Genomic DNA, 72,089 nt, shown 5'->3' with positions numbered 1-72,089 from the left:
TGTTGCAGACTGTAATGTAGTGGATTGGAATCTAATGCAGAGGAATGGAGTGGACTGGAATAGAATGGAATAGAATGGAATGGACTGGAGTGGAATAGAGTGGAGTGGAGTTCAATGAAACTGAGTGGCGTGGAATGGAAAGTGATGAAAGAGAATGGAGTGCAATGGCATGGATAGAAGTGGCGTGGAGAGGAATGGCATCGAACTAAATGGAGCAGAATGAAATCTAATGGGTTGGAATGGAGTGGTTTGGAAGGGAATGCAATGGAGTCGAGTGGAATAGAGTGGAATGGAATGCAGTGGAATGGAGTTGATATAATTGAGTGAAGTTAAGTGGAATGGAGTGGAAAGTACGGGAACGGTGTGGAATGGAATTGAATGAAGTGAAATGGAATGGAATGGAGTGGAATCTAATGGAGTGGAATAGAATGGAATGGGGTGTAATGAAGTGGAGTTGGGTGGATTGGAGTAAAGTGGAAAGAAACGGAGTACAATGGAGTAGAATGGAATGGAGTGGTGTGGATATGAGTGGAGTGCAGTGGATTGGAGCGAAATGGAATGAAATGTATTGGAATGCAGAGGAGTGGAGATTGATGGGTAGTCATGGAATGGATTTGATGGAATGGAGTTGAGTGTAATAGAGTGGAGTGGAATGGAGTGGAGTGGAATGGAGAGGAGTGGAAAGGAATGTCATGGAATGGAGTAGAACACAATGGAGTGGAGTGGAGTGGAAAGGAATAGAATGGAGTGGAGTGCAGTGGAGTGGAGTCGAGTGAAGGGAACAGGAATGATGTGCAAAGGAAAGGATTGGAGTGGAATGGAGTGGAGTGGAATGGAATGGAATGGAGGTGAGTGGAGAGGAGTGGAGTGGAATGGAGTGAAGTGGATTAGAGTGTAATGGAATGCAGTGGAGTGGAATGGAATGGAGTGGAATGGATTCGAATTTAATGGAATGGAGTGGAGTTGAATGGAGTGGAGTCGAATAGACTGGAGTGGAGTGGAATAGAATGGAATGGAATGGAGTGGACTGGAGTTGAATTGAGTGGAGTGGAGAGGCATGGAGTTGAATGGAAAGAAATGGAATGTATAGGAGTGGATTTGAATGAAGTAGAATGAAGAAGAGTGGAATTGAATGGAATGGAGTGGAATGGTATGGAATGGAATGGAGTGGAATGGAGTGGAGTGGAGTGGAAAGGATTGGAATGGAGTGGAGTTGAGTGGAAAGGAATGTAATGGAACGGAGTGGATTTGAGTGGAATGAAGTGGAATGGAACGGAATGGAGTGAAAGGGAATGGAATAGAATGGAGTGGAGTGGAATGAAATGGCATGGAATGGAGTGGAGTGTAGCAGAGTGGAGTGGAGTAGAGTGGAAACTGTGTTGCGGACTGGAATGTAGTGGAATGGAATCTAATGCAGAGGAACGGAGTGGAATGGAATGGAATGGAATGGAATGGACTGGAGTGGAGTGGAATGGATTGGAGTAGAGTGGAATGAAACTGAGTGGAGTGGAACGGAATGGATTGAAAGGGAATGGAGTGCAGTGGAATGGATTGGAGTTGCATGGAGAGGGATAGCATCGGACTTAATGAAGCAGAATGAAATGCAATGGATTGGAGGGCAGTTATTGGAATGGAACGGAATGGAGTCGAGTGGAACAGAGTGGAATGGAATGCAGTGGAATGGAGTGGAATATAATTGAGTGGAGTTAAGTGGAATGGAGTGGAATGTACGGCAATGGTGTGGAATGGAATTCAATGAAGTGAAATGGAATGGAATGGAATGGAGTAGAATGGAAAGGAATGGAGTGGAATGGAATGGAATGGAGTGGACTGGAGTGGAATCTAATGGAGTGGAATGGAATGGAGTGGGGTGTAATGGAGTGGAGTTGAGTGGATTGGAGTAAAGTGGAAAGAAAAGGAGTAGAATGGAGTAGAATGGAATGGAGTGGAGTGGATTTGAGTGGTGTGCAGTGGATTGGAGCAAAATGGAATGGAACGGATTGGAATGGAGGGGAGTGGAGATTGGTGGGGTGTCATGGAATGGATTTGATAGAATGGAGTTGAGTGTAATAGACCGGAGGGGAATGGAGTGGAGTGGAATGGAAAGGAATGTCATGGAATGGAGTAGAATGCAATGGAATGGAGTGGAGTGGAAGAATAGAATGGAGTGGGGTGCAGTGGAGTGGAGTGGAGTGGACTGGAATGGAGTGCAATGGAATGGATTGCAGTGGAATAGAGTGGAGTGGAATGGAATGGAGTGGAGTGGAGTGGAATGGAGTGGAATGGAAAGGAGTGGAAAGGAGTGGAATGGAGTTGAATGGAGTGGAGTGAAGTGGAATGGAGTGTAGTGGAGTGGAGTGGAATGGAGTGGAGTGGAGTGTAATGAAATGGAGTGGAGTGGAGTGTTAAGGAATGCAATGCAATTGTATGGAATGGGATGGAGTGGAATGGAAAGGTGTGGAGTGGAATGGAGTGCAATGGAATGGAGTGGATTGGAGTGGAGTGGCATGGAAAGGATTGGCCTGGAAAGGTGTGGAGTGGAATGGAATGGAATGGAGTGGATTGGAATGGAGTGGAGTGGAGTGGAATTGAGGGGAATGGAATGGGGTGGAATTAAATGTAATGGAGTGCAGTGGATTGGAATGGATTGGAATGGAATGAGGTGGAATTAAATGCAATGGAGTGCAGTGGAGTGGAGTGGACACGAATGGAGTGTAGTGTAATGGATTGGAATGGAAAGGAGTGAAGTGCCATGCAACGGAATGCAATGCAGAGAGATGCAGTGCAGTGGACTGTAATGGAGTGGAAGGGAGTGGAATGTACTGGAGTGGAATGGAAAGGAAAGGAATGGAACGGAATATAGTATTGTGGAATGGAATGGAGTGGAATGGAGTGGAGTGTTGTGGAGAGGAGTGGAAAAGAGTGGAGTGGAATGTTATGTTTTGGAGTGGAGTGGAATGGAATCGAACGGAGGAGAATGGAAGGGAATGGAATGGAGTGGAATGAAATGGAGTTGAGTGGAATGCAGTGTAAATGAATGGATTGGAGTGAAGTGGAGTGGAATGGAAAGTAATTGATTGGAGTGAAATGGTGTTAAATGGAATGGAGTGGAATGAATTTTAGTGGAGCTGAGTGGAGTGTAGATCTGTTCAATGGAATCGAATGGAAAGGAGTGGAGTGGAATCGAATGGAGTGGAGTGGAATGGCATGAAATGGAGTGGAGAACAGCAGAGTGGATTGAAGAAGTGTGGGGTGGAGTGGAGTGGAGTGGAGTAGACTGGAATGGAATGGAATGAAATGGAATACAGTGGAGTGGAATGTAGTGGAGTGTTGCTGAATGGAGTTGAATGGAATGGAATTGAATGGAATGGAGGGGAGTGGATTGGAGCTTACTGGAGTGGAGTATGTGGAATGGATTGCAGTGGAGAAGAATGGAATGAAATAGAATGCAGAGGAGTGGAGTGGAATTGAGTGGTTTGGACTGGATGTAGTCGAGTGGAATGGAATGGAATGGAAGATAGTGGAGTGGAAAGGAGTGGAGTGGAATGAAGAGGAGTGGAGTGCATTGGAGTGGAATGGAATGGAATGTAGTGGAGTGGAGTGCAGTGCAAGCAAAAGGAATGGAATGGAATGGATTGGAGTGGAAAGGATTGGAGTGGAGTTGAATGGAAAGGAATGGAATGGAGAGGAATGGAATGGAGTGGAATGGAGTGGAGTAGAGAGGAATGGAATGGACTAGACTGGAATGGCGTTTAATGGAATAGAGTGGAGTGGAGTGGAGTGTAATGCAATGGAATGAAAAGGAGTGGAATGGAGTGGAATTGAATGGAGTGAAATAGACGGGAATGGAGTGGAATGGAGTGGAGACGAGTGGAATAGAGTAGAATGGACTGGAATGGAGTGGAATGGAATGGCATGAAATGGAGTGCAGTGGAGTGAAAAGGCCTGGAATGGAGTGGAATGGAATGGAATGGAATGGAATGAAATGTAATGGATTGGAATGGAATGAAATGTAATGGATTGGAATGGAATGGAATGGCATGGAATGGAGTGGAGTGGAGTGGAATGGAATGGACCGGATTTCAGTGGAAAGAAGATGAATGGAATGAAATGTAATGGAAAGGAATTAAATGGAATGGAGTGGAGTTGAGTGTAATGGAGTGGAATTGATTGGAATGTAGTGCAGCAGAGTGGAATACAATGGAGTGGAGCGGAATGGATTGAAATCGATTGGAGTGGCATGCAGTGGAATGGAATGTTATGGAGTGGAGAGGAGTGGAGCGGACAGGAATTGAGTGAAATAGACTGGAATCGAGTGAAATTGAATGGAGTTGAATGGAGTGGAATGGATTGAAATGGAATGGAATGGAGTGGAGTGGAGTGGAATGCTGTGGAATGGATTGGAATGGAGTGGAGTTGAGTGTTATAGAATGGAGTTGAATGGTGTTGAAAGGAGTGGAGAGGAATAGAGTATAGTGAAGTGGAAAGGAATGGGATGGAGTGGAGTGGAAGGGAGAGTAACGGCATGGATTGGAATGTAGTGGAGTGAAGTTGAGCGGATTTCAGTGGAAAGAAGAGGAAAGAAAGGGAGTGAAGTGGAATGGGATAGAGTGGATTGGAGTGGAATGGAATGGCACGGAGTGGAGTGGAGTGAATTGGAGAGGAGTGGAAAGGATTGGAATGGAATATAGTGGAATGGAAAGGAGTGGAGTGGAGTGGAGTAGACTGGAGTGGAATGGAATGGAGTGGAGTGGAATGGCATGGAATGGAATGGAGTAGAGTGAATTGCAGTTAAATGGAGTTCAGTGGAGTAGAGTGGATTGGAATGGAGTGGAATGGAGTGGAATCGAGAGGAATGCAGTGGAGTGGAATGGAGTGGAATGGAATGGAATGGAGTGGAGTGAACTGGAATGAAGTGCAGAGGAGTGGAGTGGAGTGGAGTGGAATGGAGTGGAGTGCAGTGTAATGAAAAGGAGTGGAGTGGAGTGGAATGGAGTGGAATGGAAAGGAGTGGAGTGGAAGGGAGTACAACGGAATGGAATGGAGTGGAATGCAGTGTAATGGAATGGATTGGAGTGGAGTGGAGTGGAATGAGGCGGAATGGCCGTGAATGGAAAGGAATGTAGTGGAATGCACTGGAATGGAGTGGAGTGGAATCGAGTGGAATGGAATGGAGTACAGTGTAATGGAATTGACTGGAGTGGACTGGAGTGGGGTTTAAAGAAGTGGACTGGAGTGGAATGGAATGAAGTGGCGTGGAATGGAATGGAATGTACCATAGTGGAAAGGAATGGAATGGAATGGAGTGGAAGGGAATGGAGTGGAGTGGAGTGGTGTGCAGTGGAATTGAATCCAGTGTAGTGGAATGGAGTGTAGGGGAATGGAGTAGAGTGCAGTGGAAAGGAATGTGGTGGAATAAAATGCAATGGAATTGAATAGAGTGCCGTGGATTGGAATGAGTGGAATGGATTGGAATGGAGTGGAGTGGATAGGAATTGAATGGAATGAAATGAAGCAGAGTGGAGAGGAATGGTGTGGAGTGGAATGGAGTGTAGTGGAGTGAAATGGAATGGAATGGAGTGGAGTGGAATGGACTCGAATGCATAGCAATGGAACGGTGTGGAATTGAGTGGATGTAGTGGAGTGTAATGGACAGGAATGGAATGGAATTGAGTGGACTGGAATGGAATGGATTGGAGTGGAATGGAATGTGTTGGAGAGGAGTGGAGTGGAGTGGAATGGACTAGAAATGGAATGGAGTGGAATGGTCAGGAATTGAGTGGATAGAAAGCATTGTAGTAGGATTGAATAGAGTGGAATTGAGTGGAATGGAATGGAATGGAATGGAATGGAACGGAATGGAATGGAATGGAACGGAATGGAATGGAATGGAATGGAATGGAATTGAATGGAGTGGAGTGGAATGCAATGGAATTGAGCGGAGTGGTGTGGAAGGCAATGGAATGGATTGAAGTGGAATGGACTGGAATGAAATGGAGTGGAATGGTGTGCAGTTGAGTGGATGGAGTCGAGGGTAGTGGAATGGAATGGAATCGGAATTGAGATGAGTTGAATGGCATGGAGTGGAGTGGAATGGAATGTCGTGGAATGGAATGGAATGGAGTGAAATGTAATGAAATGTAACGTAATGGAGTGGAGTGGAGTGGATTAGAATGGAGTGAAGTGCAATGTAGTGGAGTGGAATGGAATGGATTGGAATGGTGTGGACTGGAGAGGTATTTAGTGGAGTGGAGTGGAGTGGAGTGGAGTTGAATGGTATGGAATAGAATGGAGTGGGATGGAATGGAATGGAATTGAAACTAATAGAATGGAATGCAGTGTAGTAGTGTGTAATGGAGTGGAGTTGAGTCGAATGGAGTGGAGTGGAATAGAATGGAATGGAGTGGAATGGAATTTAGTGGAGTGGAGTGCAATGCAGTGGAGTGGAGAGCAATGGACTGGAAAGAAGGGGAATGTAGTGGAATGGAGTGGAGTGGAATGGAGTGGAATGGAGTGCAGTGGGGTTGTATGGAATGGAGTGGAGTGGATTCGAATGGATTGGAATGGAGTGGAATGGAATGGAAAGAAATGGAGTGGAAAGAATGGAGAGGAGTGGAATGGAGAGCAATGGAGTGCAGTGGAGTGGAGTGGAATAGAATGGAATGAAGTGGAGTAGAGTGGAAAGGAGTGGAGTGGAATGGAATTGAAAGGAGTGAAATATAATGCAGTGGAATGGAATTGAATGTAATGGAATGGAGTGGAGTGGAGTTTAATGGAATGGAGTGGAGTCGAGTCGAGTCGATTTGAATGGAGTGGAATGCAATGAAATGGAATGGAGTGGAAAAATGGAGTTGATTGGAATGGAGTGCAATGGAGTGGAGTGGTGTGGAGTGGAATTGAGTGGAAAGAAGTGGAGTTGAGTGAAAAGGAGTGGAGGGGAATGGAATGGAGTGGAGTGAAATATAATGAAGTGGAATGGAATTGAATCTCATGGAATGGAGTGGAGTGGAGTGGAATGGAGTGGAGTGAAGTGGAATGGAGTGCAATGGAATAAAATGGCGTGGAATGGAGTGAAGTGGACTGGCATGGAGTTCAATGGAATCAAATGGCATGGAATGGAATGGAGTGGAGTAGAGTGGACTGGAATGCAGAGGAATGGAGTAGAATGGAGGGGAGTGTAATGGAATAGAGTGGAGTGGACTGTTATGGAATGGAGTGGAGTGGAGTTTAATGGAAAGGAATGGAGTGCATTGGAGTGGAGTGCAATGGAGTTGAATGGAGTGGAGTAGAGAAGAATGGAGTTGAATGGAGTGGAATAGAATGGTGTGGAGTTGAATGGAATGCAATTGAATGGAATTGAGCGGAGTGGAATGCAATGGAGTGGAGTGGAATGGAGTGGAGTGGATGAAGTGGAGTGCAGTGGAATGCAATGGAATTTAATGGAATGTAGTGGACTGGAATGGAAGTGGTCTGGAATGAATTGGAATGGAACGGAGAGGAGTGAAGTGGAATCCAAAGGATTGAAAAGTACTGGACTGCAGTGGACTGTAATGGAGAGGAATGGAGTGGAATAGAGTGGAGTGGATTGGAGTGGAATGGAATGGAATGGAATGGATTGGAGGGGAGTGGAATGGAGTGAAAGGGAGTGAAGTGGAGTGCATGAAGTGGAGTGCAGTGGAATGGAATGGAGTGGAGTGGAATGGAATGTATTGGAGTGGAATGGAATGTATTGGAGTGGAGTGGAGGGGAATGGAGTGGGGTGGACTGGAATGGAGTGGAGTGGAATGGAATGGAGTGGAATTGAATGGAATATAACGCAATGGAGTGGAGTGAAGTGGAGTGGAAATGAGTGGAGTGGAGTGGAAAGGAGTGGGGGAGAGTGAGAGGGAGTGGAATGGAATGGAGTGGAGTGGAATGGAATGTATTGGAGTGGAGTGGAGGGGAATGGAGTGGGGTGCACTGGAATGGAGTGGAGTGGAATGGAATGGAGTGGAATTGAATGGAATATAATGCAATGGAGTGGAGTGAAGTGGAGTGGAAATGAGTGGAGTGGAGTGGAAAGGAATGGGGGAGAGTGAGAGGGAGCGGAATGGAATGGAGTGGAGTGAAGTGGAGTGTAATGGAATTGAATGGAGTGGAGTGCAATGGAGTGGAATGGAAAAGAGTGGAAAGAAGTGGAATGAAGTGGAATCAAAAGGAATGGACTGGCAGGGAGTGGACTGGAATGAAATGGAATGGAGAGGAATGGAATGTCATGGAATTTAGTGGATTGGAGTTGAAAGGCATGAAAGGGACTGGAGTTGAATGGAATGGAGTGGAATTAAATTGAATGGATTGGAATGGAATGGAAGGGCGTGGAATGGAGTGGAGTGGAGTGAAATGGAGCGGAGTGGGGTGAAAGAAGTGGAATGGAATAGAATGGAATGGAATAGAGTGGAGAGGAAAGAACTGTAGTGGAGTGGAATAGCGTGGAGAGGAATGGCATGCAATGTACTGATGTGGAGTGGAGTGGAATGGAGTGGAGTAGAGTTGGAATGGAGTTGAATGGAATGGAATGGAATGGGATGGAGTGGAATGAAGTGGAGAGGAATGGAGTATAGTGGAATGGAATGGAATGGAATGGAATGGAATGGAATGCAATGGAATGTAAAGGAATGGAATGGAGGGGATGGCAGTGTAATAGATTGGAGTGGAGTAGAATGGAGTAGAGTGGAATGGAATGGAAAGGAATGGAACGGAGTGGAGTGGAATGGAGGGCAGTGAAATAGAGTAGAGTGCAGTGGAGTGGAAAGGAATGGTGTGGAGTGGTATGGAGTGGAGTGGATTGGAATGGAATGGATTGGATTGGAATACAGTTGACAGAAGTGGAGTGGAATGGAGTGGAGTGGAAAAGAGTGGAGTGGAGTGTAAAGGAGAGGAAAGCAATGGAGTTGAATGGAATGAAGTGTCATGGAGTGGAGTGGAGTGGAATTAAATGGAGTAGACTGGAATGGAGTGAAATGGAATGGAATTGGATGGAATTGAGCGGAGTTGAATGCAATGGAGTGTAGTGGATTTGAGTGGAGTGGATGAAGTGGACTGCAGTACACTGAAATTGAATGGAATGGAATGGAGTGGAGTGGAATGGAAGTGACGTGGAATGGAATGGTATGTAGTGGAGTGCAGTGGAATGCAACGGATTGAAAAGGACAGGACTGCAGTGGACTCTAATGGAGTGAAATGGATTGGAATGGAGTGGAGTGGATTGGAGTGGAATAGAATGGAATGGAATGGAGTGGAGGGCAGTGGAATGGAGTGAAATGGAATGAAGTTGAGTGGATTAAGGGAAATGCAGTGGAATGGAAAGTGATGGAATGCAGTGGGGTGGAATGGAATGGATTGGAGTGGAATGTAATGTAGTGTAATGGAGTGGAGTGGACTGGAATGGAGGGGAGTGGAAATGAATAGAGTGGAATTGAATGGAATGGAATGGAGTGGAGTGGAGTGGAAAGGACTGGAAAGCAGTGTAATAGAATGGAATGGAGTGGAGCAGAATGGAATGGAATGCAGTAGAATGAAATGGAATGACAAGGAATGGCGTGAAGTGAAGAGGAATAGAGTGGAATTGAGTGAAATGGAATAGCGTGTAGAGCAGAGGAGTGGAATGTAATGGAACGTAATAGAATGGATTGGAGTGGAATAGAGTGGAATGAAGAGGAGTGCAGTGGAGTGGAAGGCATCGGAGTGGTGTATAATGGATAGGAATGGAATGGAGAGGAACTGAGTGGAGTAGAGTGGAGTGAAAACGAATGGAATGGATTGCAGTGGAATGGAACGGAATGGAGTGGATTGGAATGCAATGACATGGAATGGATTGCAGTGGAGTGGAGCAGAATGGAGTATAGTGGAATGTTGTGCAGCGAACTGGAATGGACTGGAATGGAATGGAATGGAGTGCAATGGAATGGAATGGAGTGGAATGGAATGGAATGGAATGGAGTGAAATGGACTGGAGGGGAATGGAGTGGAGTTTAGTAATATGGAATGGAGTGGAATGGAATGGACACAAATGGAATGGAATGGAGTGGTGTGGACTGGAATGGAGTGGATTGGAATGGAATGGAGTTTAATGGAATGGAATGCAATGGAATGGAGTGGAGTGGAGTGGAGTGGAATGGAGTGGAGTAGAGGTGGAATGGAGTTGAATGGAATGGAATGGAATGTGGTGGAATGGAATGGAGTAGAGTGGAATAGAATGGAATGCAGTAGAGTGGAATGGAATGGAATGGAGTGGAATGGAATGAAATGGACTGGAGTGGAATGGAATAGATAGGGGTGGAGTAGAATGGAATGCAATGGAGTGGAATGAAATGGAAAGGAATGGAAGGGATTGGAGCGGAATGGAGTGCAGTGTAATGGAGTATAATGGAATGGAGTAGAATTGAATGGAATATAATGGAATTGTGTGGAGTGGTATGGAGTGGAATGGAGTGGAATGGAGTGGAGTGGAGTGGAATGGAATGGAATGAAATGTTATGGAGTGGAATGGAGTGGAGTGGAGTGGAATGGAGTGGAATGTAATCTAGTGGAAAGGAAGGGAATGAAGTGGAGTGCAATGGAGTGGAATGGAATGAAATTGAAAGAAATGGGTTGGAACGGAGTGGAATGCAACGGAATGATATAGAATGGAGTGCAAAGGATTCCAATGGAGAGGAATGGAATGGAATGGAGTGGAGTGGAGTGCAATGGAGTAGAATGGAATGGAGTGGAATGGAATGGAGTGGTTTGGAGTGGATGGAAATGGAATGGAGGGAACTGGAATGAAATGGAGTGGAGTGGAATGGAAAGCAGTGTATTGGAGTGGAGTGGACTGGAGTTGAGTGTAGTGGAATGGTGCGGAAAGGACTGGAGTGGAGTGTAGAAGAGTGCAATGGAATTCAATGGATGGGAGTGGAGTGGAATGGAAAGGAATGGCCTGGAGTGGAGTTCAGTGGAGAGGAATGGAATAGAATGGATTGGAGTGGAATTGAGGGGATAGGAATGGAGTTGCAAGGAGTGTAATGGAGTGGATTTCAGTGGATTGCAATGGAATGAAGAGGAATGGATAGTACTGTAGTGTAGTGCAGAGGAATGGAATGGAGTGGACTGGAAAGGCATGGAGTGTAGTGGAATGGAATAGAATGGAATGGAGGTGAGTGAAGTAGAGTGGAGTGGAGTGGAATGGAGTGGAATGGACTGGAACAGAGAGTAGTGGAGGGGAATCAACTGGAATGGAGTGGAATGAAAGAAATGTAGTGTAATGGAATCGAATGAAGTGGAGTGGACTGGAATGACAAGGAATGGAGTCGAGTGGAGTGGAATGGAGTGGAGTGGAGAGGAAAAGAGTGGAATGGAATGGAATGGAAAGGAGTTGACAGGAGAGGAATGGAGTGGAATGGATTGGAATGCAGTGGAATGGATTGTAATGGAATGGAATGGAATGAATCAGAGAGGAGTGTAGTGGAATTGACTGGAATGGATCAGAGAGGAGTGGAATGGATTGGAATGGACTGGAGTGGAATGGAGTGGGTGGAGTAGTTTGGAGTGGAATGGAATGGAGTGGAATGGAACGGAGGGTGTTGGCGTGGAGTAGAGTGGAGTGGAATGGAATGGAGTTGAATGGAATGGAGTGGAGTGGAATGGAATGGAAAGGAATGGAGTGGAATGGAATGGAATGGAATTGCATGGAATGAAATAGATTGGAGCAGAATGCAGTGCAATGGAATGAAGTGGAATGGAGTGAACTGCAGTGGAATGGAATGGAATGGAATGGAGTGGAGTGGAGTGGAGTGGAGTGGAACAGAGTGAAATGGAGTGCAATGGAGTGGAGTGGAATGGAGTAGAGTGGGGCGCAATGGAATGGAATTTAGCAGCAAGGAATGGAGTCAAGTGGAGTGGAATGGAGCGTAATGGAATGCAGTGGATTAGAGAAGAGGGGATTGGAGTGGAATGGTGTGGAATGGACTGGACTGGACTGGAGACGAATGGAATGGAGTGGAGTGGAGTGGAAAGGAGTCGAATGTACTCGACTGGAGTGGGGTGGAGTGGAACAGAATGGAATGGAGTGGAGTGGAATGGAGTCGAAAAAAATGGAGTGAAGTGGAGTGCAACGGAATGGAGTGGAATGGAGTGGAGTGGAGTGTAGTGCAGTGGAATGGAATGGAGTGGAATGGAATGGACTGAAATGGAATGGAGTGGTGTGGGATAGAATGGAATCGAATGAAATTGAGGGAAGTAGACAGGAATATACTAGAGGGCAATGGAGTTGAATAGACTGGAAAGGAGTTGAGTGGAGTTGAATGGACTGGAATGGAGGGGAATGGAATGGAATGGAGTGGAATGGAATGGAAAGGAATGCAGTGAAGTGAAAGCCATGGAATGGAATGGAGTGGAGTTGAGTGGAATGAGTGAAATGGATATGAATGCAGTGGAGTGGAGTGGAATGGAATTGAATGGAGCAAAGTGGACTGGAATGGATAGCAGTGAAGTGGATTGGAGTGGAGTGGATTGGAGTGGACTGGAATGGACTGCAATGGGTTGGAGAGGGGTTTAGTGGAGTAGAGTTGATTGGAACGGCATGGAGTGGAATGGAATGGAGTGGAAAGGAATGGAATGGAGTGGAATGGAAGGGAATGGAGTGGAATGGAGTGGAATGGAGAGAATTGAATGGAGTGAAATGGAGTGGAATTGAATGGAACGGAATGGAGTAGAATGGAATGGAACAGAGTGGAGTGGAGTGGAGCGGAATGTTATGGAGTGGACAGGAAAGGAATGGAGTGGATTGAGGTGCAATGGAGAGACATGGAATGGTATGGAGTGGAGTGCAATGGAATGGAGTGTAGTGGAATGGAGTCCAATGGAATGCAGTGGAATTGAGTGGAGTGGAATGGAATGGTATGGAATTGACTGCAATGGAATGGAGTGGAGTGGAATGGAGTGAAATGGAATGGAGTGGAGTGGAGTGGAGTGGAATTGTGTGGAGTGGAATTGAATAGATTGGAGTGGAATGGAGTGGAATGGTAAGGAGTGGAATGTAGTGGAGTGCAGTGGAGTGAAGTGGAATGCAGTGGAATGGAATGCAATGCAGTGGACACGAATTGAATGGAATGGAGTGGAATCAACTTGAATGGAGTGGAGTAGAGTGGAATGCAATGGAATGGAGTGGAATGAACTTGAATGGAGTGGAGTGGAGTGCAACGCAATGGAATGGAATGGAGCAGAGTGGAGGGGAATAGAGTGTACTGGAATGGAGAGGAGAAAGGTGGAACGGAGGGGAAAGGAGTCGAGTGGAATGGTGTGGATTGGAGTGGAATGGAATGGAATGGAATGGACTTGCATTTAATGGAGTGGAATAGAGGGGAATGGAGTGCAATGGAGTGGAGTGGAGTGGAATGCAGTGGAATGGACTGCAAAGAATAGGAATGGAATGGAATGGAATGGAATGGAATGGAATGGAGAATAGTGAAGTGAAGTGGAGTGGAATGGACTGGAATGGAGTGGAGTGGAGTGGAATGGAGTCTAGAGGGATGGAGTGGAGTGGAGTGGATAGGAATGGAATGGAGTGGAGTAGAGTGGAATGGAGTCGAGAAGGGTGGAGTGGAGTGATGTGGATAGGAATGGAATTGAGTGGAATGGAGTGCAGTGGAGTGGAATGGAGTGGAGTGGAGTGGAGAGGAATGAATTGGAATAGAATGGTATCGAATGGAATGGAATGTACTTGAGTGGAGTGGAATGGAATAGAATGGAAAGAAGTGTAGTGGAATGGAGTGGTGTGGACAAGAATGGATTGGAGCGAAATGGAATAGAGTGGATTGGAATGGAATGGAGTGGATTGGAGGGGAATGGAGTGGAGTGGAGTGGAATGGAGTGGTGTGGATTGGAAAGGAAAGAATGGAGTGGAGTGGAGTGGAATGGAGTGGAGTGGAATGGAGTTGAATGGAAAGATATGGAAAGGAGTGGAGTGGAATGGAGAAGAGTGGAATGGGGTAAAGTGGAATGGAATGGAATGCAGAGGAAGAGAATGTAATGGAATGAATGGAAAGGAGTGGAGTGGAGTGGAATGGAGTGCATTGGAATGGAGTATAGAGGAGTCGAAAGGGATGGAATGGAATGGAGTGGACTGGAAAGCAGTGGAGTGGAGTGCAGTGAAGAGCAATGGAACGTGTTGAGGTGTAGTGGAGTGGAGTGGATTGGAATGCAAAGGAATGGAATGGAATGGAGTGGATTGTAATGGAGTGGAGTGGAAAGGAGTAGAGTGGAATGGAATGGAATGCAGTGGAATGAAATGGAAAGGAGAGGTATGGAATGGAATGGAGTGCAGTAGAAATGAGAGGAAAGGATTCCAGTGGAGTAGAGTGGAGTGGAGTGGAATGGAATGGAATGGAAGCAGAGGAATGGAACGGAATGGACTGGAGTGGAAAGCAATGGCTTGGAAAGGAGTAGAGTGGAGTGGAGAGGAGTGGAGAGGAATGAAAAGTAATAGAATGGAATGGAGTGGAGTGGAATGTAGTGGAATATTACAGAGTGGATTGGACTGGAAAGGAATGGAGTGGGTTGGAGTGGAATGGATTGTAGTGGAGTGGAGTGGACTGGAATAGAATGGAATGGAATGGAATAGAGTGGAATGGAATTAAATGGAACGGAGTGGAATGGAATAGACTGGAGTGGAGTGGAATGAAATGGAGTTTAGTGCTCGGAATGGAGTGGAATGGATTGGTATGTAATGGAATGGATTGGAGTGCAGTGGACTAGAATGGAGTGAAGTGGAATGGAATGCATTAGAGTGGAGTGGAATGGAGTGGAGTGGAATGCAATGGAATGGAATGGAGTGGAGTGGAGTGGAATTGAGTGGAATAGAGTGGAATGGAGTTGACTGGAAAGGAATGGAATGTAATGGAGTGCAGTGGAGTGCAGTTAAGTGGAATGGAGTAGGGCAGAATGGATAAAAATGGAGTGCAATGGAATGGAATGGAATGGAATGAAAAGGAGTGGAGAGGAATGGAGTGAAAAGGAATGGAGAGGAATAGAGTGGAGTGGTATGGAGTGGGGTGGAGTGGAATAGAGTGGAGTGGAGTGGAATTGAATGGAATGGAGTGAGATAGAATGGAGAGGATTGGAGTGGAATGGAGTGGAAAGTAATGTAGTGGGATGGAATGGAGTGTAGTGGAGGGGAGTTGAGTGGAGTGGAGAGGAACGGAGAGGAAAGGAAAGGAATTGAGTGCAAAGGAGTGCAAGGGAGTGGAAGGGAACATAATTTAATGAAATAGAATAGAATGGAGTGGAACTGAATCGAATGGAGTGGAATGGAGTGGAGTGGAGAGCAGTGGCGTGGAATGGAATGGAGTTGAGTCAATTGGAGTGGAATGGAATGAAATGGAGTGAATTAAAGTGGAGTGGAATGGTATGGAATGGAGTGGAGAGGAATGGAATGGTAAGGAATGGAGTGTAATTGACTGGAGTGGAGTGGATTGGACTGAAGTGGAATTTACCGGAGTGGAGTGGATTGGATGAGAGTTGAGTGGAATGGAATGGAATGCTGTGGAATACAATGGAAAGTCGTGAAATGGAATTCAGTGTCACAGAATGGAGTAGAGTGTAGTGGTGTGGAGTAGAACGGAGTGTAGTGGAATGGAATAGATTGGAATCAATGGAAAGCAGTGGAATGGAATGGATTGGAATTCAGTGGAGTGGATTGGAATACAATGAAATGGAGTGGAGTGGAATGGAGTAGAGTGGAGTGGAATGGAGAGCAGTGAAAAGGAGTGTAATTGGCTGGAATGGAGTGTAGTGGATCGCAGTGTAATGGAATGGAATGGAGTTGAGTAGAGTGGACTGAAAGGGAGGTGAAGGGAGTGGAATGGCATGGAATAGATTGGAGTGGAATGGAGTGGAACGGATTGGAATGGAATGGAGTGGAATGAAATTGAGCGGAGTGGAGTGAAGTGGAGTGCAATGGAATAGATTGGAGTGCAATGGACTGGAGTGGAAAGGAATGGAGTGGAATGCAGTGGAGTGGAATAGAGTGGAGCCGAGTTGAATGGCATAGAATAGAGTGGAGAGGACTGCGTTGGGATGGAATGGAATGCAGTGGAGTGGAGTGGAAAGGAGTGGAGTGGAATAGAATGGAATAGAGGGGAATGGAGTGGATTGGAAAGGCATAGAATGGAATGGAGTGGAATGCAGTTGAATGGAGTGGAGTCGAGTGAAATGGCTGGCAATGGGAGGAAACGAAATGGTATGGAGAGGAATGGAATGGAATGGAACGGAGAGGAATGGAGTGGAATGGAGTGTATTGGAATGTAGTGGAGGGCAGTGGGAGGGAAAGGAATGGAATGGAGTGTGGTGGAGTGGAATAGAATGCAATGGAATGGAGTTGAATGGAGTGGAGTGCAGTAGAATGGAGTGGAGTGTGCAGGAATGGAGTGGAGTAGAATTGCTAGGAGGGGAGTGGAGTGGTAAGTAATGGAATGTATTGGAGCTTGGTGGAAGGGAGTGGAGTGGGGAGGAATGGTGTGGAAAGGAATGTAGTGGAATGGAATGGAGTGGAATGGAGTTGAATGGAGTGGAGTGGAATAGAGTGGAATGGAGAGAAATGGACTGGAATGGAGTGGGAATTGAATGGAATGGAGTGCAGTGGAGTGTACTGGAATGGAATGGAATTGAAAGGAATACAGTGGAGTGGAGAGGAATGGAGTGGAGTGGAGAGGAATGAAGCGGAATGGAATGGAATTTAATGGAATACAGTGGAGTAGAGAGGAATGGAGTGGAGTGGAGAGGAATGAAGCAGAATGGAATGGAAAGGACTGGAATGTAGTGAAGTGGAATGGAATGGAAAGGAGCAGAATGGAATGCAATTAATTGGAAAGGAAAGGAGTGGAGTCCTGTAGAGTGGAGTGGAGTGGAACGGAGTGGAGTGGAGTGGAATGAAGTGGACTGGAATGGAGAAGATTGGAATGGAATGGAGTGGAGTGGAATGGAATAGAGTGGAGTGGTGTGCAATGGGGTGGAGTTGTGCTGAATGGAGTGGAGTGTAAGGCAATGGAGTTCAATGGAATGGAATGGAATGGAGTGGAGTGGAATGGACTGGAGTAGAATGGAGTACAAGGAAATGGAATGGAGTGGAATGGAATGGAATGGAGTGGGGTGCAGTGGAATAGAGTGGAGTGGAGGGTCATGGATTGGAGTGGAGTTGAATGGAATGGAGAAAAGTTGAGTGGAATGGGGTAGGGTTGTGTGGTATAGAGTGGAGTGGAATGGAATGAAAAGGCATGGAGTGGAGTGTAGTGGAATGGAGTGGAGAGTAGTGGAATGGAGTTGAATAGAATGGAATGGAATGGAGTGGAGTGGACTGGAGTAGAATGCAGTAGAGGTGAATGAAATGGAATGGAATGGAGTGGAATGGAATGGAAAGGAATGGAAGAGTGGAGTGGGGTGTAATGGAGTGGAGTGGAGTGGAATACACTGGAGTGCAGTGGAATGGAGTGGAATGGGTCAGAGTGGAGTTGAGTGGAGTTGAATGAAATTGAGGGGAGTGGAGTGCAGTGGAGTGCAGTGGAGAGGAGAGGAATGGAATGGGGTGGAGTGGAATGGAATTGAGAAGAGTGGAATGGAGTGGAATGGAATGGTGAGGAGTGGAGTGGAGTGGAATGTAAGGGAGTTGATTCGACTGGAGTGGAGTGGAGTGGAACAGAGGGGAAATGGATAGAATTGAATGAAATTGATTGGAATGGAGTGGTAGGGAACATGAATGAAATGGAATAGAATGGAGTAGAATGGAATGGAATGGAGTGGAACGGAATGGAATGGAGTCGAGTGGAGTGGAATGGAATGGATTGGAGTGAAATGGAATGGAATGGAATGGAATGAAATTTACTGGAGTGGAGAGGAGTGGAGTGCAGTGGAGTGGAATTATTTACTAGAGTGGAGTGGAGTGGAGTGGAATGCAATGGAATGGAATGCATGGAATAGAATGGAATTTTGTGGAATTAAATGCAATGTCATGGAATTGAGTAGAGTAGAGTGGTGTGGAATGGAGTGGAGTAGAAAGGGGTGTAGTGGAATGGAAAGGATTGGAATGAAATTGGGAGTTGTGGAATAGAATGGATTGGAATTCAATAGTGTGGATTGGGATGGAATGGAATGGAGTGGAATGGAATGGAGAGGAGTGGAATGGAGTGGAGTGGAGTGGAATAGACAGCAGTGGAGCGGAGTGGAATTGAATGGAATGGAGAGGAGTGGATTGCAGTGGAATGGAAAGGAATGGATTTGAGTAGAGTGGACTGTAATGGAGGTGAGCGGAGTGGAATGGAGTTGAATGGAGTGAAGTCGAATGGAGTGGAATTTATTGGAATGGAATGGAGTGGGATGAAACGGAGTGCAGTGGAGTGAAGTGGAGTGGAATGGAATGGATTGGACTGGGAGGGATTCGAATGGAATGGAGAAGAGTGGAGTGGAGTGTAATGGAATGGAATGGATTAGAGTGTAGAGCAGTGGAATGGAATGGAATTGTGTGGAGTGCAAAGAAATGGTATGGAATGGAATGAAGTGGAGTGGAGTGGAATGTAGTGGAGTGGAATGGAGTCCATTGGGGTGGAATGGAGTGGAATTCAGTGGAGTGGAATGTAGTTGAGCGGAGGGCAATGGAATAGAATGGAATGGAGTGGCTTGCAGTGCTATGTAATGGAATGGAGTGGAGTGGAGTAGACTGGAATGGAGTGGAATAGAGTGGAATGGAGTGCAGTTGAATGGAGTGGAATGGAATTGAATGGAATGAAGTTCAGTGAAATTCAATGGACTGGAGTGTAGTGGAGTGAAGGGGAGTGGAATGGAGCAGAGAGGGCTGGGAAGGAATGGAGTGTAGTGGAGTAGAATGGAGGGGACTGTATGGCATGGAGTGGAATGGAATGGAATGGAATGGATTGGAGTCGAATGGAGTGGAATAGAATGGAGCGGAATGGAGTTGAATGGCGTGGAGTGCAGTGAAGTGGAGGGCAATGGGAGGGAATGGATTGCAATGGAGTGGAGTGGAATGGAATGAAATGGAATGGACTGGAATGGAGTGGAATGGAGTGGAATGGAGTGGAGTGGAGTGAAGTGAAAGGAAGAGGAAAGAAGTAGAGTGGAATGGAGTGCAGTGGAAAGGAATGGAATGAAATGGAGTTTAGTGGAGTGGAGTGTAGAGGAATGGAGTGCAGTGGACTGGAAAGGAGTGGAGTGGAATGGAATGGAGTGGAATGGAGTGGAATGGAATGGAGTGGATGGAATGGAATGGAGTGAAGCTGAATGGAATGGATTGTAATGGATGGGAGAGGAGTTGAATGGAGTGAAGTGGAGAGGAATGGAGTTGAATGGAGTGGAATGGAATGGAGTGGATGGGAGTGTAATGGAGTGGAATGGATTAGGGTAGAATGGAATGGAATGGAGTGGAATGGAATGAAATTTAATGGATTGGAGTGGAGTGTCATGGAGTGGACTGAAGTGGACTGAAGTGGAGTGGAGTGCAATGGAATGCAATGGAATGGAATGGAGGGGAATGTAATGGAATAGAATGGAATGGAGTGGATTTGAGTGTAGTGAAGTGGAATGAAATGGAATGGAATGCAGTGGAATGGAATTGAATGGAGTGTAGTGAAATGGAATGGCATGGAATGGAGTGGAGTGCGGTGGAGTTGAGTGGAATAGAGGGTAGTGGACTGGAAGGGAGTAGGATGCAAACAAATTCAGTGGAATGGAATGGAATGGAATGAAATGAAGTGGAATAGAGTGAATTGGAATGGAATGGAATGGAGTGGAGTGCAATGCAATGGAATGAAATGGAATGGAGAGGGTGGAGTTGAGTTGAGTGGAATGGAGCATAGTGGACTGGAATAGAGTGGGATGGAATCAAAAGCAGTGGAATGGAAAGGGTTGGAATGGAATGGAATGGAATGAAATGGAGGGTAGTGAAGAGGAATGGAGTGAAGAGGAATGGAATGGAATGGAGTGGAGAGGAATGGAATGAAATGAAATGGAATGGTATGCAGTGCAATGGAGTAGAACGGAATGCAGTGGAGGGGAGTGGAGTGGAATGGAATGGAATGGATTGGAGTGTGATGGAATGGAGTGTAGTGGGGAGGAACGGTGAGGAATGGAAAGTAGTGGAATGGAATGGAGTGGAATGGAGTTGAATGGAGTGGAGTGGAATAGAGTGGAATGGAGTGGAATGGACTCTAATGGAGTACAACGGAATGCAATGGTGTGTAGTGGAGTGGAGTGGAATGGAATGGAATTGAATGGAATAGAGTGGAGTGGAGTGGAATGGAGTGGAGAAGAATGGAGTGGAATGGGGTGGAGTGTAGGGAAGTGGAATAGAATGGAATAGAGTCGAATGGAATGGAATGAATAGGAATGGAATGGAATGAGTAGGAATCGAATAGATTGCAGTACTGTCGAGTGAAGTAGAATAGAATGGAATGGAGTGGAGTGGAATGGTGAGCAATGGAATCGCGTGGAATGGAGTGGAATGCAGTGGTGTCTAATTGAGTGGAGTGGAGTGGAGTGGAACGGAGTGGAATGGACTGCAGTGGAGTGGAATGGAGTGGAGTGGATTGGAGAGGAATGGAATGGAGTGGAGTGAAGTGGAATGGAGTGGAATGGAATGGCTTGGAATGGAATGGAATGGAGTAGAGTTCACTAGAGTGCAGTGGAATAGAATGGAATTGAATTGAATGGAGTGGAGTGGTATGTAACGGAGAGTAGTGGAATAGGATGGAAAGGAAGGGAGTTGAGTGGAATGGAGAGGAGTGGAGTGGAATGGATTGGAGTGGATTGGAATGGAGAGGAGTGGAATGGAATGGAGTGGACTGGAATGGAGTGGAATGGGGTGGAGTGGTGTGGAATGGATTGGAGTGGAATGGAATGAAAAGGTATGGAGTGGATTTTATTGGAAAGGAGTGGTGTATAGTGGAATGGAATTTAATGGAATGGAATAGAAAGAACTGGATTGGAATCGACTGGAGTAAAAAGGGGTAGAGGGCAAAGCAATGAAATGGAATGGAGTGGAATGGAATGGAATGGAATGGAATGGAAAGGAATGGAGTGGATTGGAATGGACAGGAGTGGAATGGGATACAGTGGAGTGTAGTGGAATGGAGTGGAATTGGGTGGACAGCAGTGGTGTGCAGTTGAATTTAATGGAGTGGAGAGGAGTGCAGTGGAGTGCACTACAATTCTAGATGAATAGAATGGAGTGGAGTGGAATGGGTTGGAGTGGAATCGAATTTAGTAGAGTGGATTGGAGTGGAATGGAATGGAGAGGAGTGGAGTGTGGTCGAGTGGAATTGAATGGAATTGATTGGATTGGAGTGGACAGGAGTGGAGTGGGGTAGAGTGGAGTGGTATTAAGTGGGGTGCACTGGAATGGAATGGAGTGGAATGGAATGGAGTGGAATGGAATGGAGTGGAGTGGTGTGGAAAGGAGTGCAGTGGAGTAGAATGAAGTGTGGTGGAGTGGAATGGAATGGATGGCATGGAATGGATTGGATTGCAATGGAGAGGAGTGGAATGGAGTGGAGTGGAGCGCAGTTGAGATAAATGGAATGGAGTGGAGTACATTGGAATGGTGTGGATTGGAATGAAATAGAATGGATTGCAATGCAATGGAGTGGAAAGAGTGGAGGGGAGTGGAATATAGAAAAATGGAATGGAGTAGAATGGAATGGAATGGAGTGGAGCAAAGTGGAGTGTAAAGGAGTAGAGTGAATGGAGTGGAGGGGAAGTGAGTAGAGTGGAGTGGAGTGGAGTGTAATGGACTGGAATGGAGTAGACTTGAATGTAGTGGGATCAAATGCAGTGGAATGGTCGGGAATGGAATGTAATGGAGTGTAGTGGAGTGGATTGGAGTGGAAGGGAATGGAAAGGAACGGAATGGAATTGAATGGAGTGCAATGAAGTGGAATGGTGGGGAATGGAATGTAATGGAGTGTAGTGGAGTGGATTGGAGTGGAAGGGAATGGAAAGGAACGGAATGGAATTGAATCGAGTGCAATGAAGTGGAATGGACTGGAATGGAATGAAATGTATTGGAGTGGAGGGGAATGGTATGGAGGGGAATGGAATGGAATGGAAGGAAGTGGAGTTGAATGGAGTAGAGTGGAGTGGAATGGAATGGAATGGATTGGAGTGGAAGTGTGTGGAAAGGAGTGGAATGGAGTGGAATGGAATGGAGAGGAGGTCAATGGCATGGAATGGATTGGAGTGGAGAGGAGTGGAATGGAGTGGTAGGGAATGGTTTGTAATGGAATGGAATGGAGTGGAGTGCAGTGCAACGGAATGGAATGGAGTGGAGTTTAGTAGACTGGAATGGAGAGGAATGGAGTGGAATGGAGTAGAGTGGAGTGGAGTGCAATGGAGTGGAATGGAATGTAATGGAATGGAGTAGAGTGGAATGGAATGGAGTGGAGTGGAGTGGAGTAGATTGGAGTGGAATGGAATGTAGTGGAGTAGAGCGGAATGGAGTGGAATGGAGTGGAATTTACTGGAATGGAGTGGAATGGAATGGAATGGAATGCAGTGGAGTGGAAAGGAGTGGAGTGCAATGGAGTGGAATGGAGTGGACTGGAGTGCAGAGGAGTGCAGTGGAAAGGAATGGAACGGAATGGAGTGGAGTGGAGTGGAGTGGAATGGAGTGGAATGCAACGGACTGGAGTGGAATGGAATGGAATGGAGTGAGGTGGAGTGGAATGGAGTGGAGTGAAATCAACTAGAGTGGAATGGAATGGAATGAAATAGAGTGAAGTGGAGTGGAATGGAGTGGAGTGAAATCAACTAGAGTGGAATGGAATGCAATGGAATGGAGTGGTGAGAAGTTGAATGGAACACTGTAGAGAGGAATGGAGATGTATGGAATGCAATGGAATGGAATGGAGTTGATTGGAGTGGACTGCAATGTAGTAGAGTGGAATGGAAGGGAGTGGAATGGAATTGAATGGAATGGAGTGGAGTGGAATGGATTGGAGTGGAATGGAGTGGAATGCAATGGACTGGAGTGGAATGGAATGGAATGGAGTGAAGTGGAGTGGAATGGAGTGGTGTGAAATCAACTAGAGTGGAACGGAATGGAATGGAATGGAGTGGTGAGAAGTTAAATGGAATGCTGTAGACAGGAATGGAGATGTATGGAATGCAATGGACTGGAATGGAGTTGATTGGAGTGGACGTCAATGTAGTAGAGTGGAATGGAATGGAAGGGAGTGGAATGGAATTGAATGGAATGGAGTGGAGTGGAATGGACTGGAGTGGAATGGAGTGGAATGCAATGGATTGGAGTGGAATGGAGTGGAAAGCAATGGACTGGAGTGGAATGGAATGGAATGGAGTGAAGTGGAGTGGAATGGAGTGGAGTGAAATCAACTAGAGTGGAATGGAATGGGATGGAATGGAGTGGTGAGAAGTTGAATGGAATGCTGTAGAGAGGAATGGAGATGTATGGAATGCAATGTAATGGAATGGAGTTGACTGGAGTGGACTGCAATGTAGTAGAGTGGAATGGAATGGAAGGGAGTGGAGTGGAATGGATTGGAGTGGAATGGAGTGGAATGGAGTGGAGTGGAGTGCAGTGAAACGGAATAGAATGGAGAGGAGTGGAATGGAATGGGATGGGATTGAGTGGCTTTGAGTGCAGTGGAGTGGAATGAAATGGAATGGAGCGGAATGCAGTGGAATGGAATGCAGTGGAATGGAATGGCATGGAATGGAGTTGGATGTAGTGGATTGAAGTGTAGTTGAGAGGAATGCAGTGTAGTGCACAGGAATGGCGTGGATTGGAATCTAATGCAGTGGAATGGAATGGAATGGAATGGAGTGGAGTAGAATGGAATGGAGTGAAGTAGTATGGATTGGAATGGAGTGCACTGGAAAGGAGTGGAGTGGAATGGAATGGAATTGAATGGAATGTAATGGAATGGAGTGCAGTGGAACGGACTGGAGTGGAATGGAGTGGAGTGGAATGGAGTGGAGAGGAGCGGAGTGGTTTAGAGTGGAATGAAATGGATTGGAGTGGAATGGAATGGTATGGATTGGAATGAAGAGGAATGGAATGGAATGGAATGAAAGAGTGGATTTGAGTGTAGTGGAGAGGAATGGAGTGGAATGGAATGGAATGGCGAGGAATGGAATGGAAAGGAATGGAGTGGAATGGAATGGAAGGGATTGGAATGGAATGGAATGGAATGGAATGGAATGCAGTGGATTCGAGATCAATGGAATGGAGTGGAGAGGAGTTAAGTGGAATTGAATTCAATGGGATGCAGTGTAATGGAATGGAATGGAGTTGAGTGGAGTGGAGTGGAGTGAAGTGGAGTGGAATGGAGTGGATTGAACTTGAATGGATTGGACTAAATGGAATGGAATGGAATGGAATGGCATGGAATTTAGTGGAGTGATTTGAAATGGAATGGAATGCAAGGAATTCAGTGGATTGGAATGGAATGTAATGGAATGCAGTACAATGGAGTGCAATGCAGTGGAGTGGAGTGGAATAGAGTGTACTGGTGTGAAATGGAGTGGAATGGAAAAGAATGGAGTGTTGTGTAATGGATTGGAGAGTAAAGAAATGCAATACAGTGGACGGGAATGGAGTGGATTGCAGTGGAATGTAGTGGAATGGAATGGAGTGGAATGGAATGTGGTGGATTGGAGTGGAGTGGATTGGAGTTCAGTGGAGTGGAATGGTGTGGAATTAACAAGAGTGGAGTGTTGAGGGGTGGAGTGAAATCGAATGGAGTGGAGTGGAGTGGAATGGAGTGGATTGGAACGAATTGGCGAGGAGTGAAATTGAATGGAAAGGAGTGGAGTGGAACGGAGTGGACAGGAAGGGAATTGAATGAAGTGGAGTTGAGTGAAGTTCGATGGAATTGAGTAGAATGTGGTGGAGTGGTGTGGAATGGAATGGAGTGGAATGGAATAAAAAGGAATTTAGTTGATTGTGGTAGAATGAAGTGGAGTGTAGAGGAATGCAGTTGAATGGAATGGAAAAGAATTGAGTGGAGTGGAATTGGCTGAAGAAGAATGGAGTAGAGGGAAATGCAATGGAATGGAATGGACTGGAGTGGAATGGAATGGAATTGAATGGAATGGAGTGGAGGGGAATCGAGTGGAGTAGAGTGGAATAGAGTGGAGTGCAGTGCAATGGGGTGGAATAGGGTGGAGTGGAGTGGAGTAGAGTTGAAAGGAATGGAGTGGAGAGGAGTGCAGTGGAGTGCAGCGGAATGGAGGGGAATGGAACGGAGTGGAATGGAATATGGTGGAGTGGAAAGGAATATGGTACAATGGAATGGAGTGGAGGAGAATGGAGAGGAGTGGCGTGTAGTCGAGTGGAATGGAATGGAGTTGATTCGAGTGGAGTGGACAGGAGTGTACTGTGGTGGAGTGGAGTGGTATGAAGTGTAGTGTACTGGAATGGAGGGGAGTGTAATGGAATGGAGGGGAGTGTAATGAAATGGATTGGAATGGAATGGAATGGAGTGGATGGACTGGACTGGAAGGGAGTATAGTGGAATGGAATGGAATGGAAAGGAAGTGAATGGAGTGGAAAGGAATGGAATGGAATGGAGTGGAGTGGATGTAGTGGAATTGAATAAAGTAGAATGGAATTGAATGGAGTGGAATGGAATGGAATGGAATGGAATGGAATGGAATATATTGGAAGGGAATTGAGTGGAGTGGAGTGGAAATGAGTGCAGGGGAGTGGAATGAAGTGGAGTGGAGTGGAATGAAATGGATGGAATGGAATAGACTGTATTGCAACGGAGGGGAGAGGAATGGACTGGAGTGTATCACAGTGGAGATAAATGAAATGGAGTGGAGTAGATTGGAATGGTGAGGTTTGGAACGAAACGGAATGGAATGGAATGCAATGGAATGGAAAGAGTGGAGTGGAATGGAGTGTGGAGGTAAAGTGAGTAGAGTGGAGTGGAGTGTAATGGACTGGAATGGAATTTACCTGAATGTAGTGGAATTAAATGCAGTGGAATGGTGGGGAATAGAGTAGTGGAGTCGAAGGGAGTGGAATGGACTGGAATGGAGTGGAATGCAATGGAAAAGATGGAATGGAATTGAATGTAAAGGAAAGGGGTGGACTGGAATGGAATGGAAAGGAATGGAGTGGAGTTGAATGGAATGGAATGGAATGGAGTTGAGTGGAGAAGATTGGAGTGGAATGGAGTGGAGTCTACTGGAAGGGAGTGGAGTGGAGTGGAATGGAATGTAATGGACTGGAATAGAATGGAGTGGAATGCAATGGAATGGAATGGAATGGAATGGAATGGAATGGAATGGAATGCAATGGAATGGAATGCAATGGAATGGAATGCAATGGAATGAAATGGAATGCAATGGAATGGAATGGAATGCATTGGAGTGGAATGGAATGGAATGGAGTTGAGTGGACTGCAAAGGAGTGGAGTGGAGTGGAATGGACTGGAATGTACTGGAATTGAATGGAGTGTAATGGAATGTCATGGAGGGGAATGGATTGGAATGGCATGGAATGGAGTGGAGTGGAATGGAAGGGAGTGGAGTTGATTGGAAAGGAGTGGAATGGAATGGAATGGATGGGATTTGACTGTAGTGGAATGTAGTGGAACGGATTGGAATGCACTGGAGTAGATTGCAATGGAAAGGTATGGAATGTATAGGAGTGGAATGGATTTGAGTGGATTGGAGGGGAGTGGAATGTAGTAGAGTGGAGTGGATGGAGAGGAATGCAATGGAGTGGAATGGAACGAAGGGTGGTGGAGAGGAGTAGAGTGGAATGGAATGTATTGTAGAGGAATGGAATTGAGTGGAGTGTAGTGGAATGAAATGGAATAGAGTGGAAAGTAATGGAATGCAAATGAGAGGAATGGAATAGAGTGGAGTTTAATGCAGTGCAATGGAATGGAGTCGAATGCAGTGGAGTGCAGTGGAATGGAATGGAATGGAATGGAGAGGAGTGTATTGGAGTGGACTGGAATGGAGTTGAATGGAGTGGAATGGAGTGGACTGGAATGGAGTAGACAGGAATGTAGTGGAACCGAGTGGAGTGGAGTGGAGGGAAATGCAATCGTGTTGATTGGAATGGAACAGATTTGAGTGGAGTGGAACGTAACAGAATGGACTGGAATGGAATGGAATGGAGTGGAATGGAATGAAATATAGTGGAATGGAATGGAATGGAATGGAGTGGAGTTGAAAGTAGTGAAATGGAGTGGAGTTCAGTGGAGTGGAATGGAATGGAATTGAATTTCGTGGAGTGGAATGGAGTGGAATGCAATGAAGTGGAATGGAGTACTGTGCAGTACAGTGGCTTGCAGTGGAATGAAATGCAATGGAATTGAGTGCAATGGAATGGAGTGGAATGGAATGGAGTTCAGTGGAGAGCAGTGAAGTGGAGTGGAATGGAATGGAGTTCAGTGGAGAGCAGTGAAGTGGAGTGGAATGGAGTTGATTGGACTGGAATAGAGTGGAGTGCAATGTAATGGAGTGGAAAGGAATGGAGTGGAATGGAGTGGAGTGGAATGGATTGGAGTGGGATGAAGCAGAGTGGAATTGAAGGGAATGGAGAGGAAAGGTATGGAATGGAATGGAATGGAGTGGAGTGGACAGAAATGGAGTGGAATGGAGAGGAGTGGAGTGGAGAGGTATGGAGTGGAATGGAGAGGAGTGGAGTGGAGAGGTATGGAGTGGAATGGATTGGAGTGTAGTGGAGTGGAACGTATTGGAGTGTATTGGAACGGAGTAGAGTGGACTGAATTGGAACAGAATTGAGTGGAATGGAATGGAGTTGAGAGGAATGGAGAAAAGTGGAATGGATTGGAATAGAGTTTAGAGGAGTGGAGTGCACTGGAATGGAGTGGAGTGGAGTGGAATACATGGAAAGAAATGAAATGGAATGCAATGCAGTGGTGTGGAATGGAAAGGAGTGGAGTAGAATGGAGAGGAATGGAATGTAGTGGAATGATTTGGAGTGGATTAGAGTGGAGTGGAAAGGAGTAGACTAGTATGGAGTGCAATGGAATGGAGTGGAGTGGAGTATAATAGAATGGATTGGATTGGAGTGGAATGGAATGGTTTGGAATGGAGGGGAACGGAGTGGAATGGAGTGGAACGGAGTGGAATGGAGTGGAATGGACTGGAGGGGAGTGGAAAGGAATGGAATGGAATGGAATTGACTACAGTGGAGTGGAGTGCACAGGAATGGAGTGGAATGGAATGGAAGGGAATGGAGTGGACTGCAATGGAATGGCATGGAATGGAGTGTAGTGAAGAGGAAAGGAATAGAGTGGAGTGGGAAGGAGTGGAATAGAATGGAATTGAATGGAGTGAAGTGGAGTGGTATTCAGTGGATTGAAGTGGAATGGAGTGGAATGGATTGGAGTGGAGGGGAGGGGAGATGAATGGAATTGAATGGAGTGGAGTGCAGTGGAATCGAATGGAACGGAATGGAGAGGTGTGGAATGGAGTGGATTTCGGAGGAATGGAGAGGAATGGAAAGGAGAGAAATGAAATGGAGTGGAATGGAATGGAGTGGAATGAAGTGGAGTGGAAAGTAATGGAGTAGAGTGGAAATGAGTGGAATGGAATGGAGTGGAGTGCAGTGGAGTGTCATGGAATGGAAGGGAATGGAATGGAATGGCATTGAATGGAGTGGAGTGGAGGGCATTGAAATGGAATCGAATGGAATGTAGTGTAGTGGAGTGTACTGGATTGGAGTGGAATGGAGTGTAATGGTGTGGAATGGAGTGGAATGGAATGGAGTGGAACGGAGTGGAATTGAATAGAATGGGATGGAGTGAAGTGGAATGGAATGGAGTGGAGTGGAATGGAATTGAGTGCAGTGTAGTGGAATGGAATGAAATGGAGCGGAAAGGATTGGAATGGAATGGAGTGGAATGGAATGGAATGAAGTGGAATTGATTGGAGTTGCACGGAATGGAGCGCAATGTAACAGAGTTTAGTTGAGTGGGTTGGAATGGAAATGAATGGAGTGCAGTGGAATTGAGTGGAATAGAATGGATTGGAGTTCAGTGGAGTGGAATGCAGTGGAATGAATTGCAGTCGAGTGGAGTGGAATGGAATGGAGTGGAGTGGAATGAAATGGAGTTGAGAGGAGTGGAGTGGAGTTGTGTGCAATGGTGTGGAGTGGACTGGAATCGAGTGGATTGTAATGCAATGGATTGGAGTGGAGTGGAGCTGAATGGTGTGTAGTGGAATGGAATGAAATGGAATGGAATGGAATGGAATGGAGTAGAGCGGAATGGAGTGGAGTGGAATGAACTACAGTGCAATGGAATGGAATGGAGCAGAGTGGAATGGAGTGGAGTGGAATGGAATGGAGTGAATTGGAGTGGGAAGAAGAGAAATGGAATAAAATGGAATGGAGTGAAGTGGAGTGGAAAGGAGTGGAGTGGAGTGGAATGGAGTTGAAAGGATTTGAGAGGTGTGAAAGGACATTAATGGAATGGAGTGGAGTGCGGTGGAGAGCACTGGAATGGAAAGGAATGGAAACGAGTGGAGTGGAATGGAGTGGAATTCAGCGGAATGGAGAAGAGGGGAATAGGGTGGAATGGAAAGGAGTGGAGTGGAGTGCAGTGGAATGGAATGGAGTAGAGTGGAAATGAGTGGATTGGAATGGAGTGGAGTGGAGTGGAAGGTAATGGAATGGAATGGAGTGGAATTGAATGGAGTGGAACAGAATGGAGTGGAATGGACGGGAATGGGGTGGTATGGAGTAGAGTGGAGTGGAATGCCGTGGTATGGACTAGAATGGAGGGGAATGGAATGGAACGCAATGAATTGGGGTGGAGTTGAAAGGACAGGAATGGAGTAGAATGGAATGGAATGGAGTGGAGTTGAACATAGTGGAAAGGATTGGAATGGAGCGGAGTGGAGTGGAAAGTAATGGAATGGAATGGAGCGGAGTGGAATGGAATAGATTGTAGTGGAATGGATGGGAGTGGAGTGGAATGGAGTGGAAATGTTTCGAGTGGAGTGGAGTGGAGTAGAGTCGAATGGAAAGGAATGGAGGGGAATGGAATGTAGTGTAGTTGCGTGGAGAAGAGTGGAGTGGAATGGACTGGAGTGGAATGGAGAGGAGAATGGAGTGGAATGGAATGAGGTGGAATGGAGAGGACTGGAGTGCAATAGAGTGGAATGTAATGGGGTGGAATTCAGTGGAGTGGAGTGAACTGGAGTGGAATGGAATGAAGTACAATGGAATGGAGAGGGGTGTAGTGGAGTAGTGTGGGGAGGAATAGAATGGAGTGGAATTTAATCTAGTGAAGTTGGGTGGAATGGAATGGAATGGAGTGGAATTGAATGGAGTGGAATGGAATGGAACAGAGTGCAGTGAAGTGGAATGGAGTGGAACCCATTGTTATTGAGCGGATTGGAATGCAAAGGAATGGAATGGAGTGCACTGGAGTGGAATGGAGTGGAGTGGAGTGGAATGGACTTGAGTGGTGTGGAATGGAGTGGAATGGAATGAAACAGAATGGAGTGGAGTGGAGTGTAATGGAGTGGACTGGAGTGGAATGGAGTGGAGTGGAGTGGAATGTATTGCAATGGAATGTAATGGAGCGAAATATAATGAAACAAAATGGAATGGAGTGGATTTGAGTGTAGTGGAGTGGAATGGAATGGAATGGAATGCAGTGGAATGGAATGGAATGGAATGCAGTGGAATGGAATGGAATGGAGTGGAGTGAAATGGAATGGTACAGAATGGAGAGGAGTGCAGTGAAGTTGAGTGGAATGGAGTGTAGTAGACTGGAATGGAGTGGGAAGGAATCTAATGCAGAGGAATGGAATGGAATGCAATGGAACAGAATGGAATGAAATGTAGTGTAACGAAGTGGAATGGAGTAGAGTGGAGTGGAATGGAATGGAGTATAGTGGAATGGAATGGAATGAAATGAAATGGAGTGCAGTGTAATGCACTAGAGTGGAATGGAGTGGAGGTGAGTGGAGTGGAATGGAATGGAATGTATTGGAGTGTGGTGGAATGGAGTGGAGTGGGGAGGAATTGTGTGGAATGGAAAGTAGTGGAATGCAATTTAGTGTAATGAAGTTAAATGGAGTGGAGTGGAATAGAGTGGAATGGAGAGCAATGGACTGTAAAGGAGTGGAATAGAATGGAATGAAGGGTAGTGTAGTTGAGTGGAATGCAATGGAATTGAATGGAATAGAGTTGAGTGGAGTGGAATGCCATTAATTGGAGAGGAATGCAGTGGAATGGAGTGGAATGGACAGGAGTGGAGTGGAGTGGAATGGAATGTAATGGACTCCAGTGGAATGGAATGAATAGGAATGGAATGGAGTGGAGTACTGTGGAGTAGAGTGGAATGGAATGGAATGGAGTGGAGCGGAATGGTGTTCAATGGAATGCAGTGGAATGCAGTGGAATGGAGAGGTGTGGAGAAGATTGCAGTTGAGTGGAACGGAGTGGAGTGGACAGGAGTGGAGTGGAATGGAGTGGAGTGGAGTGAAATGGAGTGGAGTGGAGTGGAAAGAAGTGTAATGGATTGGAATAGAGTTTAGAGGAGTGGAATGGACTGGAATGGAGTGCAGTGGAGTGGTGTGGAAAGCAATGAAATGGAATGGAGTGAATTGGAGTGGAATGGAACGGAGTGGAGTGGAATGGAGTTGAATGGATTTGAGTGGTGTTGATGGACATTAAGGCAATGGAGTGGAGTGCAGTAGAGAGCAATGGAATGGAATGGAAAGGAAACGAGTGGAGTGGAATGGAGTGGAATTGAGCGGAATGCAGAGGAATGGAATAGCGTGGAATGAAAAGGAGTGGAGAGGAGTAGAGTGCAGTGGAATGGAATGGAGTAGAATGGAATTGAGTAGATTGGAATGGAGTTGAGTGGAGTGGAGGGTAATGGAATGGAAAGGAGTAGAATGGAATTGAGTGGATTGGAATGGAGTGGAGTGGAGTGTAATGGAATGGAATGGAGTGGATTTGAATGGAGTGGAACGGAATGGAGTTGAATGGACCGGAATAGAGTGGAATTGAGTGGAGTGGAGTGGAATGCAGTGGAAAGGACTGGAATAGAGTGGAATGGATTGTAACGCAATGAAGTGGAGTGGAAAGGATAGGAATGGAGTGGAATGGAACGGAATGGAGTGTAGTTGAATAGAGTGGAATGGATTGGAATGGAGTGGAGTGGAGTGGAATGGAATGGAATGGAATGGAGCAGAGTGCAATGGAATAGAGTGGAGTGGAATGGAGAGGAGTAGAGGGGAATGGAGTGGAAAGCAGTCGAGTGGAATGGAATGGAGACGAGTGAAATGGAATGGAATGTAGTGGGACGGAATGTAGTGGAGTTGCATGGAGTAGAGTAGATTGGAATGGACTGGAGTGTATTGGAGAGTAGTAGAATGGAGTGGGATGGAATGGAGTGCAATGGAGCGGAGTTGAGTGGAATAGAGTGGAATGGAGTGGGGTGGAGTGGAATGGAATGGAGTAAAATGGAATGGAGAGGGGTGGAGTGGAACAGAATGGAGTGGAAGGGAATGTAGTGAAGTGGAGTGGAATAGAATGGAATGGAGTAGGACTGAATGGAGTTGAATGGAAAGGAATGGAGTGTAGTGAAGTTGAATGGAGTGGAATGCATTGGAGTTGAGCAGATTGGAATGCAACGGAATGGAATGGAATGCAGTGGAGTGGAATGGAGTGGAGTGGAGTGGAATGGACTTGAATGGTGTGAAATGGAATGGAATGGAAAGAAACTGAATGGAGTGGAGTGAAGTGTAATGGAGTGGACTGGAGTGGAACGTAGTGGAGTGGAATGGAAGGTAATGGAATGGAATGGAGTGGAATGTAATGGAATAGAATGGAATGGAGTGGATTTGAGTGTAGTGTAGTGGAATAGAATGGAATGCAATGCAGTGGAATGGAATGGAATGGAGTGGGGGGGAATGGAATGACACGCAATGGAGTGGAGAGGAGTGGAGTTGAGTGGAATGGAGTGTAGTGGACTGGAATGGAGTGGGAAGGAATCTAATGCAGTGTAATAGAATGGAAAGGAATGGAATGGAACGGAATGGATTGAAATGGAGTGTAATAAAGTGGAATAAAGTGGAGTCGGGTGGAATGGAATGGAGTGGAGTAGAATGGAATGGAATGAAATGGAATGGAGTGCAGTGCAATCGAATAGAGTGGAATGGAGTGGAGGGGAGTGGAGTGGAATGGAATGGAATGCATTGGATTGTGGAGGAATGGAGTGGAGTGGGGAGGAATGCTGTGGGATGGAAAGTATTGGAATGGAATGGAGTGTAATAGATTTGAATGGAGTGGAGTGGAATAGAGTGGAATGGAGAGGAATGGACTGTATTGGAGTGCATTGGAATGGAATGGAGTGTACTGGAGTTGAGTGGAATGGAATGGAATTAAATAGAATAGAGTCCAGTGTAGTGGAATGGAGTGGAGAGGAGAGGAATGCAGAGGAATGGAGTGGAATGGACTGGAGTGCAGTGTACTGGAATGGAATGGAATGTAGATGAATGGAATGGAATGAATATGAATGCAATAGAATGGAGTACTGTGAAGTAGTGTGGAATGGAATAAAGTGGAGTGGAATGGTCTGCAAAGGAACGGAGTGGCATGGATTGGAACAGAGGGTTGTGGAGTGGAGTGGAGTACAGTGTAGTGAAACGGAGTGGAGTTGACTGGAGTGGAGTGGAATGGAGTGGAGTGGAGTGGAGTGGAATGTAGTGGAGTGGAATGGAAAGAAGTGCAATGGACTGGAATCGATTTTAGAGGAGTGGAGTTGACTGGAATGGAATGGAGGGGACTGGAGTGGAAAGAAATTAAATAGAATGGAATGGAGTGGTGTGATATCGAGTGGAGTCGATTAGAATGGAAAGGAAAGGGATGCAGTGGAATGAACTGGAGTGGAGTAGAGTGCAGAAGAGTGGAATGGAATATAGTAAAATGTAGTGCAATGGAATAGAGTGGAGTGGAGTGTAATGGAATGGAACATAGTGGAATGGAATGGAATGGAGTGGAATGGAGTGGAATGCAGTGGAATGGAGTGGAGCAGAGAGGAATGGAGTGGAATGAACTGGAGTGGTGTGCAATGGAATGGAATGGAATGGGATGGAATGAATTTGACTGCAGTGGAGTGGAAAGCACATGAATGGAGTGGAAGAGAAAGGAAGGGAGTAGAGTTGAATGGAACGGAATGGAGTGGAATGGAATGGAATGGCATGGAATGGAGTGAGGTGTTGTGGAAAAGAATGGAGTGGAGTGGAAAGGAGTGGAATGGAATGGAATGGAATGAAATGCAGTGAAGTGGAGTTCTATTGAGTGAAGTGGAGTGTAATGGAGTGCAATGGATAGGAGTGGAGTGGAGGGGAGATGAAAGGAATGGAATGGAGTGGAGTGGAGTGCAGTGGAATCGATTGGAATGGAACAGAGTTGTGTGGAAAGTAGTGGAGTACAGTGGAATGCAGAGGAATGGAATGGAGTGGAATGGAAAGGAGTTGAATGGAGTGGAGTGGAGTAGAAAGGAATGGAGGAGAGTGGAATTGAATGGAATGGAATTCAGTGAAGTGCAGTGGAGTGCAATTGAATGGAAGGGAGAGTGATGGAATGGATTGGAATGGACGGAAATGGAGTGGAAAGGAGTGGAGTGAGGTGGAATGAAGTGGAGTGGACTGGAATGGAGAGGATTGGAATGGAATGGAATGGAATGGAGTGGATTGGTATGGGCTTGAATGGAGTGGAAAGGAATGGAATGGAGTGGAGTTGAATGGAATGGAGAGGAAGTGAATGTAATGGCATGGGAGTGAGTGGAGTGGAGTGGAAAGGAGTGGAGTGGAGTGGTAAGGACTGGAATAAAATGGAATGCAGTGGATTGGATGGAATGGAGTGGAATGTATTGGAATGGAGTGGAGTGGAACGCAATGCAATGGACTGGAGTGGAGTGAAGTGGAATAGAATGGAGTGGAATGGAGAGGAGTAGAGTGGAATGGAGTGGAAAGCTGTCGAGGGTAATGGTCTGGAGTAGAGTGGAATGGAGTGAAATGAAATGGAGTGGAGTCAAGTGGAGTAGAGTGGAGTGGAATGGAATGGAGTGGAATTGAGCGGAGTGTAGTGGAATGCAGTTGAATGGAGTGGGGTGGAATGGAGTGGAGACGGATGGATTGGGGTGGAATGGAATAGAGTATAGTGGAATGGAGAGTGGTGGAGTGGAGTAGACTGCAGTGGAATGGAATGGTTTGGAATGGAATGGAGTGGAGTGGAGTGGAATGGAATGGAATGGAGTGGAGTAGACTGGAGTGGAATGGAATGGTTTGGAATGGAATGGAGTGGAGTGGAAAGGAATGGAATGGAATGGAGTGGAGTAGACTGGAGTGGAATGGAATGGTTTGGAATGGAATGGAGTGGACTGGAGTGGAATGGAATGGAATGGAATGGAATGGAATGGAATGGAATGGAATGAAATGGAATGGAATGGAATGGAATGGAATGGAATGGAATGAAATGGAATGGAATGGAATGGAATAGAATGGAATGGAATGAAATGGAATGGAATGGGATGGAATAGAATGGAGTGCAGTGGAGTGGAATGGAGTGGAATGGATTGGAATTCAGTGGAGTGGAATGCAACGGAATGGAACGGAGTGCAGTGGAAGCGAATGGAGTGGAGTGAAGTGGAATGGACTGGAATGCTGTGGAATGAGTGGAATGGAAATGAATGCAGTGGAGTGGAATGCAGTAGAGTGGAGGGGAGTGGAATGGAATGACATGTAGTGGACTGAAATGGGGTCGAGTGGAGTGCAAGGAGTCGATTTGAAAGGAATGGTATGGAATGCAGTTCATTGTGACGAGTGGAGTGGAGTGGACTACAATGGTGTGGAATGGACTGGAGTGGAAAGGAGATTAGTGAAATGGAATGGAATGGAGTGGAGTGGAGTGGAATGGAGTGGAATGGAGTAGAATGGACTGCCCTTTAGTGGAGTGGATGGAATGGAATGGAATGGATTGGAGTGGAGTAGTGCAAAGGAATGAAGTGGAATGGAGTGGGGTGTAGTGGAGTGCAGTGGAATGGAATGAAATGGAAGGGAGTTGAGTGAAGTGGAATCGAGGGGAGTGGAGTGGAATGGTGGGGACTATACAAGAAAGGAGTGGAGTGGAGTGGAATGCACTGGAATGGAAGGGAATGGAATGGAATGGACTGGAATGGAAAGGAACCGGGTGGAGTGGAGTGGAATGACATGGAATGGAATGGAGTGGGATGGAGTGGAATGGATTGGAATGCAGTGGATTGGAATGGAGTGGAATGGACTAGAGTGGAATGGAGTGGAGTGGAGTTGATTTTAGTGGAATGGAATGGGGTGCAATGGAATGGAGAGGGGGGTAGTGGAGTAGAGTAGAGTGGAATGGAATGGAGTGGAATAGAAAGGAGTGGTGTGAAGTGGAATTGAATGCAATGGAGAGGAATGGATAGGATTGGAAATGACTGTAATGGAAAGGAGTGGAGTGGAATGGAGTGCAATCGAATGGAATCGAGTGGAGAGAAGGGCAGTGAAATGGAATGAAATGGAGTGGAGTGGAGTGGAGTGGACAGGATTGGAGTGGAATGGAGTGGAATGGAGTGCAATGGAATGGAGTGGAATGTAAAGGAGAGGAATGGAGTGGATATGAATAGAAAGGGATGGAGTAGAATGGAATGGAATGGAGTGGAGTGGACTGGAGTGGAACGGAGTGGAGTGGAATATAATGGAGTGAAGTGGAAAGGAATTGAGTGGCGTGTAGTTTAATGGAATGGAGTGGAAAGGAATGGAATAGGATGGAGTGGAATGGAACGGAATCGAATGAAGTGGAATGGATTGGGGTGGACTGGAATGGAGCGCAATGGAATGGAGTTGAATTGAGTGGGTTGGAAGGCAAATGAATGGAGTGGAGCGGAGTTGAGTGAAATAGAATGGAGTGGAGTGGAGTGCAGTGGAGTGCAGTGGAATGGAATGGAAGGGAATGGAATGGAGTGGAGTCGAATGGAATGGAGTTGAGAGGAGAGGACTGGAGTGGAGTGGAATGGAGTGGAGTGGACTATAATGGTGTGGATTGGAATGCAATGCAGTGGAGTGGAGTGGATTGTAATGGAGTGTAGTTGAATGGAATAGAGTGGAATGGAATGTAATGTAATGGACTGGAGTGGAATGGAGTGGAGTGGCATGAAGAAGAGTGCAATGGAACGGAATGCAGCAGAGTGGAATGGAATGGAATGGAATGGAGTGGAGCAGAATGGAGTGGAATGCATTGGAGTGGAGTGGAAAGGAGTGGAATGGAATGAAATGGAATGGAGTGAAATGGAGTGGAATGGAGTGGAGTGGAGTGGAATGAGGTGGAATGCATTTGAGTGGTGTGGATGGACATTAATGGAATGGAGTACAGTGGATTTGAGAGGAGTAGAGTGGAATGGAATGGAAACGAGTGGAGTGGAATGGAGTGGAATGGAGCGGAATGGAGAGAAATGGAATGGACTGGAATGGAAAGGATGGGAGTGGAGTGGAATGCAGTGGAGTGCAGTGGAATGGAATGGACTAGAGTGGAAATGAGTGGATTGGAATGGAATGTAGTGGAGTGAAGGATAATGGAATGGAATAGAGTGTAATGGAATGGAGTGTAACGGAATGGAATGGAATAGATGGGAATGGAGTGGAATAGAGTGAAGTGGAGTGGGATGGAGTTGAGTGGAGTGCAATGCTGTGGAGTGGACTGGAACGTAGTGGAATGGAATAGAAAGCAATGAACAAGAGTGGAGTGGAAAGGACTGGAATCTACTGGTATGTAATTGAATGGAGTGGAGAGGAATAGAGTGGAGTGGATTGGAATGCAGTGGAGTGGAGTGGGATGTAATGTAATGGAATGGAGCAGAGTGTAATGGAATAGAGTTGAGTAGAATGTATAAGGATAGAGTGGAATGGAGTGGAAAGGAGTCGAGTGGAGTGGAGTGGAGGAGAGTGGAATACAATGGAATAGAGTGGAATGCAATGGAGTGGAGTCGAGTGGAGTAGAGTGGAGTTGAATGGAGTCAAGAGGATTTTAGAGGAGTAGAATGGAGTGGAATGGAACAGAGTGGAATGGGGCGGAATTGAGTGGAATAGAGTGGAATGGAGTAGGGTGGAATGGAGCAGAGAGGAGTGAACTGGAGTGGAATGGAATGGAGTACAATGGAATGGAGATAGGTGGAGTATAGTAGGGTGGAGAGGAATAGAATGCAGTGGAATGTAATGTAGAGGAGTGGAGTGGAATGGAATGGAGTGGAATTGAAAGGAATGGAATGGAATGGAGTGCAGTGGAATGGAATGGAGTGTAATTGAAAGGAATGGAATGGAATGGAGTGCAGTGGAGTGGAATGGAGTGGAATGCATTGGAATTCAGTGGATTGGAATGCAACGGAATGGAAAGGAGTGCAGTGGAGTTGAATGAAGTCGATTGGAGTGGAATTGACTTGAGTGGTGTGGAATGGAGTGAAATGGAAAACAATGGAGTAGAGAGGAATGGAATGGAGTGGAGTGGAAAAGAATGGAATGGAGTGGAATGGAATGGAGTCGAGTGGAGTAGAACGGAGTGGAATGGAATGGAGTGGAATGGAATGCCTTGTACTGTAGAGGATTGGAATGGAGTGGAGTGGAATGATGTGGAATGGACTGGAGTGCAGTGGAGAGGAGTGGAACGGAATGTATTGGTGTGGAGTAGAGTGGAATGGAGTGGAATCAACTAGAATGGAGTGGAGTGGAGTGGAGTGGAATGGAATGGAGTGGAGTCGAATGGAGTGGATACGAATGGAGTGGAGTTGAATGGAGTGCAATGGAATTGAGTGAAATGGAGTGGACTGGAGTGTAGTATAGTGGAAAGGAATGGAATGGAATGGAATGGAATGGAATGGAACGGAGTGGAACGGAGTGGATTGGAATGGTATGAAGTGGACTGGAATGAAACGGAATGGAGTTGAGTGGAGTGGAGGGGAATGGAGTGGAGTGGAATCTCATACAATGGAATGGAGCAGAGTGGAGTGGAATGTAGTGGAATGGATTGGGATGCAGTGGAGAGGAGAGGAATGGAATGGAATGGAGCGGAGTGGAGTGGAATGGAGTGGGAAGGACTAGAGTGGAATGTAGTGGAATAGAGTGGATTGGAGTGGAATGGAATGGATTGCAATGGAATGGAGAGGGGTAGAGTGGAATATAGTGGAGTGGTATGGAATGGCATGGAATAGCATGGAGTGGGGTGGAGTGGAAGGGAATGGAAATGAGTGTAAGGAATGCAGTGCACTGGAAGGAGTGCAATAGAATGGAGTGGAGTGGAGTGCTGTGAAATGGAATGGTATGGAGTGGAGCGTAGTGGTGTCGACTGGAATAGAGTGGAATGGAGTGGAACGTAATGGAGTGGAATGGAGTGGAATTGAATGAAATGGAATGGAGTAGAGTGGAATGGAGTGGAGTGGAGTGGATTACAGTGGAGTGGAATGTCATGGAGTGGAGTGGAATGTCATGGAGTGGAGTGGAATGGAATTGAGTGTAGTGAAGTGGAATGGAATGGAATGGAGTGGAAAGGAATGCAATGGAATGGAGTGGAATGGAATGAAATTGAATAGAGTGGAATAGAGTGGAGTGGAGTGGAATCGAGTGCAATGGAATGGAGTGGAATGGAGTGGGTTGGAATGGAAATTAATTTAGTGGAGTGGAATGGAGGGGAATGGAAGGGAGTGGAACAGAGTGGATTTACATTGGAGTTCAGTGGAGTGCAGTGGAGTGGAATGTAGTGGAGTGGAATGTAATGGAGTGGACTGGAATGGAATGGAATGCAGTGGAGTGGAATGAAGTAGAGTGGAATGGAATGGAATGGAGTGGAATGGAATGGAATGGAATGGAGTGGAGTGGGATGGAGTGGAGTGGAGTGGAATGGATTGGAGTGGATTGATATGGACTGGAAAGGAGTGAAATGGAATGGAGTGGAATGGAATGGAATGGGATAGAATGGATTGGATTAGGGTGGAATTGAAGGGAATTCAATGGAATTGATCGGATTGGAATGGAATGGAATGGAGTGGAGTGCAGTGGAGTGGAATGGAGTGGAGTGGAGTGGAATGGATTGGAGTGATGTGAGAAGGCATGGAATGGAAAATATTGGCGGGGAGTGGAATGGAGTGGAGTTGAGTGGAGTGGAATGTAATGGAAAGGAATGGAGGGAAATGGAGTGCAGAGATAGGAGTGGAGTGGAGAGGAGTGGAGTGGAAAGGTGTGGAATGGATTGGAGTGCAGTGTAAAGGAGTGGAATGGAATGGAATGGAGTGGAGCAGAGTGGAATGGAGTGGAGTGAACTAGATTGGAGTGGAGTGGAGTATAATGAAATGGAATCGAGTGGAGTGGAATGGAGTGGAAAGGAAAGGAGAGGAGTGGAGTGGAGTGCAATGGAACTAAGTGGAATGGAGTGGACTGGACGGTAGTGCAGTGTAATGGAATGGAATGGAATGCAATGTAATGGAATGGAATGGAGCAGATTGGAAGGGAATGGAGTTGAGCGGAATAGAATGGAATGGAGCTCAGTGGAGTGAAGTGGAGTGTAGTAGAATTGAGTGGAGTGTACAGGAAAGGAGTTGAGTGGAATGGAATGGAATGGAATGGAATGGAATGGAATGGAGTGGAACGTAATGGAATGGAATGGAATGGAATGGAATGGAGTGGAACGTAATGCAATGGAATGGAATGGAGTGGAATGGAACAGAATGGAGTGGAGTGGACTGGAATGGCATGCGATGGAATGGAGTGGAGTGGAGTGGAGTCGAAAGGATTGGAATGGATTGGAATGCAATGGAGTGGAGTGGAATGGAATAGAATGGAGTGGAGTGTAGTGGAGTGGAAAGGAATGTAATGTAATGGAATAGAGAGCGGTAGACTTCAGTAGAGTGGAGTGGAATGGAATGGAGTGGAATGGCATGGAGTGGGGTGGAGTGGAAAGAATGGAATGGAGTGGAAAAGAAAGGAATGGAAATGAATTTAATGGAATGGAGTGGAATGGAATGGAGTGCAATAGAATGGAGTGGAGTGGAGTGGAGTGCAGTGAAATGGAATGGTATGGAGTGGAGAGTGGTGGAGTGGACTAGAATAGGGTGGAATGGAGTTCATTGCAGTGGAATGGAATGGAGTACAATGAAGTGGAATGGAATGGAGTGAAATGGCGTGGAATTGAATGGATTGGAATGGAGTAGAGTGGAATTGAATAGAGTGGAGTGGAGTGGAGTGGAATGTAATGGAGTGGAGCGGAATTTAAATGAGAGGAGTGTAGTGAAATGCAATGGAATGGAGTGGAAAGGAATGCAATGGAATGGACCAGAATGGAATGGAGTGGAATGGAATGGAAAAAGTCGAACGGAGTGAATTGGAATGGAGTGGATTGGAGTGGGTTGGAATGAAAAAGAATGAAGTGGAGTGGAATGGAAGGGAGTGGAACCGATCTGATTGGAGTGCATATGAGTGGAGTGCAGTGGAATGGAATGCAATGGAGTGGAGTGGAATGGAATGAAGTGGATTGGAATGGATTGGAGTTGAGTGGAGTGGAGTGGAGTGTAATGGAGTGGAGCGGACTGGAATGGAGTTCAGCGGAATAAATTGTTTTGAGTGCAGTGGAGTGGAGTAGAGTGGAGTGGAATGGAATGGAGTGGAATGAAATTGAATGGAATGGAACAGAGTGGAATGAATTAGAATGGAATGGAATAGAACATAGTGGAATGGAATGAAATGGAATGGAGTGGAGTGGAATTGAGTGGACGGGAGTGGAATGGATTAGAGTGGAGTGTAACGGACTGGAATGGAATTGAATGCAATGGAGTGGAAAAGAATGCATTCGAATGGAAAGGAATGGATTGGAATGGAATGCAAGCGAATGGAATGGAATAGAATAGAATGTAGTGGAGTGGGGTGGAATGGCGAGGAATGCATTGGAATTATTCAGATTGGAAAGGAACGGAATGGAATGGAGTGCAGTGGAGTGGAATAGATTGGAGTGGAGTGGAATGGAATGGAATGGAAAATATTGGCAGGGGGTGGAATGGCGTGGAGTGTAGTGGAGTGGAATGGAATGGAGAGGACTGGAATTGAGTGGAGCGGAGTTGAATGCAGTGGAAAGAACAGGACTGGAGTGGAGTGCAGTGCAGTGGAATGGAATGGAGTGGAGTGGAAAGGATTGGAAAGCAATGGAGTGGAGTGGAGTGCAATGGAACTGAGTAGAACGGAGTGGACTGGAGTATAGTGCAATGGAAGAGAATGGGACGCAGTGGAATGACACGCAATGGAATGGAGTGGAGTGGAGTTGAATAGAATGGAATGGATTGGAATGCAGTGGAGTGGAGTGGAGTGGATTTGAATAGAATGGAATTTATTGGAATGCAGTGGAGTGGAGTGCAGTGGATTTGAATAGAATGGAGTGGATTGGAATGCAGTGGAGTGGAGTGGAATGGTGTGGAATGGGGCGGAGTGGATGGGAGTGGAATGGAATGAAATGCAATCCATTGGAGAGGGTTAGAGTTGAGTGGAATGGAATGGAGTGAAATGGCATGGACTGGAGTGGAGTGAAAGGTATCAAATGCAGTGGAAAAGAAGGGAATGGAAATGGGTGTAATGGAATGGAGTGGAGTGGAATGGAGTGCAATAGAGTGGACTGGAGTGGAGTTCAGTGAAATGGAATGGTATGGAGTGAGGGAAGTGGAGTGGACTGGAATGGGGTGGAATAGAGTGGAATGGAGTGGAATGGAATGGAGTGGAAAGGAACGGAATTCAATGGAATGGAATGGAGTAGAGTGGAATGGAATGGAGTTGGGTGGAGTGTGGAATAGAATGGAGGGGAATGGAATTGAGTGGAGTGTAGTGGAATGGAATCGAATGGAGTGGAAAGGAATGCAATGGAAAAGAGTGGAATGGATTGAAATGGAATGGAGTGGAATGGAATGGAGTGGAGTGGAATGGAGTGCAATGGAATGGAGTGGACTGGAGTGGGTTGGAATGGAAATGAAAGGAGTAGAGTGGAATGGAGTGGAAAGGAGGGGAATGGAATGGAGTGGATTGGAGTGGAGTGGAGTGGAGTGGAGTGAAAAGGAATGGAATATATTGGAATGGAGTGGAATGGGGTGGAATGGAGTGGAGTGGAATGGAATGGATGTGATTGGATTGGATTGGAAAGGAATGGACAGTAGTGCAGCAGAATGTAATGGAATGGAGGGTACTGGAGTGCAGTGGACGGGAATGAAGTGGAAGGGAGTTAAATGGAGTGGAATGGAGTGGTATGGAATGGAATGAAGTGGAGTGGAGTGGAGTGGAGAATAAAGGAGTGAAGGGGAGTGGGATGGAATGGAATGGAGTAGATTGGAATGGAGTGGAGTGGAGTGGAAAGGAGTGGAATGGAATGGAGTGGAATTAAATGTATTGTAGTGGATAGGAATGGAGTGGAATGGTATGGAATGGAGTAGAGTGCAATGGAATTGAGTGAGGTGGACAGGAGTGGGGTTGATAGGAGTGGAAATGAGTGTAGTGGATTGGAATGGTATTGAATGCAGTGGAGTGGATTGCAATGGAATGGAATGGAGTGAAATAAATTGAATGGAAAGTATTGGAAAGGAATGGAGAGGCGTGGAATGGAGTGCAATGGAATGGAGTGGAGTGGAGTGGAGAGGAATGGAATGGAATGGTTTAGAGTTGAATGGAGTGGAGTGGAATGGAGTGCAATGGATTGGAGTGGAGTGGAGTGGAGAGGAATGGAATGGAATGGTTTAGAGTTGAATGGAGTGGAGTGGAATGGAGTGGAATGGAGTAGAGTGGACTGGAATGGGGTGGAGTGCAGTGGAATGGACTGGAATGGACAGGAATGGAATGGAATGGAGTGGAATGGAGTGGAGTGAAATGGAGTAGAGTGGAACGGAATGGAATGGAGTGGAATGGAATGGAATGGAGTGGAAAGGAATGGAATGGAGTGGAAAGGAATGGAATGGAATGGAATGGACTGGAGTGGAATGGAGTGGAATGGATTGGAATGGTATGGAGTGGAGTGGAATGGAATGGAATGCAGCAGATTGGAGTGTAATGGAACAGAGTGGAATGGAATGGAATTCAGAGGATTGTAATGGAATAGAATGGAATGGTGCAGAGTGGAGTAGAATGCAGTAGAGTGGAGTGGAATGGAGTAGACTCGAATGGAGTGGAGTGGAATGGAATGCAGTAGAATGGAAAGGAATGCAATGGAGTGGAGTGGAATCCAGTGGAGTGAAATGGAGTAGAGTGGAATGGAATGGATTTCAATGGAATGGAATGAAATGGAATGGAAAACGGTGAAGTGGACTAGAATGAAGAAGAGTGCAGTGGAGTGCAATGGAGTGGAGACGAATGGAATGGAATGGAATGGAGCAGAGTGGAGTGGAATGCAGTTGAGTGGAATGCAGTGGATTGGAGTGAAATGGAATGGCATGGAGGAGAATGGAACGGAATGGAATGGAGTGGAGAGAATTGGAGTGGACTGGAGTGGATTGAGAGGTGTGCAGTGGAATGGAATTGAATTGAATGCACTTAAGTGGAATGGAACGGAGTGGAGTGGAATGAAATGTATTGGAGTAGAGTGCAGAGGCATGGAATGGATTTGACTGGAATTGAGTGGAGTGGAATGGAATGGAGTGGAACAGAATGAAATTGAATGAAGTGGATTGGAGTGGAATGCAGTGTAGTGGAATTGACTGCAGTGAAGTGGAATGGAGTTGAATGGAATGGAGTGGAAATAAATGGAATGGAGTGTAGTGGAGTGGAGTTCAGTGGAGTGGAATGAAATGGAGTCGAATTGATTAGAACTGAATGGAGGGGAGTGCAGTGGAATGGAATGGAGTGGAGTGGTGTGGACTGGAATAGAGTGGAATGGACTGGAATACAGTGGAATGGACTGGAATGGAGTGGAATTGAGTGGAGTGGAATGGAGTGCAGTTGAATGGAATGGAATTGAATGGAATGCAGAGGACAGGAGTGGAATGGAGTGGAATTTAGTTGTATGGAGTGGAGTGGAGTGCAGTGCAGTGTAATGGAATTGAATGGAATAATATGGAGTCTAATGGAATGAAGTGGAATGAAATGGAATTAATCGGAGTGGAGTGCAGTGGAGAGGAATGTAGTGGAGGGGACTGGAATGCAGTGGAGTGGAAGGAATTGATTGGAATGTAATGGAATGTAACGGAATGGTGTGGAGTGTAGTGGAATGGTTTAGAGTGGAGTGGATTAGAGTACAGTGGAATGGAGTGGAATGGTGTGAAGTGGAATGGAATGCAATGTAGTGGAGCGAAGTGGAGTGGAATGGAGTGGAATGCAGTGGAGTGGAATGGAGTGAAATGTAATGGAGTCAAATGGAGTGGAATGGAGTGGATGGAGGGCAGTGCAGTAGAATGGAATGGAATAGAATGGAGTGGAGAGGAATGGAATGGAGTGGAATGGCAGGGAATGGAGTGGAGTGGAGTGGAATGGAATGGAGAGGAGTAAAATGGATTGGAATGCAATTGCATGAAATGAAATGGAACGGAATGGAATGGAGTGGAGTGGAGTGGAATGGAGTGGAGTGGAATGGAATGTAATGCAAATGAATGGATTTGAGGGGAGTGTAATGGAGTATAGTGGACTGGAATGGATTGGAGTGGAGTGAAATGAAATGAAGTGGAGTGGAATGAAGTGGAATGAAATGAAGTTGAATTAAATGGAATGAAGTGGAGACGAGTGGAGTGGAATGAAATTGAATGGAATATAATGGAAAGGAGTGGAGGGGACTGGAATGGAGTGGAGGGGAAGTGAGTGGAGTGTAATGGAGTAGAACGGAATGGAATGGAATGGAGTACAATGGAATGGAATGGAACGGAGTGGAGTGGATTGGAAAGGAGTGGAATGGATTGGAATGGAGTTGGATGGAGTGGAATGGAAGGGAATGGAGCAGAGTGGAGTGGAATGGAGTGGAGTGGAATGCAGTGCAGTGGGGTGAAATGGAATGTATTGGATTGGAGTGCAGTGGGATGGAATGTATTGGGGTGGTGTGTCATGGTGTGGATTAGAGTGGACTGGAATGGAGTGGAGTGAAAAGGAATGGAATGGAACAGAAAGGAATGTAATGGATGGGAGTGGAGTGGAGTGCAATGGAGTGGAGTGGAGTTTAAAGGATTGTAATGGAATGGAATGAAGTGTAGTCGAATGGATTGGAATCGAATGCAGTCGAGTGAAGTGGAATGGAATGGAATGGACTCGAGTGTAACGGAGTGGAACAGAATGGAGTGGAATGGACTGGAATGGAGTGGAATAGACTGCAATGAAATGGATTGGAATGGAATGGAATGCAATGGGGAGGAGTGAAGTGGAATGGAGTGAAATGGATTCGAACGCAGTGGAGTGGAGTACAGTGGAGAGGAATGCAGTGGAATGGAATGGAGGGCAGTGGAGTGGAATGGAATGCAATGGAGTGGAAAGGAATAAAATGTAGTGGAGGAGAGTTTAGTGGAAAGGGGTGGAGTGGACTGGAGTGGAGTTGAGCGGATGGAATGGAGTGGAATGGAAGGGAATGTAATGGAGTGGAGTGGACGGGATTAGAGTGGAGTGGAAGGAATGGAGTGGAATGAAATTTAATGGAATTGAATGGAATGGATTGGAGTGGAGTGGAGTGGAGTGGAATGGAATGGAGTGACGTGGAATGTAATGGAACGGAGTGGAGTGGAATGGAAAGGATTGGAGTGGAGTGGAACAGACTTGAATGGATTAGAATGGAATGGAGTTGAATGGAATGGAATGCAGTGGAATGCAGTAGAGTGGAATGGAATGGAATACAGTTGAATGGAGAAGAATGGACTGGAGTGGAGTGCAATGTAGTGGAATGGAGTGGAATGGAATGGAATGGAGTGGACTGGAGTGGAATGGAGTGGAGAAGAGTGGAAAGGAGTGGAATGGAATGGAATACATTGGAAAGGGGTGGAGAGGAGTGGAATGGACCGGAATGCAGTGCAGTGGTGAGGAATGGAGATTAGTGGAATGGAATGGAATGAAATGGAATGTAGTGGAGTGGAATGCAGTGGAAAGGAGAGGAGTGGAGTTGAATGGAGTTGAATGGAGTGGAATGGAGTGGAATGGAGTGGAGTGTAGTGGAGTGTAATCGAGTGGAATGGAATGGAGTGGATTGGAATGGAGTGGAATGGAGTGGAGTGGAGTGGATTAGAGTGGAGTGGAATGGAATGGAATGGAGTGGAATGGAATGGAGTTGAATGGAGTGGAATGGAGTGGAATGGAGTGGAGTGGAGTGGAGTGGAATCGAGTGGAATGGAATGGAGTGGATTGGAATGGAGTGGAATGGAGTGGAGTGGAGTGGATTAGAGTGGAGTGGAATGGAATGGAATGGAATGGAGTGGAATGGAACGGAGTTGAATGGAATGGAGTTCAATGGAGTGGAAAAGAGTGTGTTGGAGTGGAGTGGAATCGAGTGGAATGGAGGGAAAAGAATGGAATGCAGTGGAATGGAATTGAAAGTAGAGAAGTGTAATGGAAGGGACTGGAGTGGATTGGATTTTGGGTGGAATGGAATGGAATGCAATGGAATAGATTGGAGAGGAGTGGAATGTAGTGGAGTGGAGTGTAATGGAGTGGATTAGAGTGGAACGGAAAGGAATGGAATGGATCAGAGTGAAGTGAAATGGAGTGGAGTGGAGTGGAGTGGGTTGGAGTGGAATGGAATGGAATGGAAATCAATGGAGTGGATTCGAATGGATTGGAGTGCAGTGGAATGGAATGTAAAGTCTTGGAGTGGAAAGGAATGGAGTGGAGTGGAGTTGAGTGCATTGGAATCGAGTGGGATGGAAAGGAGTGGAGTAGAGAGGAATGGATGGAAAGGGAAAAGATTGGAGTCGAATGGATGGGAATGGAGTGGATTGAAATTGAATAGAATGGAATGCAGTGGAGTGGGGTGGAATGGAGTGGAGTGAAGTGGAATGGAATTCAGTGGAGGGGAATAGAGTGCAATGGAATGGAGTGATGTGGAGTGAAATGGAATGGAATGAAGCTGAGTGGACTGGATTGGAACGGAATGGAGAGGAATGAATTGGAATGGAGTGGAACAGAGGGGAGTGGAGTGGAGTGAAATGCTGTGGAAAGGACTAGAATGGAGTGTATTGGAATGCAATGGATTGGAATGGAATTGAACGGAATAGAATGGAGTGGACTGGAGTCGAATGGGGTGGAGGCGAGTGCAATAGAGTGGAAAGGAATGGAAAAGAATGGACTGGGGTGGAGTAGAGTGGAATGGAATGGACTGGATTGGATTGGATTGGAGTGGCGTGGAGTTGAGTGGCATGGAATGGAATGCAGTAGAATAGAATGGAATGGAGTGGAATGGAATGGAATGAAATGGAATAGAGTGAAGTGGAGTGGAACATATTGGAGTGGAGTGTAATGAAGTGGAGTAGATTGGAACGGAATGGAATGGAATGGATCGAAGGTGAGTGCAATGGAGTGGAGTGGAGCGGAGTGGAGAGGAATTGAATGGAGTGGAATAGAGTGAAGTGGATTGGAGTGGAATGGAATGGAATGGAATGGAATGGAATGGAATGGTGTTGAGTGGAATGGAATGGAGTGGAGTGGAATGGAGTGGAATGGAATAGAATGGAATGGAATGGAGTGGAGTGGACTGGAATACATTGGAGGGGAGTGGAGTGGAACGGCATGGAGTGGAGTCAAATGCAGTGGAATGGAATCGAGTGGACTGCATTAGAGTGGTGTTGAATGGAGTAGAATGGAGTGGAGTGGAATGGAATGGATTGTAGTGGGGTTTAATGGAGTGGAATAGAGTGGGATGGAGAGTAGTGCAGTGGAGTGGAAAGGAATGGAGTGGATTCAAATTGAATAAAATGGAATGTAGTGGAGTGGAGTGGAATGTAATGGAGTGGAATGGAAAGAAATGGAATGGCATGGAGTGGAGTGGAATGGCGTGGCGTGGAGAGGCATGGAGTGGAATGGAGTTGAGTGGAGTGGAACGGAACGGAATGGAATGGAGTGGAGTGGAGTGGAGTGGAGTGGAGTGGAATTGAGTAGAGAGGAATGTAGTGGAATGGAATGGAGTAATATAGATTGGAATGGAATGTTATGGAGTGGAGTGGAATGGAATGGAGTGGAGTGCAATGCAGTTAAGTGGAATGGAGTGGAGTTTAGTGGAGTTGAGTGGAATGAAATGGAATGGAGTGGAATGGAGTGGAATGGAATGGAATAAAATGGAATGGAGTTGAATGGAATGGAAGAGAAAATTGTGCCACTGCGCTCCTGGTTTTCTGACAGTGTGTGACATTCTCGAAAGAAAGGAATGGAATAGATTGCAGAGGAATGGACTGGAATGGAATGGAGTGGACTGGATTGGACTGGACTGCAGTGAAGTGGAGTGGAGAGGAATGTGGAGGAATGGAATGGGATGGAATGGAATGGAATGAAGCAGTGTGGAGTGGAGTGGAGTTTATTGTAGTGGAATGCAGCAGAATGGAATGGGATGGAGTGCAATGGAGTGTAGTGGAGAGTTGTGGAATGGAGTGGAATGGAATCGGAAGTAATGGAATGTAACAGAGCGGAGAAGAATGGAGCGCAGTGGAGCTGAGCAGAAGGGAACTTAACGGAACGGAATGGAATGAAATGGGAGATGATTGTGCCACTGCACGCCAGGCTGGGTGACTGTGTGAGATACTCTTGAAAGAAAGGAATGTAATGGAATGCAGTGGAATGGAATAGAACGGAATGGAGTGGAGTGGATTGGGTTGAAGTGGAGAGGAGTGGAATGGAGAGGAATGGAATGGGATGGAATGCAATTAAATGAACTGGAGTAGATTGGGGTACAGGGGAGTGCAGTGCAATGGAGTGGAATGAAACGGAATGCAGTGAAACAGAGTGGAGTGGAATGCAATGGAGTGAAGAGGAGTGGAATGAAGTGGAATGGAATGGGATGTAATGGAATGTAGTGGAGTGGAGTGGAATGGATGGAATTGAATGGTAAGGAATGGAATGGAATGGAAGCGGACATTGTGCCACTGTGCTCCTGGCTGGGTTACAGTGTGAGATATTCTCAAAAGAAAGGAATGGAATGGAATGCAGTGGAATGGACTGGAATGGAATGGAGTGGACTGGAGTGGATTGAGGTGGAGTGTAGAGGAATGTAGAGGAATGGAATGGGATGGAATGGAATGGAATGAAGTGGTGTGGAGTGGTTTGGAGTGTATTGCAGTGGAATTGAGTGGAATGGAATGGAATGGGATGGAGTGGAATGGAGTGTAGTGGCGAGGTGTGCATTGGAGTGGAATGGAATCGGAAATAATGGAATGGAATGGAGTGGAGTGGAACGGAATGTAATGGAGCAGAGCAGAGCACAGTGGAGCTGAGCAGAAGGGAACTTAATGGAAGGGAATGGAATGGAATGGGAGCTGATTGTGCCACTGCCTGCCAGGCGGGGTGACAGAGTGAGATACTCTCGAAGGAAAGGAATGTAATGGAATGCAGTGGAATGCAATAGAATGGAATGGAGTGGAGTGGAGTGGGTTGAAGTGGAGTGGAGTGGAATGGAGAGGAATGGAATGGGATGGAATGGAATGAAATGAAGGGGAGTGGAGTGGGACAAAGAGGAGTGCAGTGGAATGGAGCGGATTGAAATGGGATGGAGTGAAATAGAGTGGAGTGGAGTGCAATGGAGTGAAGAGGAGTGGAATGAAGTGGAATGGAATCAGATGTATTTTAATGTAGTGGAGTGGAGTGGAGTGGAACAGAGTGGAATGGAATGGAACATAATTGAATGGAATGGAAAGGAAAGGAATGGAATGGAATAGAATGCAATGGAATAGAATGGAATGCAATGGAAAGTTGGCTTGTAATGTGAGATGAGATTCTGCCACTGCAGTCCCGCCTGGGTGACACAGTGATATCCTGTCGAAAGAAAGTAGTGGAAGGCAATGGAGTGAAATTGAGTTGAATGGAAAGGAGTGGAGAGGAGTGGAGTGGAGTCGAGTGGAATGGAGTGGTGTGGAATGGAGTTGAATGCAATGGGATGGAGTGGAATGGAATGGAGTGTACTGGAGTGGAGTGGATTGAAATTGAATGCAATAAAATGGGATGGAATGGAATGCAATCTAATGGTGAAAAGAAATGTGAGCTGAGATTGTGCCACTGAACTCCAGGCTTGGTGACACAGTGAATGATATGGAGTGGAATGGAATAGAGTGGAGTGGAATGGAATAGAGTGGAGTGGAATGGAGAGGAGCGGAATAGAGTGGAGTGGAGTGGAATGCACTGGAGTGGAATGGAAAGGAATGAAGAAATATGTCCTGAGATATTGTCACAGCACTGCAGCCTGTGTGACAGAGGGAGATCCTGTCGAAATAAAGGAGTGGAATTGAACGGATTGGAATGGACTGGAATGGAATGGATTGGATTGGAGTGGAGTGGGGTGGAATGCAATGGAGTGGAGAGGAGTGAACTGAATGGAGTGGAGTGGAGTCGAATGGTGTAGAAAGGAATGGAGTGGAATGAAGCTGAACGGAGTAGAATGGAGTGGAGAGGATTGGAGTGGAATGGACTAAAATGGAGTGGAGTGGAAAGGAGTGGAATCGAATGGAGTGGAGTGGAGTGGAATGGAGTGGAATGGAGTGGAATGGACGGGAATGGAGACGAGAGGAATGGACTGGAGTGGAATGGGGTTAAGTGGAATGGAGTGGAATGAAGTGGAATGGAGTGGAGTGGAATGGAAAGGAATGGATTCGGTTGAAATGGAATAGAATGGATTGGAGCAGAATGGAATGAAGTGGAGTGCAGTGGAGTCGAATCAAGTGGAATTGAATGAAATGCAGTGGAATGGAATGGAGTGGAAGGTACTGAAGTGGAATGGAATGGAGTGGAGTGGATTGGAATGAAATGGAATCCAATGGAGAGTAGTGGAATGGATTGGAGTGGAAAGGAGTAGAGAGGAATGGAGTGGAGTGGAATGGAGTGGCATGGAATGAGGTGGAATGAAATGGAATGGAGTGGAGTGGAATGTAATGTAATGAAATGGAGTGGAGTTGAGTGGAGTGGAGTGGAGGGGAGTGGAGTAGAGTGGAACGGAGTGGAGTGGTCAGGAATGGAGTCGAATGCAATGGAATGGAATGGAATGGAGTTTGGTGGAGTGGAGTGGATTGGAGTGGAGTGGAATGGAATGGAGTGGAGTGGAATGGAGTAGAGTGGAGCGGATTGGAATGCAGTGGAGTGGAGTGGAGTGCAATGGAATGGAGAGGAACAGAAAGGGATGAAATTGAGTGAAGTGTAATGGAGTGGAATGGAGTGGAATGTAGTGGAATTTAATGCAGAGGATTGGAATGGAGTGGATTGGAGGGGAGGGGAGTGGAGTGGAATTCAATGGAGTGGAATGGAGTGGAGTGGAATGGAGTGGAATGGAATGGAATGAAGTGGAGTGGAATGGAGTGGACTGGAATGGAGTGGAATGAAATGGAATGGAATGAAATGGAGTGGAGTGCAACGGAGAGGAGTGGAGAGGAATGGAGTGGAGTGGAATAAAACGGAATGGAATGGAGAGGAGTGGAGTGGAATGGAGTAGAGTGAAGTGGAGGAGAGTGATGTGGAGAGGAGCGGAATGGAAAGGAATTGAATAGAGTGAAATGGAATGGAGTGGACTGGATTGAAATTGAATGGAATGCAATAGAAAGGAATGGAATGGATTTGAGTGGAGTGGACTGGAATGGAATGGATTGGAGTGGAATGTAGTGGAGTGGAGTGGAGTGGAATGGAGTGGAGTGGAGAGGAGTGGAATGGAATGGAGAGGAACGGAATGGGTTGGAATTTAGTGAAGTAGACTGGAGTGGAGTGGAGGGGAAAATAGTAGAATTGAATGGACTGGAATGGAATGGAGTGGATTGAAGTGGAGTGGACTGGAGTGGAATTCAATGGAATGGAACAGACTGGACTGGAATGGAGTGGAATGGAGTGGAATGGAATGGAATGGGATGGAGTGGAATGGAGTCGACTGGAATGGAGTGGAATGAAATGGAATAGAATGAAATGCAATGGAGTGAAGTGGAATGGACAGGAGTGAAGACGAATGGAGTGGATTGGAATGAAATGGAATGGAATGGAGAGGAATGGAGTGAAATGGAGTACAATGGAATGGGGGGAGGGAAGTGGAGTGGACTGAAATGGAATGGAATGGAATGGAGTGGATTGGAATGGAGTGGAGTGGAGTGAAATGGAGTGGAATGGAATAGAATGGAATGAAGTGGAGTGCAGTGGAGTGGAATGGAGTGGAATGCAATGCAATGGAATGTAGTGAATTGGAGTGGAATGGAGTGGAATGGAATGGAGTGCTGTTGAATGGAATGGAATGGAATTTAGTGGACTGGAATGGAGTGCAGTGGAGTGGAATGGAGTAGTGTGGAGTGGAATGCACTGGAGTGGAGTGGAATCGAATGAAATGGAATGGAATGCAGTGGAGTGAAGTGGAAAGGAGTGGAATGTAGTGGAATACAGTCGAATGTAATGGAGTGGAGTGGAGTGGTGTGGAATGCAATGGAATGGAGTGGCCTGGAATGGAATGGAATGGAGTTGAGTGGAATGGAATGGAGTGGAAAGCACAGGAATGGAATGGAATGGAGTGGAATGGAGATGAGTGGAGTGCATTGGAATGTAGTGGAGTGGAGTGGAAAGCAATGGAATGGAGTGGAGTAGAAAGGAATGAAATGTAGTGGAATGGAGTGGAATGGAATGGAGTGGAATGGCATGCAGTGGATTGGAGTGGAAAGGAGTGGAATGGAATGAAGTGGAATGGAATGGAGTGGAATGCAATGGAGTGGAGTTGAGTGGAAAGGAGTGGAGTGGAGTAGAAAGGAGTGGAATGGAATGGAATGAATTGGAGTGGAATGGAGTGGAAAGGCGTGGAATGGAGTGGAGTGGAATGGAATGGAACAGAGTGGAGTGGAGTGGAGTGGAATGCAATGGAGTGAAATGGCGTGGAATGGAGTGGAGAGACTTGGAGTGGAGTGGAATGAAGTGGAATGGAGTGGAGTGGAGTGAAATGCAATGGAGTGTATTGGAGGGGAATGTAGTGGAATGGAGTGGAGTTGTGTGGATTTTGGTGGAGTGAGATGTAATGGAATGTAATGGAATGGAATGGAGGGGAATGGAGTGGTGTGGAATGGACAGAGATGAGTGGAGTGCAACATAATGGAGTGGAGGAGAGTGGAGTGGAATGTACTGGAGTGGGGTGCAAAGGAGTGAAGTGAAGTCGAGTGGAGTGTAAAGGATTGGAGTGCAGTGGAGTGGAGTGAAGTGGAATGGAAGGGAACGGAGTGGAGTGGAATGCAAAGTTGTGGCATGGAATGGTATGGAATGGAATGGATTGCAGGGGAATGGAGGGAGTAGAATGGAATGGAATGGAATGGAATGGAATGGAATGGAATGGAATGGAAGGAAATGGAATGGAATGGAATGGAATGGAATGGAACGGAACGGAATGGAATGGAATGGAATGCAATGGAATGGAATGGAATGGAATGGAATGGAATGGAGTGCAGTGGAATGGAGAGGAGTGGAATGGAGTAGAGAGGAGAGGAAAGGAATGGAGTGGAATGGAATGGAATGGAATGGAATGGAATGGAATGCAGTGGAAAGGAATGGAACGGAATGGAATGGAAAGGAGGGGAGAGGAGTGGAATGCAGTGGAGTGCAGTGGAATTTAGTGGAGTGTAGTGGAATGTAGTGGAGTGGAGTGAAATGGAATGGAATGGAATGCAGTGGATTGGTATGGAGTGGAGTGGATTGGAGTGGAGTGGAGTGGAGAGGAGTAGAGTGGAGTGGAGTGCAATAAAATGGAATGATTGGGATGGAGTGGGGTGGAGTGGAGTGGAACGGAGAGGAATGGAATCGAGTGGAGTGGAACGGAGAGGAATGGAATCGAGTGGAATGGAATGGAGTGGAGTGGTGTGGAAGGAAACGGACTGGAGTGGAGTAAAATGGAATGGAGTAGAGTGGAATGAAGTGGAATGCAATGGAGTGTAGTAGAATGGAGTGGAAAGGAATGGAGTGGAATGCAGGGGAATGGAGTGGAATAGAGTGGAGTGGAGTGGAATGGCTTGGAATGGATTGGAATGGAGTGGAATTGAATGGAATGGAATGGAGTGGAGTGGAGTGGGAAGTACTGGAATGCAGTGACGGAAACGGATGGCGTGGATTGGAATGGCATTTAATGGAGTGGGGTTGAGTGGAATGGAATGGAGTGTATTGGTGTGGAGTGCAGAGGGGTTGCATGGAATGGAATGGATTATACTGGAGTGGAATGGAGTGCAGTGGAGTGTAAAGGCATGGAATGGAAAGGAGTGGAGTGGAATGGAGTGGAGTGGAGTGGAGTGGAAAGGAATGGAATGGAATGGAGTGGAGTGGAATGGAATGGAATGGAGGGGAGTGGAATGGAATGGAATGGAGGGGAGTGTAGTGTACTGGAATGGAATGGAGTAGAGTCGATTGGAGTGGAGTGGAGTGGAATGGAATGGAATGAAATGGAGTGGGGGAGAATGGAGTAGAGTGGGTTGCAATGGAGTGAATGGAATATAGCGGAAAGGAATGGAGTGAAATGCAATGGAATGAAGTGGAATTGCTTGGAATGTAGTGGTTCGGAATGGAATGGAATTGAATGGAATGGAATGAAGTGTAATGGAGTGGAGTGAAGTGGAATGTAGTGGAGAAGAGTGGAATGGAGTGGAATGGAGTGGAATGGAATGGATTGGAATGGAGTGGAATGAACGGAATGGAATGGCATTGAAGCAGAGTTTGTGCCACTGTGCTCCAGGCTGTGTGACAGAGGGAGATACTCTCAAAGGAAAGGAATTGAATGGTATGCAGTGGAATGGATTGGAGTCGATTGGAGTGAAGTAGAGTGAAGAGTAGTGGAGTGGAACGGAGAGGAATGGAATGAGATGGAATGGAATGGTATGAAGTGGTGTGGTGTGGGGTGGAGAAGAGTAGAGTGGAATGGAGAGGAATGTAACGGGATGGAGTGAATTGGAGTGGAAAGAAGTGCAGTGAAGTGGAGAGGAGTGTAATGAAGTGGAAGGGAATTGGATGTAATGGAATGTAGTGGAGTGGAGTGGAACAGAACGGAACGGAAAGGAGGGGAGCACAGCACAGGACAATGGAACGGAATGGAACAGAAAGGAACGGAATGGAACGGAACAGGAGCAGAGATTGTGCCACTGCACTAAAGGATGGGTGACGGAGTGAGATATTCTCGAAAGAAAGGAAAGGAGTGGATTGAATTTGAATGGAATGGAATGGAATGGAATGGAGTGTAGTGGAGTGAAGTGAACTGGAATGGAGAGGAATAGAATGGGATGGAATAGAATGGAATGAAGTGGAGTGGAGTGGGGAGGAGTGTAGTGGAAAGGTGCGGAATGGAATGGGATGGAGTGTAATGGATTGGAGTGGAGTGTTGTGGAGAGAAGAGGAGTGGAATGGAGTGGAATTTAATCGGATGTAATGGAATGTGGTGGACTGGATTGGAGTGGAGTGGAACTGAGTAGAATGGAATGGAATTGAATGGAATGGAATGGAATGGATTGGCATGGAATGGAATGGAATGGAATGGACGGAAGTGCAGTGGAGTGGAATGGAGTGGAGTGGAATGAAATGGAATGGAATTTAGTGGACCAGAGTGGAATGGAGTGGAGTGGAGTGCAGTGTAATGGAACAGAATGAAATGGATTGGAGTGGAACGGAATGGAATGGAGTGGTGTGGAGTGAAATATAATATAAAGGAATGGGATTGAATGGAATGCAATGGAATGCTGAAAAGAAATGTGAGCTGAGATGGTGGCAGTGCAAACCAGCATTTGAGACACAGTGAGATCCTGTGGAAAGAAAGGAATTGAATGGAATGGAATGGAGTCGAATGGAATGGAATGGAGGGGATTGGAGTGAAGTTGAGTGGAATTTAGCTGTGTGTAATGGAATGGACTGGAGTGGAGTTGGGTGGAGTGAAACGGAGTGGAGTGGAATCGAGTGGCATGTAATGGAATGCAGTGCAATTGAACGGAATGGAATGGAAAGGAGTGGAGTGGAGGGGAATGGAGAGGAATGGAATGGAATGGAATGGAGTAGAGTGAAGTGGAGTGGAGTGGATTGGAATGGAATGGAGTAGAGTGGAATGGAGTGAAATGCAACGGAGTGTAGTGGAACTGGCATGTAATAGAAGGGAATACAGTGGAGTGGAGTGTTCTGGAGTGGAATGGAATGGAGTGGAACACAGGGGAATGGAGTGGAATGGAGGGTAGTGGAGTGGAATGGAGTAGAATGGAATGCAATGGAGTGGAATGGAGTAGAATGGAATGCAATGGAGTGTAATGGAATGTAAGAGAATGGGGAGGAGTGGAGTGGGGTGTACTGGAATGTAGTGGAATGGAATGGAATGGAGTGGAATGGAATGGAATGGCATGGAATGGAGTGTAGTGAACTTGAATGGCATGGAATAGAGTGTAATGAAGTTGAATGGAGTGGAGTGGAGTGGAAAGGAGATGAATAGAATGTAAAGGAATGGAATGGAGTGGAGAGGATTGGAATGGAGTGGAATGGATTCGAATGGAGTGGAGTGGAGAGGAATGGAATAGAATGGAATGGAATGGAATATGGTGGAACGAAATGTAATGGAATGGAGTGGAGTGGAGTGGAATGGAGTGGATTGGAGAGGAATGGAATGGAATGTAGTGTAGTGGAACGGAGTGGAGTGGAGTGGAAGGGAGTGGAATGGAATGGTGTGGAATGGAATGGAGAGAGTGGACTGTAGTGGAGTGGAATGGAATTCATTGGAATGGAATGGACTGGAATGGAATGGAGTGGAGGGGAGTGCAGTGGAATGGAAAGGAATAGAATGGAGTGGAGTGGAGTGGACTGGAATGGAGTGGAATGGAGAAGAATAGAGTGGAGTGGATCGGAATGTAGTATGACGGAATGGAAGGGAGTAGAGTGGAATGGAAGGGAGTGGAGTAGAATGGAGTGTAGAGGAGTGGAATGGAGTGAGGTGGAGTTGAGTGGAGTGGAAAGAAGTGGAGTGGAGTGGCGTGAAGTGGAATGGAATGGAATGTAGTGTAGCAGAGTGCAGAGGAATGGCATGGAATGGTATGTAATGGAATGGACTGGAGTGGAATGGAGGGAATAGAATGGAGTTCCATGCAGTGGTCTGGAGTGGAATAGAGTGGCATGGAATTGATTGGAATGAAATGGAATGGAGTGGAGTGGAATGAAATGGAATGGAATGGAGGGGAATGGAGTGGAATGCAGTGGAGTGGAGTGGACTGGAATGGAGTGGAATGCAATGGAATGAAAAGGAGTGGAATGGATAGGTGTGGAGTGGAGTGGAGAGGAGTGGAATGGACAGGAATGCAATGTAATAGAATGGAATGAAATGGAATGGAATGGATAGGTGTGGAGTGGAGTGGAGAGGAGTGGAATGGACAGGAATGCAATGTAATAGAATGGAATGAAATGGAATGGAATGGATAGGAGTGGAGTGGAGTGTAGCGGAATGGAGTGTAGTGGAATGGAATGGAATGGATAGGAGTGGAGTGGAGTGTAGCGGAATGGAGTGTAGTGGAATGGAATGGAATGGAGTGGATTGGAATGGAATGGAGTGGAGAGTAGTGGAATGGAACGGAATGGAGTGGAGTGAATTGGAGCGGAGGGGATTGGAGTGGAATGGAATGGAATGGAACGGAGTGGAGTGGAGTGGAGTGGAGTGGGGTGGAATGGTGTGGAATGGAGTAGAGTGGAAAGGAATGGAGTGAAATGGAATGGAATGGAATGGAAAAGTGGAATGGAGTGGAATGTAGTTGATTGGAATGGAATGGAATTGAATGGAATGGAATGAAGTGGAATGGAGTGGAGTGGAGTAGAGAGGAATGCAGTGGAAAAGAGTGGAATGGAGTGGAGTGGAGTGGAGTGGAATGGAATGGAGTGGAGTGGAGCGGAATGGAATGGATTGGAATGATGTGGAATGGAACAGAAAGGAATGGAATTGAAGCAGACTTTGTGCCATTGCACTCCAGGCTGTGTGATAGAGTGAGATACTCTCAAAAGAAAGGAATTGAATGGAATGGAGTGGATTGGAGAGGAGTGGAGTGGAGTGAAGTGTAGCGGAGTGGAATGGGATGGAATGCAATGGTATTAAGTGGAGTGGAGTGGGGTGGAGTACACTGCACTGGAATAGAGAGGAATGTAACGGGACGTAGTGGAATGCAGTGGAGTGGAGCGCAGTGGAGTAGAGAGAAGTGTAATGGAGTGGAAAGGAATCGGATGTAATGGAATGTAGTGGAGTGGAGTGGAATGGAATGGAACGGAAAGGAGCAGAGAGGAGCAGAGGGCAACGGAACGGAACGGAATGGAAAGGAACAGAATGGAAAGGAACAGGAGCAGAGATTGTGCCACTGCACTCCAGGATGGGTGACAGAGTGAGATACTCTCGAAAGAAAGGAAAGGAGGGCATTGAAGTTGAATGGAATAGAATGGAGTGGAGAGGAGTGGAGTGAAGTGGAGTGGAGTGGAATGGGGAGGAATAGAATGGGATGAAATAGAATGGAATGAAGTGGAGTGGAGTGGGGTGGAGTGGAGTGGGATGGAGTGGAGTGGAGTGGAGTGGTATGGAGCAGAATGGAATGGGATGGAGTGTAATGGATTGGAGTGGAGTGCTGTGGAGAGGAGAGGAGTGGAATGGAGTGGAGTTTAATCGGATGTAATGGGATGTGGTGAAGTGGATTGGAATAGACTGGAACGGAGTGGAATGGAATGTAATGTAACGAAAGGGAATAGAATGGATTGGCATGGAATGGGATGGAATGGAATGGAATGGACGGGAGTGCAGTGGAGTGGAATAGAGTGGAATGGAGTGGAATAGAGTGGAGTGCAATGGAATGGAATGGAGTCTAGTGGAACAGAGTGGAATGGATTGGAGTGGAATGGAGTGGAGTGCAGTGCAGTGTAATGGAATGGAATGAAATGGATTGGAGTGGAACGGAATGGAATGGAGTGGAGTGGAGTGAAATATAATGGAAAGGAAAAGGATGGAATGGAATGCAATGGAATGCTGTAAAGAAATGTGAGCTGAGATGGTGGCGCTGCAATCCAGCGTTTGAGACAGAGTGAGATCCTGTGGAAAGGAAGGAATTGAATGGAATGGAATGGAGTGGAGTGGAGTGAAGTTGAGTGGAATTTAGTTATGTGGAATGGAACGGACTGGAGTGGAGTTGAGTGGAGTGAAATGGAGTGGAGTGGAATGGAGTGGAAAGGAATGGAATGCATTGCAATGGAACAGATTGGAAAGTAATGGAATGGAGACGAGTCCAATGGAGTGGAATGGACGGGAATGGAGAGGAATGGAATGGAGTGGAGTAGAGGGGAGTGGAGTGGAGTGGAATGGAATGGAGTAGAGTGGAATGGAGCAGAATGCAATGGGATGTAGGAGGAAAGGTGTGTAATGGAAGGGAAAGCAGTGGGGTGGAATGGAGTGAAATTGAATGGAGTGCAACACAGGGGGATGGAGTGGAATGGAGGGGAGTGGAGAGGATTGGAGTACAATGGAATGGAATGGAGTGAAATGGAGTGGAATGGAATGGGGAGGAGTAGAGTCGGGTGTACTCGAATGTAGTGTAATTGAATGAAATGGTGTGGAATGGAATGGAATGGCATGGAATGGAGTGTAGCGCAGTTTAATGGAGGGGAGTGGAGTGGAAAGGAGATGAGTAGAATGTAAAGGAATGGAATGGAGTGGAGAGAATTGGAATGGAGTGGAATGGATTCCAACGGAGTGGAGTGGATTGAACTGGAATAGAATGGAATGGAATGGAGTAGGGTGGAACGAAAATAAATGGAATGGAGTGGAGTGGAGTGGAATGGAGTGCATTGGAGTGGATTGGAATGGAATGTAGTGGAGTGGAACTGAGAGGAGTGGAGTGGAAATGAGTGGAATGGAATGGCGTGGAATGGAATGGAGAGAGTGAACTGTAGTGGAGTGGAATGGAATTTGTTGGAGTAGAATGGACTGCAATGGAATGGAATGGAGGGGATTGCAGTGGAATAGACAGGAATAGAATGGAGTGGAGTGGATTGGAATGTAATATAACAGAATGGAAGGGGGTAGAGTGGAATGGAAGGGAGTGGAGTGGAATGGAGTGGAGTGGATTGGAATGGAGTGGAGTAGAGTGGAGTGGAATGGAGTGGAGTGGAGTGAAAAGGAAACGAATAGAGTGGAAAGGAATGGAGTGAAATGGAAACGAATGGAGTGGAAAGGAATGGAGTGGAATGGAATGGAGTGGAATGGAATGGAATGGAATGGAAGGGAGTAGAGTGGTGTGGAATGGAGTGTAGTGGATTGGTGGAGAGTGGAATGGAATGGAATGGAGTGGCATGGAATGGAGAGGAGTGGACTCCTGTTTAAAGGAATGGAATGGAGTGGAGTAGAATGGAGTGGAATAGAGTGGAGTGGAATGGAAGGGAACGGAGTAGAATGGAATGGAATGACATGGAGTGGATTGGAAGGGAGTGAAGTGGAATGGATTGGAGTGGAGTAGAATGCGGTGGAATGGAATGGTGTGGAGTGGAGGGCAATGGAGTGGGGTGGAATGAAATTTAATGGAATGGAAAAGAGTAGAGTGGAATGGAGTTGAGTGGAGTGGAATGGAGAGAAATGGAAAGGATTTGAATGGAGTGGAGTGGAGTGGAGAGGATTGGAAAGGAGAGGAATGGAATGGAACTGAATGGAGTGGAGTGGAGTGGAATGCAGTGGAGTGGATTGCAATGGAATGGAATAGAGTGGAGTGGAGTGGAATGGAGTGGACTGGAATGGAGTCGACTAGAGTGGAATGGAATGGAATGGGGTGGAGTGCAATGGAGCGGATTGGAGAGGAATCGAGTGGAATGGAATGGAGTGGAATGGAATGGAGTGCAGTGGAGTGCAGTGGAGTGGAGTGGAATGGAATGGAGTAGAGTTGAATAGATTGGAAGAGATTGGAGTGGATTGGAGTGCATTGCAATGGAATGGAATGGAGTGGAGTGGAGTAGAGACAACAGGAATGGAGTGGAATGAAGGGGAATGGAGTGTAGTGGATTGGAATGCAAAGAAATGGAGTAGAATGGAATAGAGTAGAATGGAAAGGAGTGGAGTGCAATGGAGTGGAATTGAGTGGTGTGGAATGGAATGGAAATTAGTTTAGTTGAGTGGAATAGAATGGATTGGGAATGAATGGAGCTGAGTGGAATGGAGTGGAGTGGAGTGGAGTCGGGTGGAATGGAAGGGAGTGGATTGGAATAGAGTGGTGTGGAAAAGAATGGAACTGCATGGTATGGAATGGAGTGGAATGGAATGCAATGGAATAGAGTGTAGTGGAGTGGAGTGGAATGGAGTGGAATGGAATGGAATGGAGTGGAGTGGACAGGAATGGAAAGTAATGGAGTGGAGTGGAATGGAATGGAGTGGAATGGAGTGGAGTGGAATGGAATGGAGTGGAATGGAGTGGAGTGGAATGGATTGGAATGGAATTCAGTGGAATAGAACGGAATGGAGTGGAGTGGAATGGAATGGCAGGGAATGGAGTGGAATGGAGTGGAGTGGAGTCGAGAGGAATGGAGTGGAATTTAACGGAGAGGAGTGGAATTGAATGGAATGGATTGCAGTGGAGTGCAATGGGGTGGAATGGAGGAGAATGGAGTGCACAGGAATGGATTGGAATGGAATGGAATGGAATGGAATGGAATGGAATGGAATGGAGAGGAGAGGAAAGTAGTGGAAAGGAGTGGAGTGGAATGGAGTGGAGTGCAATGGAATTGAGTAGAGGGGAGTGGAGTGGAATACAATGGAATAGATTGATATGAAATGAAATGGAGTAGAATGGAGTGGAATGGAGTGGAATGGTGTAGAATGGAGTGGAATGGATTGGAGTGGAATGGAATGGATTGAAGTGGAGTGGAGTGAAACGATATGGAACGGAGGGGAGTGGAAATGAGTGGAATGGGATGTAGTGGGATGGAGTGGAATGGAGTGGAGTGGAGTGGAGTGGAATTGAGTGGAATAATCTGGAATGGAGTGGAATGGAATGGAATGGAGTGGAATGGTATGAAATGGAAGAGAGTGTACTGGAATGGAATGGGGTTGAATGAAATGGAATGGAATGGAGTGGATTGGAATGTAGTGGAGTGGAGTCGATTGGAGTGAAGTGGAATGAAATGGTGTGGAGTGGAGTGGATATTAGTGGAGTGGCATTGAATGGATTGGAATGGAATGGAGTGGAGTGGAATGGCATGGAGTGGAATGGAGAGGAGTGCAGTGGACAGAAGTGGAGTGGAATGGAGTGGAGTGGGGTGGACAGAAGTGGAGCGGAATGGAAAGGAGTGGAGAGGAGTGCAGTGGAGTAGAATGGCATGGAGTCGAGTGGAGTGGAGTGGAATAGAATGGAATTTAGTGGAATGTGTTGGAATTGAGGAGAGTGGAATCGAGTGGAGCATAGAAGAATGAAGTGGAATGGAATGGATTGGAATGGAATGCAATGGAGTGGAGTGGAATGGAATAGAGTGGAGTGGAGTGGAGATTAATAAAGTGGCATGAAATGGTTTGGAACGGAATGGAGTGGAGTGGAATATAGTGGAATGGAGTGGAATGATCTGGAAAGAATTAGCATTGAATGGAATGGAGAGGAATGGAATGGAATGGAATGGAGTGGAATGGAATGGAATTGAGTGGAGTGCAGTGGAATGGAATGGATTGGAATTGAATGCAGTGGGGTGGAATAGAGTGGAGTGGAGTGTATTGGAGTGAATTGGAATGAAATCGAGTGGAGTGGAGTGGAGATTAATGGAGTAGCAAGAAATGGATTGGAATGGAATGGAGTAGAATGGAATGGAGTGGAGTGGACTGGACTGGAGTGCAGTGGAATGGAATGGAATTGAGTGAAATTGAGTGGAGTGGAATGGAGTGTACCAGAATTAAATTGAATGGAATGGAATGGAGTGGAGTTTAGTGGAGTGGAGTGGAATGCAGTTTAGTGGAGTGGAGGGGAATGGAATGGAGTGAAATGGAATGTAATGCCATGGAATGGAATGGAATGGAATCTGAGATTCTGCCACTGCTCTCCATGCTGTGTGACAGAGTGAGATACCCTCAAAAGAAAGGACTGAAATGGAATGCAATGGAATGGAATGGAATGGAATGGAGTGTACTCGAGTCGAATGGAGTGAAGTGGATTGGAGTTGAATGGAGAGGAATGGAATTGGATGGAATGGATTGGAATGAAGCGGAGTGCAGAGGGGTAGAGTGGAGTGCAGTGCAATGGAGTGGAATGGAATGGAACGGAGTGGAATGGAGTAGAGTGGTGTGCCGTGGAGTAGAGAGGAGTGGAATGGAGTGGCCTGGAACAGGATGTAATGGAATGAAGCGGAGTGGAGTAGAGCAGAGTGGAATGGAATGTAATTGAATGGAGGGGAATGGATTGGAGTGGAATGGAATGGAATAGAATGGAATGGACCAGTGTTGAATAGAGTGGAATGGAATGGAGTGGAATGTAATGGAGTGGAAAGCAGTGAAGTGCAGTGGAATGGAATGGAATGGCATAGAGTGGAATGAAATAAAATGGAGTACAGTGGAATGGAATTGAATTGTATAGAGTGGAGTGGAGTTGAGTGGAATAGAACGGAGTGTAGAGGAGTGGAGTGGAGTGCAATGGAATGGAATCGAATTTAGTGAAATTGAGTGGAGTGGAGTGGAGTGTAATGGAATTAAATTGAACGGAATGGAATGGAGTGGAGTTTAGTGGACTTGAGTGGCGTGGAGTGGAATGGAGTTTAGTGGAGTGGAGTGGAATGGAATGGAGTGGAATGGAATGTAATAGCATGGAAAGGAATGGAGTGGAATCTGAGACTCTGCCACTGCTCTCCAGGCTGTGTGACAGAGTGAGATACTCTCAAAAGAAAGGACTGAAATGGAATGCAATGGAATGGAATGGAGTGTACTCGAGTCGAATGGAGTGAAGTGAAGGGGAGTGGAGTGGAACGGAGAGGAATGGAATTGGATGGAATGGATTAGAATGAATGGAGTGGAAAGCAGTGAAGTGCAGTGGAATGGAATGGAATGGCATAGAATGGAATGGAATAAAATGGAATACAGTGGAATGGAATTTAATTGTATAGAGTGGAGGGGAGTTGAGTGGAATGGAATGGAGTGTAGAGGAGTGGAGTGCAGTGCAATAGAATGGAATTGAATTGAATGGAATGGAATAGAATATTGTGGAATGGAGTGGAATGGAGTGGAGTGGAGTAGAGTGGATTGGAATGGCGTGGATTGGAGTGGAAAGGAATGGAATAGAATGAAGTGTAATGGAATGGAATGGAATAGTATGGAACCTGAGAGTGTGCCACTGCACTCCAGGCTGTGTGACAGAGTGATATTCTCTTGAAAGAAAGAATGGAATGGAATGCAGTGGAATGGAATGGAATGCAGTGTACTGGAGATGAGTGGAGTGAAGTGAACTGCAGTGGAGTGGAAAGGACTCGAATGAAATGGGACATAAAGGAATGGAATGAACTGGAGTGGAGTGGGGTGTAGTGGAGTGCCATGGAATCGAGCAAAATGGAATGGAACGGAGTGAAATGGAGTGGAGTGCAGTGCAGTGGAGTCGAGAGCAGTGCAATGGTTTCTACTGAAATCGGATATAATGGAATGCGGTGGAGTGGAATAGAATGAAAGTGAAGGAACGGAGCGGAGAGGAGTGGAGTGGAACAGAATGGAAAAAAACAGCAGCTGAGATTGTGCAACCTCGCTCCAGACTGGTTGACAGAGTTAGATACTATCAAAAGAAAGGAATGGAAGGGAACGCAGTGGAATAGAGTGGAATGGAATGGTTTGGAGAGGAGTGGAGTGGAGTGAAGTGGAGTTTAGTGGAATAGAGAGGAATGGAATGGAATGGTATGGAATGAAGTGGAGTGGAGTGGGATGAAGTGGATTGCAGAGAAATGGAGTGGAATGCAATGGGATGGAGCAGACTTGAGTGGAGTGGAGTGCAGTGGAGTGGAGAGGATTGTAAAAAAGTGGAAATGCATCGTATGTAAAGGAATGTATTGAAGTGGAGTTGAGGGGAGTGGAAGAGAGTAGAATCGCATGGAATTCAATGGAATGGAGCGGAATGGAATGGAGTGGAGTGGAGTGGAGAGGACTGGAATGGAGTGGAATGGAATGCAGTGGAGTGCAGAGGAAAGGAATGGAATGGAGTGGAGTGGAATGGAATGGAATGGAGAGGAATTGAGTGGAGTGGAGTGGAGTGGAGTGGAATGGAGTGGATTGCAATGGAATGCAGTGGAATGGAATGGAATACAGTGGAGTTTAATGGAATGGCATGGAATGGAGTGGACTGAAGTGGAGTAGTGTGGAGTAGACTGGAATGGAGTGGAGTGGACTGGAGTGGAATGGAATAGAAGGGAGTGGAATATAATGGAAGGGAGTGGAATGGAATGGAATGGAAAGGAGTGGAGTGGAGTAGAACGGAGTGCAGTGGGTTGGAATGGAATGGAGTGCAGTGGAATGGAATGCAATAGAATGGATTGGAGGGGAGGGGAGTGGAGTGGAGTGGAGTGGAAGGGAGTGGAGTGGAGTGTAGAGTGGTGGAATGGAATGGAATTGAATGGAATGGAAAAGAATGGAGTGGAGTGGGATGGAGTGGAGTGGAGTGGAATGGAGTGGAATGGAAGAGAGTGGAATGCGATGGAGTGGATTGGAGTGGAGTGGCATGGAATGGAATGGAAAGGATTGGAATGGCCTGGAGTGGAATGGAATGGAGTGGAATCGATTGGAATGGAGTGCATTGGAGAGGAGAGGAATGGAGTGGCATGGAAAGGAATGGAGTGAAATGGAATGGAATGGAACAGAATGGAGTGGAGTGGAGTGCAGTGGAATGGAATGGAGTGAAGTGGAATGGACTGGGGTGGAGTCAATTGGAGTGCCATGTAATAAAACGTGGTGGAGTGGAGTGGAGTTTGGCGGAGTGGCAATGAATGGATTGGAATACACTGAAGTGGAATGGAATGGAGTGGAGTGGAATGGAACGGCATTGAATGGAGTGGAATGCAGTGGAATAGACAGGAGTGGAATGCAATGTGATGGAGTGGAGTGGAGTGGAGTGGGGTGGAATGGAATGGAGTGGAATGCAAAGGAGTCGAATGCAATGGAATGGAATGGAATGGAGTGGAGTAGAGTGGAATGGAAAGGAAAGGGATGGAATGGAGTGGAGTGGAAAGCAGTGTGGTGGATTTTCCTGCAGTGGAGTGAAATGTAATGGACATGAGTGGAGTGCAATGTGGTGCAGTTGGGTGGAATGCAATGGAATGGAATGGAGTGTGGGGGAATGGAGTGGATTTCGGGGGAATGGTGTTTAATGGACTTGAGTGGAATACAGTGGAATGGAGTGGAATGGAACGGAGTGTAATAAAATGGAATCGAATGGAGTGGAGAGTAATGCAACGGAATGGAACAGAATGGAGCATAGTGGATTGAAGTGGAGTGGAGTGGAATGGAATGGAATGCAATGGAGAGGAGTGGACTGTAATAGAATGGAATGGAGTGGTGTGGAACGGAGTGGACTTTAATAGAGTGGAATTCAACGGAGTGGACTGGAGTGGAGGGGAGCGGAGTGGAAAGGAATGGACTGGAATGTAGTGGAGTGTAGTGGAATGGAATGGAGAGGAATGGATTGGAATGGATTGGAATGAAGAGGAGTGGAGTGGTGTGAAGGGGATTGCAGTGGAATGCAGCGGGATGAAATAGGATGGAGTGGAACGGACGGGAGCGTAGTACAGTTGAGTTTAAGGAATAGTAATGGAGTGGCATGGAATTGGATATAGTGGAATGTAGTATAGTAAAGTTGAGTGGAACGAAGAGGAATATAATGGAATGGAATGGAATGGAATGGAATGGAGTGGAATGGAAAAAGTGGAATGGAGTGGAGTAGAGTGCAATGGAGTGGAATGAAATGGAGTGGAGTGGCGTGGAGAGGAATGGAATGGAAAGGAATGGAATGGAGTGGAGTGGAATGTAATAAAGTGGAGTGGAATGGAGTGGAATGGAATGGAGTGGAGTGGAATGGAGTGGAGTGGAGTAGAATGGAGTGGAAAGGAATGGAGTGCAGTGGAGTGTAGGGGAATAGAATGCAGTGGAGTGAAATGGATTGGAATGGAATGGAGTGGAGTGGAGTGCACTGGAAAGGAATGGAATGGAGCGGAGTGGAGTGGGTTTGAATTGAGTGGAATGGAGTGGAATGGAGGAGAGTGGAGTAGAATAGATTGGAATAGAGTGGAGTTGAGTGGAGTAGAATGGAGTGGCAGGGAATGGAATGCAATGGAATGGATTCGAGTGGAGTGGAATGCAATAGAGTGGAGTGGAGTGGAATGGATTGCAGTGCAGTGGAAAGGAATGGAGTGGTATGGAGTGGAGTAGAATGTAATGGAGTGGATTGGAATGGAATGGAATGGAATGGAATTTAGTGGAGGGGAGTGGAGTGGACTGGAATGGAGGGGAGTGGCATGGACTGGAGTGGAATTGAATGGAATGGAATGGAATGAAATGTACTGGATTGAAGTGGAATGGAGTGGAGTGGAGTGGGATGGAGAGGAGTGGAATGTAGTGGAATGTAATGGAATGGAATAGAGTGGAGTGGATTGGAATGGAGTGTAGTGGAGTGTAAAGGAGTTGAACGTAATGGAAAGGAGTGGAGTGGAGTGCAATGGAATGTAGTGGAGTGGAGTGAGAGTGGCATGGAATGGAATGGAATAGAATGGAGTGGATTGGAATGGAGTGGAATGCAGTGGAATGGAATGGAATGGAATGGAATGGAATGGAATGCAGTGGAGTGGAGTGGAAAGGAGTGGATTTGAATGGAGTGGAGTGGAGTGGAATAGAATGGAATGGAGTGCAGTGGAATGGAGTGGAGTGGAATGGATTGGCGTGAAATGGAATGGAATGGAATACAGTGGAGTGGAATGGAGTGGAGTGGAATGGAATGAAATGTAGTTGAATGGAAGGTAAAGGAATGGAGTGGAGTATAATGGACTGTAGTGGAGTGGAGTGGAATGGAGTGGAGTGGAGTGGAGTGGAATGGAATGGAATGGAATGGAGTGGAGTGGAATAGACTGGAGTAGGATGGAATGGAGTGTATTGGAGTGGAGTGGAGTGGAATTGAAAGGAGACGTGTTCAGAGGAGTGGATTGGAGTGGAGTGGAGAGGAATGGAATGGAGTGGAATGGAATGGAGAGGAGTCTAATGGAATTTAATGAAATAGAATGGAGTGGAGTGGAATAGAGTGTAGTGGAATGGAGTGGAAAGGAATAGAGTGGAATGGAGTGGACTGGAGTGTAATGAAAGGAAAGGAATGCAGTGGAGTGGAGTGGAATGGAATGGAGTGTAGTGGAGTGGAGAGGAGAGGAATTAAATTGAATGGAATGGAATGGAATTAACTGAGGTGGAATGGAGTGGAGTGGAGTACAATGGAGGGGAATAGAATGGAGTGGAATAGAATAGAGTGAAGTGGAGTGGAGAGGATTACAGTGAAATGGAATGGCAAGGAATGGAATGTAAAGGAATAGAATCGAATGGAGTGGAATGGAATTGGCTGGAATGCAGTGGAATGGAGTGGAATGGAGTGGAAAGAATTGGAGTGGAATGGAGCGGATTGGAATGGATTGATATGGAGTAGAGAGGAAAGGAGTGGAGTGGAATGGAATGGAATAGAGTGAATTGGAAAGGAATGCAGTGCAATGCAGTGGAGTGGAGTGAAGTGGAGTGGAATGTAGTGGAGTTTATGGCAGTGGAATGGAGTTGAGTAGAATGGAGTGTAGTGGAGTGGAATGGAGTGCAGTGGAATGGAGTGGAGTGTGGTTCAATGGAATGGAATGGAATGAGGTGGAATGGAGTGGAAGGGAATTGATGGGATTGGCATGGATTGGAATGGAGTGGAGTGGAATGGAGTGGAAGGGAATTGAGGTGATTGGCATGGAATGGAATGGAGTGGCATGGAATGGAATGGAATGGAATGGAATGAAATGTAGTGGAATGGAAATGAGAGGAGTGGAAAAGAGTGGAATGGAATGTGGTGTAGTGGCATGGAGTGGAATGGAATGGAATGGAGTGGAGTGGAATGGAGTGGAGTATAGTGTAATGGAGAGGAGTGGATTGAGTGGAGTGTAATGGAGTGGAATGTACTGGAATTGAGTGGTATGGAGTGGAGTGGAGCGTAATGGAGTGGAATGGAGAGAAATGGAATGGAATGGAATGGGGTGGAATACAGTGGAAGGTAATGGAGTGAAATGGAAAGGAATGGAGTGGAGTGGAATGGAGTGTAAAGGAATGGAGTGAAGTGGAGTGGAGTGGAGTGAAATGGAAAGGAGTGGATTGCAGTGAAGTGAAGTTGAATGAAATGGATTGGAATGCAACAGAGTGGAGTGGAATACAGTGGGATGGAGTAGAATGGAGGGAATGGAATGGAGTGGAATGGAATGGAGTGGAATGGAATGGAGTGGATTGGGGAAGATTGTGGTGGAATTGAATGGCGTGGATTGGAACGTATTGAAATGAAATGGAGAGGAGAGGAGTGGAGTGGAGTGGAATGCAATTCAAAGGAATGGAGTGGAATTGAGTGGAATGGAACGTAGTGGAATGGAGTGGAATGGAGTGGAGTGGACTGGAGTGGAATGGAGTGGAATGTGGTAGAATGGAAAGGAATCGAGAGGAAACCATTGGAATTGAGTGGCATAAAATGGGATGGAGGGGAATTTAATAGAATGGGGGGGAGTGGAGTGAAACGGAGTGGAGTGGAGTCGAATGGAAACGAGTGGAGTGGAATGGAATGGAATGGAGTGTAGTTGAATGGAATGGAAAGGAATGGAGTTGAAGGGAGTGGAACGGAGTGGAATGGATTGGAGTGGAATAGAGTGTAATGGATTGGAATGTACTGGAATGTAGTGGAATGGAGTGGAGTGGAGTCTAATTGAGTGGAATGGACAGTAATGGAATGGAAAGTTATGGAATGGAAAGGGGTGAAATGGAATGGAATGGAATGGAGTGGAATGCAATGAAATGGAGTGGAGTGGAATGGAATGTAGTGGAATGGAGTGGAATGCATAGGAAAGGACAGGAATCGAGAGGAAAGGAATGGAATTGAGTGGCATAAAATGGGATGAAATGAAATTGAATGGAATGGAATGGAATGGAGTGGAGTGGTGTATAAAGGAGTGGAGTAGAGTGGAAGCAAATCGAATGGAAAGGAGTGAATTGGATTGGAGTGGAATGGAGTGTAGTGAAGAGGAATGGAGTGGCGTGGAGTGGAATGGAGTGCAATGGAATGGGATTGAGTGGAGTGGAATGGAGTTGATTGGGGTGGAGTGGAGTTGAGTGGAATGGAATGGAATGGAGTGCAGTGGAATGGAGTGGTGTGGAGCGGAATGTAGAGGAAGGGGATGGAGTGAAATGGAGTGGAGTGGAGTGGTGTGGAGAGGATTAGAATGGAGTGGAATGGAGTGGAGTGGAGTGGAGTGGAATGGAGTGGAGTGGAGTGGAATGGAATGGAGTGGAGTGGAATGGAATTGAGTGCAATGGATGGAATGGAATGGATTGGAATGGAATGGATTGGAATGGAAAGGAATGGAGTACAGTGGAGTCGAGTGGAAAAGAGTGGAGTGGAGAGGAGAGGAATGGAGCAGTGTGGAGTGAAATGGAATGGAGTGGAGTGGAGAGGAGTGGAATACAGTGAAATGGAGTGGAGTGGAAAGGAGTGGAATGGAATGGAGTGGGGTGGAATGGAGTGCAATGGAATGGAATGGAGTGGGATGGAATAGAATGGAGTGGAATGGATGGAATGGAATGGAATGGAACGGAGTGGAGTCGAGTCAAGGTGAGAGGAGTGCCATGGAGAGGAGTTGAATGGAGTGGAGTGGAGTGAGATGGAATTGAGTGGAGTGGAGAAAATAGTGTGGAA

Source organism: Pongo abelii, chromosome 16, assembly GCF_028885655.2.
Source record: "Pongo abelii isolate AG06213 chromosome 16, NHGRI_mPonAbe1-v2.0_pri, whole genome shotgun sequence".
Classification (NCBI taxonomy): domain Eukaryota; kingdom Metazoa; phylum Chordata; class Mammalia; order Primates; family Hominidae; genus Pongo; species Pongo abelii.
This window is presented reverse-complemented; position numbering follows the sequence as displayed.